Source organism: Azolla caroliniana, unplaced genomic scaffold (genome assembly GCF_043228905.1).
Source record: "Azolla caroliniana isolate FFs.n. ecotype wild unplaced genomic scaffold, voAzoCaro1.0.p SCAF_17, whole genome shotgun sequence".
Taxonomy (NCBI): Eukaryota; Viridiplantae; Streptophyta; class Polypodiopsida; order Salviniales; family Salviniaceae; genus Azolla; species Azolla caroliniana.
Window position 1 is genome coordinate 12,891,184 of NW_028230452.1, and position 72,089 is coordinate 12,963,272.

General features: G+C 45.1%; 2 protein-coding genes, 1 long non-coding RNA gene and 1 pseudogene across 3 annotated transcripts; 1 reads left to right on the forward strand and 3 right to left on the reverse strand.

The window, feature by feature from the left end:
* The first annotated feature begins 20,518 nt into the window (after window positions 1-20,518).
* On the forward strand, window positions 20,519-20,637 carry LOC147853178 (5S ribosomal RNA; annotated as a pseudogene).
* A 9,463-nt stretch (window positions 20,638-30,100) lies between these two features.
* On the reverse strand, window positions 30,101-30,869 carry LOC147853179 (uncharacterized). Its single transcript, XR_015531315.1, has 2 exons — window positions 30,561-30,869; window positions 30,101-30,442 (listed from the first exon to the last, which is right to left on the reverse strand). It is a non-coding gene; the product is annotated as an uncharacterized LOC147853179 (long non-coding RNA).
* A 6,066-nt stretch (window positions 30,870-36,935) lies between these two features.
* CRTISO (carotenoid isomerase) lies at window positions 36,936-44,736 on the reverse strand. The gene is made up of 14 exons (XM_087332841.1): window positions 44,258-44,736; window positions 43,892-43,964; window positions 43,573-43,779; window positions 43,381-43,480; window positions 43,198-43,280; window positions 40,332-40,388; window positions 40,095-40,247; window positions 38,684-38,762; window positions 38,429-38,577; window positions 38,119-38,253; window positions 37,647-37,760; window positions 37,452-37,562; window positions 37,242-37,350; window positions 36,936-37,156 (listed from the first exon to the last, which is right to left on the reverse strand). Exons 1-14 carry the CDS (start codon window positions 44,308-44,310, stop codon window positions 37,083-37,085), a joined length of 1,497 nt encoding a protein of 498 aa, XP_087188967.1. The 5' UTR covers window positions 44,311-44,736; the 3' UTR covers window positions 36,936-37,082.
* Window positions 44,737-47,140: 2,404 nt separating this feature from the next.
* Window positions 47,141-50,300, reverse strand: LOC147853181 (uncharacterized). Its single transcript, XM_087332778.1, has 6 exons — window positions 49,872-50,300; window positions 48,729-49,039; window positions 48,514-48,650; window positions 48,093-48,428; window positions 47,435-48,011; window positions 47,141-47,366 (listed from the first exon to the last, which is right to left on the reverse strand). The coding sequence occupies exons 4-6, from the start codon at window positions 48,332-48,334 to the stop codon at window positions 47,280-47,282; spliced, it is 906 nt and encodes a 301-aa protein (XP_087188904.1). The 5' UTR covers window positions 48,335-48,428; window positions 48,514-48,650; window positions 48,729-49,039; window positions 49,872-50,300; the 3' UTR covers window positions 47,141-47,279.
* Between the last annotated feature and the right edge of the window lie 21,789 nt (window positions 50,301-72,089).

Genomic DNA, 72,089 nt, shown 5'->3' on the forward strand with positions numbered 1-72,089 from the left:
TCATCTTGACCATATCCAATAAAAATGCATTGTTTAGATTTAGCATCTGACTTCGATCTTTCATCCTCGGGTATATGTACAAAACACTTACACCCAAACACATGTAAGTAATCATAAGAGACATCTTTACCATACCACACTCTATTTGGTACATCACCTTGCAATGCGGTAATAGGAGATAGATTAATGATATGTGCAACAGTATTCAAAGCCTCACCCCAAAATGATTTAGGTAACCTTGCATCTGAGAGTAAGCACCTAACTCTTTCAACTAGGGTTCTATTCATTCTTTCGGCCAAACCATTTAATTGGGGAGTCTTAGGAGGGGTTCTTTGATGTTTGATACCTTGCTCTCGACAATATGCATCAAAAGATCCACAGTATTCGCCACCATTATCGTTGCGAATACATTTCAGTTTCTTCCCTGTCTCTCTCTCAACAGAAACGTGAAACTCTTTAAAAACATCAAAAACTTGATCTTTTGATTTCAACATTCGAACCCAAAGCTTCCTAGAATGATCATCAATGAAAGTAACAAAATAAAGTGCTCCACCCATTGACCTTACCTTCAAGGGTCCACACACATCAAAATGCACTAGCTCGAGTATACCTTTTTGTCGAAGAGAAGAATGCTTAAAGGAAACCCTCTTAGCCTTCCCTGCCAAACAATGATCACATGTATCTAACTTCACATCTTTTAAACCTGGTAGGACGTTCTTTTTTGCTAGAAAGTCAAGTCCCTTTTCACTAATATGGGACAATCTCTTATGCCACAATTTTGAAACATCTTGATTTTCAACTGCATTGATAAAGTTAGTAGAGACAGAAGCTTGCAAAAGATATAAACCATTGTGACAACATTTATTTACTTTTGCAACAATCAAAGAACCCTTACAGATTTTCCACTTACCATTTTGAGACGAATGGTTATAGCCCTCGTCGTCTAATGTACCTGTGGAGATTAGATCCAATCTAATATCGAGCACGTGTCGTACTTGATGTAGAATCAACTTGAATCCCGTGTTGGTTTGCAAGCAAATGGTTCCTGTGCCGACTACCTTTACAAATCCATCATTCCCCATCTTCACAACACCATAGTCACCTGGAGTGTAAGATGAGAAAAAATTCCTTCTAGACGTAACATGGTGGGAGGCACCACTATCAAGAACCCAAGTGGTTTCATGGCTACTTATGTTAACTTCATTGTAACTTGTACATACAACAAGTGAATCATTAGAGGAAGCAACATTAACATAATCGATATTGTCATTCACATTTTTCTTATCTTTCATGTAGTTCGACACTTTATTTTCCTTCTTCCATTTGAAACAATATTTCTTTATGTGACCTGTCTTACCACAAAAATGACAAACTAAATCTTTATATTTAGACTTTGACTTACTTCTACTTCTACCTTTGTTGTTTCGGTCATCACTCCTCTTTTGGCTTCTTCCTCTATTTTCAGCAACGAAGGCTTCCATGTTTGATGTTGCTCCTTGCGTCCTTCACCGCATTTCTTCATTTAGAATTCCACTCTTCACAAGTTCCATTGTCATACCTCCCTTAGGAGCCGCACTAGCTAGAGTAACCCTAAATGTTTCCCATGACTCGAGAAGAGTATTTAGCAACCATAAAGAAAGAACTTCTTCTTCAAAGTTTATACCCATGCTAGACAATTGATCAAAACATCCTTGAAATTCATTTAAATGATCTAAAACCGACTTATTTTCTTTAAAAGTCAAATGCATCGCTTGTTTGAGTAAAAACAACTTATTATTACCGGTTCTAGAAGCATATAAGGTTTCGAATTTATTCCACAAAGTCTTTGCATTTGTTTCATTCACAACATGATTCAAGACATTATCTCCTACCCATTGACGAATGAAACCACATACTTGTTCATTTTCAAAATCCCATTCCTCATCATTTTTCTTTTCGGGTTTAATCTTTGCGAATATAAGTAAATGCATATTTTTAACGAAAAGCAAATCTTTCATTTTTCCTTTCCATTTTTGATAGTTCGTGCCATTTAAAACAACCATTGTTGATGTGTTTGCCTCCATTTATAATTCAGCAAAAAAAAACACAACCTCCGCTCTGATACCACTTGATGAGGTATAGACACGTAAGAGTGTAACACGCGTCACGTTTTATGCTCGATTATAATGAAAAAGAAACACAAGAAACACACACAATGACACAACAAAGATTACACAAGATTTAACATGGAAAACCCCTCAATGAGGGAAACCACCACGGGACAAAAGTCCAAAACCAATCCACTATCACCAAAGAGATACAACACAAGTACAAATTTTACTTCTAGATATACTAGAAGTAAGTAGAGATATGTAGCATAGTACTACCGACAAAGATGGTACAATAATCCAAAGGGATAAGATTATCTCTCAAGCATATAAGAGAAAAGAAGAGAGAAGAAAACCCGGATAAGAATGTCTACAAGTCGAAGTAGTAGCCGTGTAGATCTCACGTTGAGTAGTGGAGATGGAAAGGAGATTGGGAGTAGATGAGTTGAGCACCAAGCTTCACCAAGCTTCACCAAGCTTCACTATGCTTCACACTCCTCATACTTTTTGTTCTCACCTCTTCCCATATATATATATATGCTTCTCTATGCTTCACACTCCTCATACTTTTTGTTCTCACCTCTTCCCATATATATATATATCTCCTTTCCACCCTCTCTTCTCTTTGTCTCTCTCAAAAACAAAAACGGTCGTTTTGTTTTGTTTTCCTCTTTATTTTTATTTTTATTTTTTTTCTTTTCTTTCTTTACTCACTAAAAAACGTAACTTACATTTACCCTTTTAAAGAAATAAAGTAAGGGTAATAATTACTAAAGAAACAAAACTTTCGTTTTGTTTTATATTGCTATCTAATAATAATAATAAATATTATTAAAAAAAGAAAAGACAAAATAGTGACCGGATACATTAACACGCGGAAGACGGCCGATATGTGTGGCCGAGAGTACGGCCAAGAGACGCACGGCCGAGACGCGTGGCTGAGAAGACGGCTGAGACGTGCAGTCGAGAGTATGGTCGGGACCCGTGGCCAACAGTACGCCCAAGACGAGACGCATGACCGAGAGTGGTCGAAAATACAGCCGAGACGCGTGACCGACAGTAGGGCCGAGTGATGGCCACGAAGACACAGACAAAGATGAAAATATAAAGTAGAAGAAGAAAAGAAAGAAGAAAAAGAGGAGAGAGAAGGAAACGAAGAAAGAGAAGAGGGTCATGAAGAGAAAATTTCAGAAACATAAGGGCAGAGAAGATGAAATTTCAAAAGCTCAAGGGCATGACATGAGATTTCAAAAAGTGGAGGGTAGAATGCAGAATTTCAAATTCTCAAGGGCCAAAAAAAAAAAAAAAAAACTTGAGGGTAAAAATTTTAGAGACCAAGGGTATAAAATATAAAGCTCAATTCACATGACGAAACCGAAAAATACACATACATGTAACAAAATCATGAAAGGCCCATGCCGTAATGGAGGACAATTGGTGTGTGATCCAATTGAGTGACATGCTGACCGAACGAGAAGGTTCGAGTCAAGCAATGCTCTGATCGAAGTTATCGATCGTAGAGCTATGATCCGGTCGATGGATTTCCGCCCGTTGAGATGACCGATGGAGTTTCGGTCGTTAATAGTTTCCATGACGAGTGGGTTCACCGTGCGATGCACTGTCCCACAAGCGTGCCATGTGTTACCCGTAGGAGTTGTACGGGGTGGTATAAGGGTAGAACACGTTAAAGGGGTTGTTCGGTATGTGTAATGTATATGAGTGTGAGGATGAGTATGTGTGAGCACATGCACAATTATGTGCATGTGACAAGAATGTAACGGTCTCTTTTTGTAACGGACATATTATTTACCGTTACATTATGTATTATATAAACCCCTTATGGGGCATGTAATGAGATATAGTTTTTTCCCCTCTTATTTTGGTGTCATTCTTATTTTCACTCTCTCCTTCTCTCTCTCTATCATAACCCCCCTCGGGAGGGGGTGAAGCCATTCTAGGCTTCACCCCCCACCCCAACAACACTTTTGGCACGCCTGAACGGCCGACCCCCTTGAGAGGAAGTTTATGCCTCACTCTCCTTCTCCATCACTAATCTCTCTCTATCCCTCTTCAGGGGCCGTGCCAGTGTCTCCTCCTGCGTGTCCGTCGGCTGCTTCCGGATGGTGTGCTCCTTCGCCGCCTGCTCCATGTCGACTGTCTTCCCCTTAGTGGTCTTGGTGGCCAACAACTGCTGTTGTTTTGAAGCAGCTTTCGGGGTGCTGTCCGTTACTCTTCCCTGCTTCTTGGTCTGGACGGGCTCTACCGGTGGCGCCAATAGGGTGAGCCATTGCGCCACCGCATGCCATATTTTCCGGCCTTCTTTGGCTTCCTTACCTCTTACGGTGTTAATAGCCGCACACAATCTATCGGCGATCAGCACCGGCCAATCCATCTTGACCCCTTCGTATGTTGCGATGATCAAGCCTGCTCGATTCTGAGGCATCATGGGGGGTCGAGGGTATACGTGGTCGAACTCATGGAGTACACGGGAAATTTCTTGGAATAACATATCTTCTCCGCCCTGTGTCCTGTAGCCCTTGCTGGCCAGAGAATACTCACCGAAGTATTTGATGAACCGTTGGGAGGTAGGGTTGTCAATAGTATAGATGCCCCCCTCCGGAAGGCTTGTTAATGCGTGAATCGCTTCCTCCGTGATCAGCTCGGTGTCAATTTCTTTGATGATCTTGTCGGCTTCTCTGTGTGGTGGTGCTTCCATGATTGTGAGGAACCCCTCCAATCCGTGTTGTCGTAGCCATTTCTTGGCCGCCTCAGAGAGAGTTTGGCAGTCCATGTTTGTGTCGAGGTCGAACAACGTTGGTGAGGGTTGTATATGAGGAAGCTCTGTGTGAGGAAGCTCTCTGTGTGTTGGCTCTCTTCTGATGATCTTCAAGCGCCTGTGTGCGTTTGTGCTCCTTGGTTCGCGAAAGAAGAAGGTCTCGATGCGGGGGGGTTCTCTCTACATCTTGGCGCCTTTTTCGAGCCTACGCATGTGCAGGTCGTGTACTATAATAACATTACGTGTCATGTGGCGGTGGTTTAATGCCCTATTCATAGCCCCCTCGTACCTTTTCGAAGTGCCTCTTTACTCCTCGTTTGCATGGCCATTCCCACCACTCCTTTGCATGATTTCTTTGATTCGTTTCGATTTTTTTTATTTATTTTTTTTATTTATTTTTTTTAATATCAATTGTTAGGTTAATTCGTCTCCGGTCCTATCGGAACCTTACCCGAATGAGGAATCTTGTCGGCCTCGTGATGGTTTGCCGTCCTCTTATCCAACCCGTGTGCCGGCTCTTTGTTGCCGATACTAATCGGGTTGCCGGTATCTGGTTCGGCATCGGCCTTTCCTTGTTCAAATGGGTTCCTCGGCATGGGTCCCTTGTATGGCTTTAGTCAAAATCCGTTGACCCACTTACCCAGAACTTCGCCGGAAAGTGTCCCTAACTAGTAGGATCCATTGAACTCGCGTGTGATCCAGTATGGTCCGGTCCACCGAAACCGTAGTTTCCCCGGCATCTTTCCCATCCGGGTTTGGAACACTAGTACCGGCTTGCCGATTCCAAACATCTTTTCATTTCCTTTTCGGTGGCGATCCACAAACGCCTTTCTTTGTCGTTGCTCCAGTTCCAAGTGCATGATACTCGCTAGTCGATGTTCTTCTAGTTCACACAGAGCTGATAACCGAATTGCCTCTGATTCCTTCTCATTTAACCACTCCCTAATCTGAATACGTAAGCTCGGGACCTAGAACTCTACCGGCATGACGGCCTCCAATCCGAATGCTAGCCGGAATGGTGTGGTTTGGATGCTTGTTTTGTAGGCTGTCCGGTAAGCCTAGAGTGTGTTGTGCAACTTCGTATCCCAATCTTTCCGATTTTCGTTGACGATTTTCTGAAGGATATTCTGTAGCGTTTTGTTCGTCGACTCGGCTAACCCATTTGCTTGCGAATAGTATGGCATGCTCCGTTTATGCACCACGGCATAGAACGACGTCAAGCTTTCCACCACTTGGCCGAGGAAGTGCCCTCCTTGGTCACTTATTAGCTCGATTGGGCATCCATACTTGCACTAGATGTATTCATACAAGAATTTTGTCGTCGACGCCGTAGTGTTGTTGCACAAGGCTTTGGCTTCTACCCATTTCGTGCAGTAATATGTAGCTACGATCCCATACCGGTTGCCTGTTCTCATTGCCGGTGGTTTGAATGGACCCACAAAATCCAGCCCCCATTTCTGAAATGGTTCTAACGGCAATACCGGCTGGTGCGGCATCCTAGCTTGTTCGGTTGGCTAGCCCATTCGCTGACATAGATCGCATTCTTTAGCATACCGAACCGCGTCTTTCAATGTTTTCGGCCACCATAGGCCACTCTACCATATCTTCCTTGCCATAGCATCTTCCACGTAATGGCCTACGGCGACTCTGCAGTGTGCTTCTCATAGTATTATATCCTTCTCGTCGCTACGCACTGCCCGTCGTCATATACCGTCCGCGCCTTTGTGGTATAGCGTTGTCGTAGTGTAATTCGCACACTACGTGAAAAATTACATTTTTGGTCTCTCCGGATAGGGCATGGAGTACCCGGTGAGAATCGGAAGAAGGAACCGGTAAGGACCGAAACCGGTAACGAGACTCGGCATGAGCCGGATGAAGAAGGCCGGTGAGAATCGGTGAGAAACGGACAAAGAGATCGATAAGGAGGTCCCGGTAAGAACCGAACAAAGAAAACTAGCAAGCACCGGATGAAGCAGAACCGGAAAGAGCCGGATGAAGAAGGCCGGTGAGAGTCTCTCACCGGATGAAGAGACATATTTGTAAATAGAAGAAAGTATAAAAATTTATATATTACATGCATAGGGCAAGATTCGAACCTTGCACCTCCATGTTAATAATGTAAAGCCTTATCATTATACTAGCGTATTATGAATTTTAAATTTATACTAAACTTTATCCCATGTAAAATTTTTAGACATGCATGGTACAAAAAGTTATTCATGCATAGACACTCGAGTAAAAAGAAAAGATGAGATAGAAAGCTAATCATGCACATGCAGTGTGCATGAAAACTAAAAATAGGAAAAGCATGATGTTTGCATGTAATAAACTTAGACTCTTCCAACACTATATAAGGAAGAGAAAAAGATGTATAGAGGTTGTTGATTATTTTACAAGGATTTTGATCAATCTAATATATTCGTGGGATTCACGATTTTTTTTCCATCTATTTCTCTCTTACATTCTAAGTATCAATTAATACACTATACTCGTGGGATTCACGAGTTTCATATCTTCTTTCAAATATTTCTCTTTCTTGCAATCGATTCATAAGGAGCCTTATCTCATATTCTTCTTTCTCCTAGTCCAAAACCTCAGCGGTTCCCACCCGACTCACGCAACGATCCAGAGCCGAAAGGCACGACACAAGTGGTGAACCCGACGTGAACACGGGTGGCAAGGAGATGGAAAATCAATCGGAGGCTAACAACATGATGATGATGCTCAAGCGGATGCTTCAGGAACAACGTGCGATGTCGGAGATAGCGGAGGCAGTAGAGCGGCTCGTGCAACGGATCGAGCAATTCAACGGAAAAGACATATCACGCTATCTTCGGGACTACAAGACGGAAATGCTACGGTGCGGGAGTTCGGAAGGACTGCAAGTGGTATCCTTCAACCGGGTGGCTACCGACGGGCTTCAAGCAAGTATCCATGGGCTACGACAACAAAATCTGACGTGGGAAGCGTTTGAAGAGGCGCTAAAGACCATGTTCACTATCGAGGACTCCTCCAAGGCAACGCGGAGAGGATTCGAGGATTGGGTAGAAACGCCGGACAAGGGGATGAAGGTCCTCGATGTGTTTTTGGCATTCGAAAGTCGGTTCGGGAGGTTGTCTGCAAGAGATCAAGCTATCCTCGCACCGGACAAAGTTATCATGTTCTTACAAGCCGTAGACGTTCAGGCCCGGAAGGATCTTGGAGTGCTTCTAGAGGACACGACTACCGAGAGTGACCTCACCGAAACATGGGAAAGCGTGCGGGATATCGTTGCGCGATACACAAAGAGGGGGCAATGGCTTGCCAACGAAGAAAAGAGGGTTTCGGAACCGATTCCAAAACCGAGATCCAGATCGAAAGACCATCAACCGCAGGCTCGGGAAGTTACGACTGAGAAGGGAATCGACGCAACTACGGTGGAGCAATTGTTGAAGGAGATGGAGAATCTAAAAATTGCGATGGTGAAGAAGTCAGATGACCATCCCACAAGTTCCAAGTATATGGACCGTCGATGCATATGGTGTGATAGCACCGAACATGATCGAAGGGATTGCGACGAGCACAAGGAAGCGCTACGACAGGATCTTATCTACTACGAGGGAAATCAGATTCATTCGATGGACTCTCGGAAGCCGCTCCGACCGAACTTCCGAAAAGGCAGCATGAAGAAGGTCCTAGAGGAGGAAATAGCGGCGAAGAACAATTACGCGACAACCGCGGGAATACGTGTCGGGGAGTCATCGGGAGCAAATGTGTCTTTTTGGCCGGAAGTGCTAGAAAACACCGAGAAAACCGACTCTAATGAGATCCGAAGCACCGCGGAAGGCATCCGGGAAGCTACGGGATGGGAGTGCCCCGTCGATAAGAATAGTGTGTTTGCTTTATGCCAATTGCATGAAGTGTATGTAGATGAGAAGCGACGGTGCACGGATGAGGCGGCCAGTCCATCGAAGACACCGGTGTCGTGTGAATCTTCACACAGTATGTAAAAAAATAATGAAATAATTATTATAGATTAGATTAGTAGCTTACTATAGAAAGATGGATATACTCAAGAGCTTCAAAATGTATTTTACTATATACAAAATGGAGAAATACATATCAAGTTATGAGAAAATAAAGTTTGAGAAGATAGGGAAATTAGAACTATCCCACATAGATAGGAAAGTTAAGGCCCTGGCTATATAAACATCTTGAGCTCTGTCATTTTTCATTTGTGCTAAGAGCACTTTGGCCACTTTGTCTTGATGGATGATGGTGGCCAAATTCCCTAAAATTGGAAAACGGGTTCGGTAAGCAAATTCGGAAAACAGGTCTGGTAAGCAAATCCGGAAAACGGGTCCGGTAAGCAAATCCAGAAACCGGCCGGTAAGCAAATCCAGAAACTGGCCGGTATGCAATCCGGAAATCGGTCGGTATGCAAAACCGGAACCGGCCGGCAAGCAAACCGGAACCGGAATCGGCCGGCAAGCAAAATCGGAACCGGAACTGGTATGCAAACCGAAAACCGGCCGGTAAGCAAAACCGGAACCGGCCGGCAAGCAAACCCAGAACCGGCAAGCAAACCGGGACCGGCCGACAAGCAAAATCGGAACCGGAACCAGCAAGCAAACCGGAACCGGTTGGCAAGCAAAATCGGAACCGGAACCGACCGGCAAGCAAAATGGAGCCGGCTACTGGACGAGGTTGGACGCGGATGGACGAAAGATTGGATCATGCAACAAACTAAAGTAAAGGCCATGTGGACGCAAGCAACTAAAGTTGGAGTGCATGGAAAAAGTAAAGGTCATGTGGACAGTCACATGCAACCAAAAGAAAAAGCTAGGCAACTAAAAGTAGAGGCCATGCAACAAAAAGTGGAAAGGCTATGATCAAGGGAGAACTCCATATTTATTCCATTTTTCTCCCTACACTAGGACTCACTCTCCATATTATCTTAATTTTTTTTCTTTTCTTTGGGAGCTCTCTTATATTACCGAAGCCAATAACCCTAATCTTCCGGACGGAAGCTATCTCTCAAGTAAACCATAATTTCCATACGGAAGCAATCTCTCAAAATCCAAAATTCCTTGTCAAAGCCATATCACTCAAGAATCATAATCTCTTATTTCCTCTAATCTATTATTCTAATCATCTCCATAAGATAAAACTTTTGTAATCCCAATCTTGGGATTGATTGTAATCTTTCTTTCCCTTTTATTAATGAAATTTGTTAATCTTTCTCATTTCGGTTAATTCTTAGTACATAAATACACGAATTTGATATCCTCTAGACAAAGGCCCCGGGGTCTTGCCTCAACGTTCACGTATCCTCGCCGTATATTCGCGACACCGGAAAGCTGGAACTCCGAAGGTAAGGGAAAAGAAAAGATGACTCCGGCATTCAAGCTCGCCTCGGACATCGAACAACAAACGGACTTGAAAAAGGTGTTCGAGGAGAGAATCCTCAATAGCCGGGTAGATTTTTCGCTTCGAGAATTACTCGGAATAGTGAAGAAGGAGTTCCACAATCTTCTTGTGGATCTCGTGAAGAGAAAAAGTCAAAGTACGGAGGAGAACGCTCCAAGGGTGAATGCAAATACTGTTCTAATGAATGACACCGAATTGGAGGACGAAATACTGAATTCTCACTACACAAAGCCACACTGGGCACGCGCAACTACGGAGACTCCAGTCTGAATCGGTAACACCAAAGAACCCGTGCTAGCATTGATTGATCACGGATCGGAGATCAACTTGATGTCCAAGGAATTCTATCGGAAGGGTAAGTGGCCTATTAACACGAATCATGGGTGGAAGATCCGGGCGGCCACTAAAGCAACAAAAGATCTATTTGCGGCTTGTCCAGATGTGACGGTGAAGATCTGGGATGTCGAGATCGACCAAAATTTCTTCATACAAGACGAGGTCTCACTCTCCGTGATCCTCAAGCAACCTTTTATCACGGCATCACGGATGGAGACGAAGGTGCTCGATAGCGGTGCGACTTTTGTGCGAATTCAGAGCCAAAACAGAGGGAAATCCGTCCAATTCCTAACGGTGCCGGCAAATCATGAAAGGAACAAGAGAGAGCTCTTGTCCCAAACAAGAATGGATTTTTAGAGCGGACTGTTGCGGAGTGGGGAAGTGATAGTCCGAGAAGCCCTGATACCCCACACAGGAAGAAACCTCTCGGTGCAAAACAAGTACGAATCGGTCCGGATGGGGCATCCACGTACACGGCTGTAACCGGAGGAATGAAGAAAGAATACTGAAAAGTGAAGGATAAGTTACGATCGGCATCAATAATAAAAGAAGAAGAAGAAATCGTGGGAATAGTCGAAGAAATGTTCTATGGGAGCACATTACAACGGCTTGAAGAGCTCGCGGAAGATACAAGCCAGGGAAACCGGGTAATTCCAGTGGAGTCGGTCGAGATGTATGAGATCATTGTGAAAATGAGGCTGGATGCGCTCCACAAAGAAGAAGCAATGGTAAGTACGAAATACAAGACCGTGGAGAAGAAAGTGAAACCGGTCACGGGACCGTTACCCGCAGATAGCGAACAAAAGAGGAAAGAAGTCTCGGGGGATCCGACACTTCAGAAGTCCATGGATATCGGACATGCCTTCACGGATGAGACCCGGAAGAAACTTTGGATCGGTGGAGGTGGGTTCCTATTAAAGAATGAAGAATAACGATTCCGTGGGATGCTAGAACGACATGGGAGAGCATTTGCATTTACATCGAAAGAAATAGGATGCGCTGACCCGAAGATAGGAACCGATGGTGATCTTCACGATTGACCATGTGTCGTGGAACCTGAAGCCGATTCCGGTGCCACGGGCGCATATTCCGAAAATCATCGACTTGCTCAAGGAGAAGGTGGTGATGGGGATTCTAGAGCCATCAAATGCTCCGTACTTAAATCGATGGTTTACGGTTCCGAAGAAGAATGGGTCACTCTGATTTATTCAAGATTTGCAACCGGTGAACAAGGTCACGATCCGGAACTCCGGAGTCGGTCCGATAGTGGACGAATTTGCGGAAGCATTTGCCGGTCGCGCAATATACTCCATCAGAGACCTATACTCTGGATATGACCAATTCCAACTAGCCGTGGAGAGCTGAGACATCACTACCATGCGGACACCGATAGGATTAGTCCGGATGTGTATGCTACCACAAGGCGCGACAAACTCAGTCGCACATATGATGAATGCGATGAACAAGGTGCTCCGGGATTGCATACCGGAGATAATGATGCCGTTCCTAGATGATATTCTGATGAAAGGGTGTGCGGGGGGAAGAAAAAGATGAAGCTATGGATGAACAGGGATGCCGAAGGTTTGTAGTCAACCATATCCGTGATTGTGAGAAAGTGTTACGGAAGTTAGAAGATGTGCATCTAACACTTTACGGAGAGAAATCGGCATTCGGACAAGAAGAAATACTGGTAGTCGGACATCTATGTGGGCCCTACGGCCGAAGACCGTCACCAACCAAGATCGATGCGATTCAAGCTATGAAAGAAGTATGCGAGTCACAATCCGAAGTTCGAAGGTTTCTTGGAGTATGTGCATTCTACCACATATGGATTCCACACTATGCACATATAGCGGACCCACTCTATCACTTGTTGCGGAAGGGTAAGAAGTTTGAATGGAAACCAAAGCATACCAAAGCCGTGAAGAAGCTCAAGAAATCACTACGGAGGGCAGAAGCACTAAAGAAGCCGAGCTATGACCAACCGATCATAGTAACGGTTGACACAAGTCCAGCCGGAATCGGATGGGTCATCAATCAAGCTGATCCGGAAGGTTCGCGATATCTGATCCGATTCGGAGCAAAGGTTCTCAACGAAAGGCAACGCGGATATGCACAAGTTAAAAGAGAATTATGGGGAGTCGTGTTGGCAATCAAATCGGATCGAGATTATTTGATCAGAGCCAAAGTAGTGATCGAAACGGATTGTCTTCCGATACTCGGGATGATGCGGTGTTGCACGATACCGGATGTGGTTATGCTAAGATGGATTGCATATGTTAAGTCACTTAATCCGGAGGTAAGACACATCTCCGGAAAAGACAACGTTGTAGCGGATATGCTATCAAGGGCGCGGTTCAGAGATGACATAACCGAATCCGATAATGAAGAAGTTTCCGAAGACTACTTTGCTTCAGAGGACATATGCCGGGTGGACGTAATCCAAGAATTCCGGGAAGAAGAATACGAGGGAGAAAGCTTGTTGATCGGGAAAATGCTACGAGAAATCGAGGAATCATCGGACAATAAAGAGAAGAGAGTAAGAAACGGCAAGTCCGAAAGTTCTTCTTGAAAAATGGATTTTTATGGAGGGAGCCGAAAAGACCGGGTGGCATACCACTTCGAGTAGTCGGGACGAAAGAGCAACGAAACCGGATCATGTCTGAATTTCACGAATCCGATTGGGCTGGACATCGGGGAACATGGGCAACATTTGGGAAGATCAAGCAAAGATATTGATGGAAAAATATGTACAGAGATGTGGCGGAGTTCACGGAAAGCTGCGAGAAGTATCAAATCTACTCCGGAGTTTGATACCGAGATGAGTTACATCCAACATTCTCACCGACAATCAACTTCAAATGGATGGTCGACATTGTAGCCATGCCAACCGGGATAGAACAAAAGAAGTACTTGGTGTTAGCTTGGGAAGATCTCACAAATCAAGTAGAAGGTCGGGCGCTACGAAGAAAAACGTGTTCTGCGGTATGTCAATTTCTTTTGGAAGAAGTGTTTTGCAGGTACATGTGCGTAGGACAAGTGATTGTGGATCGGGGAGAACTCGACTCTGATAAAGCTAAGGAATTCTTCACTAGACATGGAGTTCGGTTAACACTGACAACGGCATACAATCCGGAAGCCAACGGGAAGATCGAACGGGGACATAGTCCGATTGTCAAAGCACTTGCGAAGGCATGTGATGGAAGGGTGAAGGATTGGCCGCAGATGCTTCTGTATGCACTATGGGCGGATCGGACGACGCATAGCTCCGTAACCGGTTACATGCCAACAGAACTTATGACCGGACAAGCACCGGTAATGCCGACGGAAACCGCAATATCGACATGGACAATGCTACCATGGAAGGAAGAGATGAGCCGGGAAGAACTACTACCGGTTCGGATACGACAACTGGAGGGAAGACCGGAAGACATAGCGGAAGCAATACGCCGACAACAAGAAGCGCGATTCCGGAATAAAAGCCAGTTCGACACAAAGCACCGACTACGACCGCGGAAGATTTAAGAAGGAGATTGGGTGATTGTCTACGACAGTAGTTTGGATCATCAACATACAACGATGCGGAAGTTCGCGAAAAGGTGGTTCGGGCCATATGAGGTTCGGAAAGTTTTCGATAACGGAACTTACCGACTATGCGAGTTGGATGGAACGACGCTACGAGTGCCTATAGCCGTGAAACGGGTGAAGATTTTCAAGAAGCGGACTGAAGAAGAACCCTATGTGATCCTAGACAAGACCGACAAGAAGGAGCAATCGGACGAAGATCGGGGTGATGCGGAAAGTGAAGAAAGTGGATTAGAACTCATAGTCGACTTAAGGGGAGAATCGGAGGAAGCTTCGAACGAAGGTGAATAGCAAGCATCGAGGACTTCGGCACATACCAAAGGATTTGCGGGTTAGGAGGGGGTGAGTGTCGTAGTGTAATTCGCACACTACGTGAAAAATTACATTTTTGGTCTCTCCGAATAGGGCATGGAGTACCCGGTGAGAACCGGAAGAAGGAACCGGTAAGGACCGAAACCGGTAAGGAGACCCGGCATGAACCGGATGAAGAAGGTCGGTGACAGTCGGTGAGAAACAGACAAAGAGATCGGTAAGGAGGTCCCGGTAAGAACCGAATAAAGAAAACTAGCAAGCACAGGATGAAGCAGAACCGGAAAGAGCCGGATGAAGAAGGCCGGTGAGAGTCTCTCACCGGATGAAGAGACATATTTGTAAATAGAAGAAAGTATAAAAATTTATATATTACATGCATAGGGCAAGATTCGAACCTTGCACCTCCATGTTAATAATGTAAAGCCTTATCATTATACTAGCGTATTATGAATTTTAAATTTATACTAAACTTTATCCCATGTAAAATTTTTAGACATGCATGGTACAAAAAGTTATTCATGCATAGACACTCGAGTAAAAAGAAAAGATGAGATAGAAAGCTAATCATGCACATGCAGTGTGCATGAAAACTAAAAATAGGAAAAGCATGATGTTTGCATGTAATAAACTTAGACTCTTCCAACACTATATAAGGAAGAGAAAAAGATGTATAGAGGTTGTTGATTATTTTACAAGGATTTTGATCAATCTAATATATTCGTGGGATTCACGATTTTTTTTCCATCTATTTCTCTCTTACATTCTAAGTATCAATTAATACACTATACTCGTGGGATTCACGAGTTTCATATCTTCTTTCAAATATTTCTCTTTCTTGCAATCGATTCATAAGGAGCCTTATCTCATATTCTTCTTTCTCCTAGTCCAAAACCTCAGCAGTTCCCACCCGACTCACACAACGATCCGGAGCCGAAAGGCACGACAGCGTGTCCCGTAATAAACAGAAGTGCCAACTTTGTACCGCCAGGCATTTCCTCTCGTCCCGGTTCATCTCCTCCGGAGGCAATCCGGTGCTCAGAAATTGTTGCATATTCGTTAGCCACTTATCTTCTTGTGCCACAGTTTCATTTGTTGCCATTTCCGCGGTGACTCGAAATAGCTGAGCATCCGGAAACTCGTTCGGGACTCCGTCACCAGTCTCGTCGGAATCTAACCGACTCAAATAGTGTGTTACTGCGTGCTGTATACCGAGTTAGTGGAATATTTCGAACTCAAATTCTTGTAACAACAACGTCCATCGTGCCAACTTACCGGTTAGTGACGCTTTGGAAACGAAATAGAGGAGTGCCGAATGATCTACGAGGAAGGAAAATTTCCTTCCCAGCAAATAATGTCTGAATTTTGTCACGTTGTAGATCATGCCCAAAGCTTCCCTTTCCGTGGTGGAATAATTTCGTTCGGCTTGGGATAACTTTCAGCTTGCATAATATAAGGGCCGGTACCACCTTGGCTTCGTAAGTTGCATCAGCGCACTTCCAATTGCAATGTCGGACGCATCCACGAACACATGAAACTCCTTAGCCCAATCCAGGAGTTGCACTACCGGCGCTTGCGACAATAGTACTTTGAGTGCCCGGTACGCCTTGTCTTTGGTGTCTGTCCACTGGAACGGTGTTCGGTGTACCGCAGCATGCAGTGGTGTAGCTAGGTCCGCTAGATACCGGAGCATTCGGCTATGCCACCGGATTTGGCCTAAGAAACGGCTTAATGCTTTGGCCGTTGTTGGTGTCGGTGCCTCCAAGATTGCTTTTACTTTGTCGGGGTCCACGGCAATTCCTTCCTTGCTCACAATGTGTCCTAATAGCGCCCCGCTTGACACTCCGAATACACATTTTGCCGGATTCAAGCTTAGCCGGTAAGCCTGACATTTCTCTAGACACAGTCGGAGGTGCTGAAAGTGATCTCCTTCCCGGCTATAGACGGCGAAGTCATCCAGAAACACCTGCATGAATGCCGGTATGAATTCTCCGAATATTTCCATGATGATCCTCTGGAACGTTGCCGGCGCCGTTTTTAGTCCGAACATCATTACTACAGCAACAAACACTCCCCATTCGGTGACGAAAGCCGTTTTCTCCTGGTCGTCGGGGTGCATCCGGATCTGGTTGTATCCGTTGAATCCTTCTAAGAAACTGTATACCTCATGGCCGGCGACTGCGTCCAAAACTCCATCCTTAAATGGGAGTGGGAATGCATCTGTTACCGTCGCCACATTAAGCTTACGGTAGTCGACACAAACTCTAATTTTGCCGTTTTTCTTTGGTACGACTACTATCGGGCTCAGCCACGTAGATTTCTTTACTAGGCGGATAAAGCCAACCCTCAGCAACTTGTCGATTTCCTCCTTGACTTTGGCGGCGTAATTTGGATTCATCCGGTACCACCGTTGTGCTACCGGTTTGGCGTCTTTGCTCAAATATATCTGATGTTGATATAGCTGCGGATCAAGCCCTCGCATATCCTCGTAAGAATAGGCAAACATGTCCCGAAATTCTTTGAGAAGTGTAATCATCGCCGTTTTGTTCTCCGGAGTCATTTCCTTGGCGATGTGCACCGATCTCGCCTCTTCTGTAGTTCCTAGATTTACCTCCTCTAGTTGGGATGCTTTAACCCGTTCCGATACGGCAATTTCTCTTTCCAGCACCTCTTGTGCTTTTCATAGCTCTCGCATCACTTCTTTATTTGGTTCCTCGTCGGCTCCGTCTGGTTGCAGTATGTATGGTGATACGGTTTCGGCTGCGTCGATTTCGAACAGAGGTACGATCTTCGGATTATCCTACAAGTATTGATCTACCTCTTCGTCTGCTAATCCGTCTAGCATATTGATGCATTCAGCATATAGGGGTGTCAATTCCTTCCTTGTACCCGTCTGTGGTTGTGTCGGTACCCATACTTTTGCTTTTCCCCTCCGGAAGGTGATTATATTCTTCCTCCAGTTTTGTTTAATGTGCGCCGTTTTCAACCACGGCCGTCCCAACAATAGTGGGTAAGCTCCTTGTGCCTGTAGTTGTAGCAGTACTGCCGAAATGCGAAATGTGTGGCCGCCAACCATTACTTCCAAATCTCGTATCAAGCCGGTCGGTCACACTGAGCTTGTATCCGCCATCCGCAGCCAGAACGAGCATGGTTCCCACTCTTGGATTCCCAAGGTTTTGCACGTTCAGAGGTTAATCACATTAACGTTGGATCCTCCATCTATTATTGTTCCGGGTAACTCCTTTCCCTTGACGATGGCTGTGATTGTCGGACTGTTTGTGTCTACTACCATTGGTCCCTCCTCCGGATTTGAGAAGAATGTTGGAGCCGGTGGTGTTTCTCCTGCCGTCATGCCTGTCTTGAGTCCTTCTATGAATCTGGGCACTAGCTGCAAGAGCCGTCCTAATGGCAGCGTGATTTGGCATTCCTGCAATGCCTGCCATGTTGCAATTTCGGGCTGACCGCCGCCAGCGAGCTCTTCGGTATTTTCCTTTTGTTGCACAAGCTCTGCCATGTTTCGCGCATTCGCCTTTTTTACCCATTCCATTGCCTGCTTGCGGATGGCCTCTTGCGCCTTTCATTCCGTCGCCTTACCCTTCGATCTTGTGGTTACCTATTGCAGGTCTGCGACTTCGGCGACTACCATGTTCACCGCCAGTCGTTTATCATAGCTCTTTGTCGGGCATTGATTACTATAATGTCCTTCTTGTCGGCAATAGTAGCAATATGCTTTCCGGGTAGTGCTGGATTCGGCGTTGTTTCCTGCCCCCGGTGGAGGACCTGTGGTAACGACGGGGCTTTGATCCGCTTGGCTGCTTGAGGCATCCTTCTCCAGTTCCCATAGGTAACCCCTTTTCTTGAAATGGCGTTTCTTTTTGTTTCGATACTCTTGACGGGGTTGGTCATCATGTCTCCCGTAGGCTTCCCGTCGTTGGTTGTAACCGGGGGATTGGTCCCGATTGTATCTTTCATACCGCCCATTATAATCCTGGTACCGATCATATCTATCATACCGGTCATAATTGTCCCTATACCGGACATCCTGTGCCAGTCGGTATCGCTCTTCTCGCCTCCAACGTTCTTCTTCCTCCTCCTTGGTACTCCGTGGTTCGATTTGCCGAACCGGTGGTGCTTGGCGATTCAACAAATTGTACTCGCATTGCTCGATTGTGTGGTTCCTGGAATGGCACAATAGACATTGCGACCGCATGGTACATTCTAGTGCTGAGTGTCCGGCATTTAGGCATGTTGTGCATTGAATGGCCTGTCGAAACCGGAGATCCTCATCGGTTGGTAACACTCGTTGGAGTGCTCCCATTGTTAGCCAAGAGCTTGTTTTCTCCATTTCTCTAACCCGGTCGATGACCTGGTCGATGGTACTTGTGCCAAAGTCGATGACCGTGCATACCGTACGTAGAGGTTCCCGGAGTACGGCTAAGAATATAGCCCGTGTTTCTTCCTCCGGAGGTGTTCAAGTAAGCTGACTGTGCATCCGTTGAAACTGGATGACAAACTGTTGAATGCTCTCCCCAGGGTCCTGTCGGATGGTATAAAATAGTCCCACCATTTCTCTCTGGTCCACCTCCTTCTGAAAGAAGTGCAAGAATTTAGCTTTCAGGTCCGCAAAGGTGGTGATGGTGCTGGGGTCCTACGTCAGGTGCCATCTAGCGGCGGGTCCTTCCAATGTCACGCCGAATTCGGCTATCGATGTGACACATGGTTCGCCTCCCATGTTTGTTGAAAAGCGTGAACATGAGCCTCCGTGTCTGGGTCATCCCTATACTTCGAGTACTGGAACGGCATGTCGTCGTCCAGTGTCGGTGCACAGGCTGGCGGTGTCGGTGGTCTTTCCTGCTCTTCCGTCGGCGTCGGAGGTCGTTGTTGTTCCTCTATCGGAGTCGGAGGTCTTTGCCGAACCGGTGTCGGTGTCACCGGCTCGAATTCCGGTGTCGGGGGTCTTTCTTTGTCCTCTTCTGTCCCCGGAGGTTGCTCCACGTCTAGTGCCGGAGGTTCCCGGTCTGACAATTCTAGTTCCGGTATCGGTAGTGTATCCGACTCCTCGTCCTCCGGTCCTCCTGGGGTGTCGTTACTGTTGCGATAGTTCATGTGTGCGCTGTAACCCCCTTCCGAATCTGATTCCAGCGCCGAAAATGCTTCGGATTCGCCGTCTCTTCCGGCCAAGGCCTGGAGAAGGGATTCCGCTTCCCGAAGACTGCTTAAGCTGCTTCCTTCGTCCAGGTAGGCGTTTTGTTGCAGACGGAGCGACTCCTCCGCCACTTTCCGGATAACTTTGGAAAATGATCGATCCGATCCGATTTCTTCTGCCACTTGCTAGAACGCCTCTCGCTACCATCGTCGTTCAGCAAGTCTTCGTGCTCTCTCCGTAACCGGGTCGTCCGTTGGCCTAGTCATCCATTCCCGCCGTTGTTCACTGCGATTGTGCATCCCATCGTGGTCACCAAAAATTGTGTTATTCCTTAGGGCCGGACAACAACCTAACATAGCATGTCCACTTAAGACACTTCACCAAAGGGTGTTACGGCGAGATAACTTACAACACAACGCTTAATTCGACCTTAATCAATTACTTAGCAATACTTCAATAACACGCGTAAGATATACAATAAGCACAGAACGGTGAACAATACTCAATGATTAAACAAAAGGTTTATATTACTCTCCGTTAATGACTACATTGTAATCGGGCCTTTATATAGGTCACCGGTGCGAAGTACAAAACAGTGCCAACCGGCACCTATTCAGGATCGGTCCGGATCCGGATCGGCATACCAATTCCAGTCCGTCCGTCCACATCTTCTCCTATATTAATATATATATTAAGACTAGTAATTTCAACAGATTCCCAAATAACAATTCCCATTTTCACACCCTGGTCTTTGCCGTCCTTAGCTCCTTTGTCGGCTGGGTAACAGGTCCCTCGATTTTAGTTGTCCTCGTAGAGCATTTCTACATAGGTCTCTCTAGCATTAGTACCTCGGACCGTACAGCATTATTGTGGTGCAGTCATACCAGCGCTAGTACACCGGATCCCATCAAAACTCCGCAGTTAAGTGCACTTAGACCAAAACAGTACTAGGATGGGTGACCTCCTGGGAAATCCTGGTGTTGCACCCTTTTTGCTTCGAGCCGTGTTCTTTTTGTGAAGAGTACTAGGATGGGTGACCTCCCGGGAAGTCTTGCCCATGGGTTGCGTTCTTTTCGCGCCCGAGCCGTTCCCGTGCGTGTGCGCTCCTGGCATTCCTAGAGGTGGACGAGAGCGTAGGATGGGTGAAGCGCCAAGGGGCATTGTCGTTCGGTCTAGGTTAAGTGCGTCATCCGGATCAAGGAGAGGGCGTAAGAGGCTATTGTGTAGGCGTGGGTGGCGAGGTTCGAATCCGGGGCAGGGAAGATATATATATATATGTACCCCTTGTCTAGGATCCAAGGCCTTAACCTTAGCCTTTGCCAGCGCCCGTCGCGCGTACCGTTGGGACGGCGACGTGGGTCCCTCGATATTAGTTGTCCTCGTAGAGCATGTTTGCATAGGTCTCTCTAGCATTAGTACCTCGGACCGTAGAGCATTGTTGTGGTGCGGGGATCCCATCAAAACTCCGCAGTTAAGCACGCTTGGGCCAGAAAAGTATTGGGATGGGTGACCTCCTGGGAAGTCCTGGTGTTGCACCCTTTTTGCTTCGAGCCGTGTTCTTTTTGTGAAGAGTACTGGGATGGGTGACCTCCCGGGAAGTCTTGTGCATGGGTTGCATTCTTTTCGTGGCCGAGTCGTTCCCATGCGTGTGCGCTCCTCGCATTCCTAGAGGCGGAAGAAAAGCATAGGATGGGTGAAGCGCCTAGGGGCATTGCCGTTCAGTCTGGGTTAAGTGCGTCATCCGGATCAAGGAGAGGGTGTAAGAGGCTATGGGATGGGCATGGGTGTCCAGGTTTGAATCCGGGCAGGGAAGATATATATGTATGTATGTATGTATGTATGTACTCCTTGTCTAGGAGCCAAGGCCTTAGCCTTAGCCTTCGTCGGCGCCCGTTGCACAGGCAGTTGGGACAGCGACATATGTCCCTCAATTTTAGTTATCCTCGCGGAGCATTTTTGCATTGGTCTCTCTAGCATTAGTATCTCGGAACGCTGACCATTGTTGTGGTGTGTGTCGAATACCTGTGTATAATGGACGTATTCACACCATCCCGTTTTGGCCATTTATGTAATTAGCATAAAGGGCAGTTGCCCTAAGTCGGTCACTATATATAGTGACCTTGTAACCTCTTTGTGAGGTTGGTTGTTGTATTGTTGCTTTATCAAATAAGAAACTCTTTTTGTGTCTCTCTCTCTCTCTCTCTCTGTGCAACGACATACAAACAGTCATACGCAGGTACTCAGCAGGGATCGAATGCTTCTTGATCTTCCGCACAGACGACATTGCTTCCAACATCTGGTATCAGAGCCTGCACAGTAGTCGGTCCTTCAATCCGCTGTCGGCCGTCGTCTCAGCATTCGGTTTCCTGCGTCATTCGAAGAAGAGAGAAGAAGAAGAAAAACAGGTTTGCATCTCATCGCGTTAGATCATCTTTGCTTGGAGTAAGCCAGCAGGTTGTACTTCCCTCCTTGTGATCGTAACCGCTCGAGGTGAAATCCCCTTGTGCATCATTGACACGATCGTGCTCCATTCGGTTAAACGGCATCCGAAGAGGTCTCCAAACGCTGCTCGTTGTAACCACTCGGTGCAGATCGGTCTCAAGACAACAACCCCAATTCGTGCTTCATCCGGCTAATTGACATTCGAGAGGATCAGTTGGATCTGTCTCTCTCGTCGCTGCAGCCAACCGAAGCAAAATCGGTCCAGATAATCGGTTTCAATAATCGGTATTCGGCATATATATCCGAAGCGAACCGCGCTCACTTCGACTCGGCAACATTCGGGAAGACCAGTCGGTTCTGTCCCTCAAGCTACCGGAGTCAATTCGAGCAAGTTCCGAAGCCGAACCGACTCGGGTTCAAATCCGACTAGAACGATATCGGGTGAGCCAACCGGCTGCACTCCAACAAGGTTCGTAGTCAACTCCGAACCGAGCTTCGTCAACCGAAACCGAATTTGATGGCATCAACATCCGGCTCGTCAGAAATGAGTCTACGAAAGTTCGATGGATCGAACTTCAACTTCTGGAAAGAGCAAATGCAGGACTATCTCATAGTCAAGGGACAAATCGATCCCATCGAAAATGAAGAACCTCCAGAAGGGTACAAACCAATCGAGTGGCAGAAGCTGGACAGAATCGTCCGCGCCACGATTCGGATGCACCTATCGGAATCAGTATACTTCACAGTGCAATCGTGTACGACAGCATTCGAACTGTGGAAAACACTGTCGGACACTTACGAAAAGAAGGTCGCCGCAACAAAGATGTTTCTGATCCGGCGCCTCTACAACTTGCGGATGAAAGAGTCCGATTCGGTTCAAGCACACCTCAATGAGTACGAAAGCATAAGCTCCCAAATCTCGTCACAGGGGACGGCAATCGAGGATGAACTCAGAGCAATGATACTCATGAGTAGCCTTCCCTCATCATGGGAAACTTTCGTCACAACCGTGTGCAACGCGTCAACCACGGCTGTCAAATACTCCGAAGTCACGAGCGCAATTCTGACCGAAGCAGCTCGGAGAAAGTCTTTTGCCAAAGACTCAACAGACGACGCTTACGTAGTACAAGGTTCGACAGACCGATCGAACATACGAGGAAGAGATTCCTCACGACCGCCGAACAATCAGCGAAGACGGAGCCAGTCACGGGATAACCGAATCTGCAACTATTGCAAGAAACCCGGACACATCAAAGCCGACTGCCGCGCACTCAAGAACAAGAACAACAAGAAGAGTGGCCGGCATGAGGAGGTCAACTACGTCAGCTTCTCAGCTGATGTGCTACCAGACGACCCGAATATACTATCAATCGAAAATCCAGTCGGATCAGAAGTTCTACTCACGACTGAAGAGTCGAGCACATGGCTCTTAGATTCGGGCGCGTCATTTCACGTGACTCCTCATCGATCCCAATTTCGGCAATATACGATCCGTCACTCCGACTCAGTTCGAGTCGGTAACTCGCAACACTGTGACATCATCGGAATCGGCACAGTAGAGCTCAACCTTGCAGGTGGCTCAACACTTGTACTCCACAATGTCCGACATGTACCCGAGCTCTCAAGGCCATTGATCTCAGTCGGACAACTAGATGAAGACGGCATTCGTGCCGGTTTTTCTTCGGGAGGGTGGACACTCCACAGGGGGAACCTCCTGCTTGCTAGAGGACCTAAGATACACTCATTGTATCCGTTACATGTTACGCTCAGAGAGGGTAACCTGTTTTTGGTGGATATTCCTGTGTCATCACTATGGCACCGAAGATTAGGACACCTCAGCAAGGTCGGCATCACGCATCTATCCAGAGCCGGGTACATCCCCAAACTCTCCTTCTCCGACCATCAATTCTGCGAGCATTGCCAGTATGGCAAACAAGTAGCCGCATCACACCCGACATCAGCACCAAAAGAAACGAGACCTCTCGATCTAGTCCATTCGGACGTCTGTGGCCCAATGCCGAATCAGTCTCTAGGCGGTGCCTCTTACTTCGTCAGTTTTATTGACGATTCGACTCGAAAGGTGTGGGCTTATCCAATTCGCACCAAAGATCGTGTCTTCTCGATCTTCACCGATTGGCTCGCTATGGTAGAAAATCAAACCGACCGAAAGCTGAAATGCCTTCGGACCGATAATGGGGGAGAGTTCAAATCCGACGAATTCGTCAAATTCTGCCGACAACGCGGCATCCGACATGAATTTACGGCACCACACAGTCCGGAGCAAAACGGGATTGCAGAACGAATGAATCGGACAATCCAAGAAAGGATAGTTTCCATGCTCCAACACTCCGGACTGTCGGATGGCTTCTGGGCAGAGGCTCTACTCACGGCAGTACACATAATCAATATGTCGCCAAGTAGACCTCTAGGACTTCAAATTCCTCAGGAACTATGGATCGGCAGCAAGCCGAATTACGACAAGCTGAGGATCTTCGGATGCGAGGCGTACGCCCTTATTCCGAAAGATGATCGCCGAAAACTTGCACCTCGGTCCAGGAAATGCATTTTCCTTGGATATGGATCAGACGGCGAAATGGGATACCGACTCTGGGACCCCGAACGCAGACAAATCGTTCGAAGTTCGGACGTTGTGTTCAACGAGTCGGCTATGAATCCATCAGTCGAAAAACCGATCGAAGTCCGAAGGGTAACATTCTCCGATGTGCCGACCCTTCAAGAAGGCCCCGCTCTTAACACACGGTCAGCTTCACGGGTAGCTGAACCTTATCCTACCGACTCGGACAACTCTGACTCGGCACAGCCGAATGATTCGGTTTCGGACCATCCGACCTCGATACCCGATGCGACCAGTCCAATCATACCTCGACGATCCGAGAGACTGTCGCAACCTCCGGAGAGGTATTCTCCTGGAATTTTCTTCACCGACGCCGGCGAACCGACGTCTTACGAAGAAGCATCGACATCTGTCGATTCGGCCACCTGGCATCTGGCGATGGAGTCGGAAATGCACTCCATCCGTGCAAACAAGACTTGGGATCTGGTCGAATTACCTAGGAACCGACGTGCTCTTCCTTGCAAGTGGGTTTATCGACTAAAAGAGACGTCTGATTCGACCACCCCAAAGTACAAGGCCAGATTAGTTGCGAAGGGCTTCCGACAAGAATATGGCGTCGACTTCGACGAGATTTTTTCACCAGTGGTGAAAATGACAACCCTTCGTTTTCTGCTCGGCGTCGTGGCAGCCGACAACTTGGAGCTGATTCAGCTAGATGTCAAAACAGCCTTCCTCCATGGTGATCTCGAGGAGGAAATTTATATGGAGCAGCCAAAAGGCTTCGTGGCAACTGGCCAAGAACATCTAGTCTGCCGACTCAGGAAGAGTCTATACGGCCTCAAACAGGCACCGCGACAATGGTACAAGAAGTTCGACGACTTCATCCAATCGATCGGCTTCTCCAAAAGCGATGAGGACCATTGTCTCTTCACCAATACATCTCAAGATGGATCACCCATCTTCCTCATCATTTACGTGGACGACATGCTAATTTCTGGCCGCCACGCGGGCGAACTTGCCGATCTCGTTCGGCAACTGCGGTTGAAGTTTGCCATGAAGGACCTCGGTCCGGCACGACACATCCTTGGCATGAAGATTAGTCGGCATCGCGATAAACGACATCTTTTTTTGTCTCAGACCGACTATATCGGACGTGTCTTGGAACGCTTCAACATGCAATCAGCCAAATCTGCTTCAACCCCACTCCCTATGAATCTTCGGCTCTCTCAGCGAGACTGCCCGACATCCGGTTCGGAGGGGGAAGATATGAAGTCAGTACCGTATGCACCGGCAGTCGGCTCCCTTATGTACCTGATGGTCGCGACACGGCCTGACATCTCTCATGCCGTAGGAGTCGTTAGCAGATTTATGCACAATCCTGGCCGATCGCATTGGAACGCAGTCAAGCATGTGTTCAGATATCTGGCTGGCACAAAAGACCACGGCATTCTTTTCGGTCCGAACCGAACCTCAGGCGTAGTCGGTTACACCGACTCGGATTTCGCCGGCTGTATAGACAGTCGGAAATCAACAACCGGATACTGCTTCAAATTCGGCAATGGAGCAATCTCGTGGAAGTCGAAACTTCAGGAGTGCACAGCGACCTCAACGACCGAAGCAGAATATGTAGCTGCGTCCGACGCAGCAAAAGAAGCTTTGTGGCTCGGTCGGCTGGCGCACACGTTTCGACAAGTCGAACATGACTCGGCTCCAGTTGTCTACAGCGACAGTCAAGGTGCTGTTGCCTTGTCGAAAAATCCGGTTCACCACAACGCCTCCAAACATATCGATGTTCGATATCACTTCGTTCGGGACTGCGTCATTTCAGGGAAAATCGGTCTAGAGAAAATATCCACAACCGACAATGTCGCAGATGGAATGACCAAGTGTCTTTCGGCAGACCGTTTTCGGTCTCTTCGGCATCAGATGGGCGTAACGACAAACCAGTCCGGTTAGAGCCGGACACAGAGCAGGATGGTTCCCGACAACCGACATCAGTTCCTTAATGATCGGCTTCAACTGTTCCGACCCGACCAGTTCGGTCTTCTGCCTTCGGACCCTGCCGACTCGAACAAAGCTGATATGTCCGAGAACCTAAGTCTATACCTGTAACCTTAGATAACCCATGTATACGCCCATTACGGGGGAGTGTCGAATACCTGTGTATAATGGACGTATTCACACCATCCCGTTTTGGCCATTTATGTAATTAGCATAAAGGGCAGTTGCCCTAAGTCGGTCACTATATATAGTGACCTTGTAACCTCTTTGTGAGGTTGGTTGTTGTATTGTTGCTTTATCAAATAAGAAACTCTTTTGTGTCTCTCTCTCTCTCTCTCTCTGTGCAACGACATACAAACAGTCATACGCAGGTACTCAGCAGGGATCGAATGCTTCTTGATCTTCCGCACAGACGACATTGCTTCCAACAGTGTGGTTGTACGAGTGCTAATACACCGGATCCCATCAAAACTCCGCAGTTCAGCGCGCTTGGGCCAGAACAGTACTAGGATGGGTGACCTCCTCAGAAGTCTTGGTGATGCGCCCTTTTTGGTTCGAGCCGTGTTCTTTTTGTGAAGAGTACTAGCATGGGTGACCTCCTGGGAAGTCTTGCGCATGGGTTGCGTTCTTTTCATGTCCGAATTGTTCCCGTGCGTGTGCACTCATGGCATTCCTAGAGGCGGACGAGAGCATAGGATGGGTGAAGCGCCGAGGGGCATTGCCATTCGGTCTGGGTTAGGTGTTTCATCCGGATCAAGCAGAGGGCGTAAGAGGCTATGGGGTGGGCATGGGTGGCGAGGTTCGAATCCGGGCAGGGAAGATATATATATATGTACTCCTTGTCTAGGATCCAAGGCCTTAGCCTTAGCCTTCGCCGGCGCCCGTCGCGCGTGCGGTTGGGACGGCGACGTGGGTCCCTCTATTTTAGTTGTCCTCGTAGAGCATTTTTGCATAGGTCTCTCTAGCATTAGTACCTCGGAACACAAAGCATTGTTGTGGTGTGGTCATATGAGCGCTAATACATGAATCCCATCAGAACTCCATAGTTAAGCGCACTTGGGCCAGTACAGTACTAGGATGGGTGACTTCTTGGGAAGTCTTGGTGCTGCACCCTTTTTGCTTTCAGCCGTTTTCCTTTTGTGAAGAGTACTAGGATGGGTGACCTCCCGAGAAGTCTTGTGCATGGGTTGCGTTCTTGTCGTGCCCGAGCCGTTCCCGTGCGTGTGCGCTCCTGGCATTCCTAGAGGCGGACGAGAGCATAGGATGGGTGAAGCGTCGAGGGGCAATGCCATTTGGTTTGGGTTAATTGCGTCATACGGATCAAGGAGAGGGCATAAGAGGCTATGGGGTGGGCATGGGTGGCGACGTTCGAATCCAGGCAAGGGAGATATATATATATATATAGGTTGTGTCTATTAAGCTTCCGTCGTATTCTTTTACAGTCTACAAGCTTCCGCACGCAGTTCTATACATTTACATAATTGTCCTAAACCTAGTTTGTCCGAGTCGGATTGTGTGAATACGGCCATTATATACCCGACGTATTCGAGACCCACCAACCACACACCTAATCAAGCAACAACCTCACCTCTCAAATCCCTGTACCAAAGAAGGAAAGACCGCACTACTCCAACAATTGCTAGACTTGCTCAAAGTGCAATTCACTCTTTGCAAAGTGTATGAATATTTGGGCAACCCCATGGACGAACATGGAGGCCATAGTATTTAAGAAAGTGGAATTTACACTTGGGAAGATTTCGTTCAAACTCAGCATCCAACCGTGGCATGACGTCCTCCGACACCTTAATGGCAGCCTGTGAGCTGGTGGTGGTTATAAGGAACAAGTCCTATCCAACACCCCGAATGTCAACATCATTCACCAGCGATCAAAGGAAGCCCAAATCACACCACACCGAATGTCAACAACACCACTTGCGCCACTATCATAGATACAACGATCACTTATGCTTGTTGGCGCAAGTGGGGTAGCTCAAAGATGCTTCCTTCATATGTATGTCAAACACCGTAAGACAGATTCAAGAGGACACGAAAATGCAGGCAATGAGGATAGAAACCTAGGAAACAAGTGAGGGATTTCATTTTCTGCTTTATATTGGCACATCAGCGTATCGGGGCAACATTTTTGCGTTCAGTGTTAAGTTCACAGAATTTGGACACAACTGCACATAAAGATTTGTTAGCCATCCACATCTTCCAATACCAACCCCAACATGTCAAATAAGCACATTTCAGCAAGACTTATGGTGTCCACCATGTCAAAATTCCAGACATATCGCTATTGATTGTGGATTAAACAATGTATCGAGCGCAATCTGCCAAACAAATAAGCACCCAACACAAAATTTCCATTATAATGGGTGGAACAAACCTACAACTCAGGTAGCAACAATTTCCATAGGAAATGCCCCAACAAGGCCCCCAACCAATTAGTTTCATGGGAGTTACAATGACAATAAAGGGTCCGAATGATTTCCGATGTAATGATCACGAATGTCATGACAATAAGGACAATCGGTCCAGGCTCAACAATTGTAATGGGTGCGAACAACAAGAAATCCAATGTTTCATATGTGAGGAAATGGGCCACAAGAAGTCGTCTTGTCCATATCGCGCACGATTATTGAGAAGGAGAAGGACAAAGGGAAGTCATCCTTAATCAACATGGTGCAAATTACACTAGTGGAAGAAGGTCCCACTGTGGCAATTTTCGTAGCAACGCATGCATAGCCAAACAAAGCATGAAGAAAAGGTCCACGAGGAGGTAAGCAACCTTCGGCAAAAGGAAGACATTTTCACGAAGACTCCTACAATCCCTTCAAATACACCAATAATAATTTCACCGGGTTCCTCAAGTTGCACCCATTCTCAACATGTCACATCAAACATAAATTGGTTCAAAGCATTGCAGGAGGAACTGGTGTCAACATAATCACAAAACATTTTTTGCCAATAGATCAGCAAAGCATTGTGATTTCCACGGAAGAGCAAGATCCGGATACATTGCCGGAATTATTTGATGATGAGGCAATCCAAATAAACGTAAATTGGTTCACAGCATAAAAATTGTAAAATAATTAAATAAACAATTATGACTCCTTATATGAAGAGTCACACGAATAGACACATGTATTCTATAAGAAAACAATACACGCCTCTCTCTAATTGAGTAGAGAAGAGCCATAACAATTCTAAATCAATCAATTCATCTTTCTCTCTCTATCTCCCTGTCTCTGAAATTCTACATTGTATCAGAGCAAGTTCCCTATTCTACCATAGAATAACTAGACAACGGCCTATAGATCAAACTTTCTAGAATCTGCACAGAAACAACAACAAATCGTAGATCAAACTTTCTGCATAGAAACAAATAAATCACAGAATAGGCTACCCCTTCTAAAACCTGCAAACTCCTGTTTTGAACAAATAACCTTTCGTAGAAATGGCTCAGGCAACACCTTCATCCCAAAACTTCTTGTATAGAAAAACAACAATCAGCAAATTGAATAACACAAATTATAGAGTTTGGAGTAGCAAAATGACTCTCCTTTTCAAACAACTGAAGTTATGGGCATCAGTTGAGGGCACAGGTATACAACCCAACACGCTAGACCCAAACTACCCTACATGAGAAGAGAAAGATCTAGCAACAAAGCTAGAAATCATGACAAATTTGGAAGATCAGCAAGCAGATTCGATCACAAATTGTTGCACTGCAAACGCCATGTTGAACAACCTAAAAAATGAATTCGAACCAACTACAGACGGATATCGGGTCATGACTCTAAACTCATTAGTAACTTTAATGATGCAAGAAGAAGATGATATGTGTGCATTTATAAACTCATGGAAATGAAAACTAGATGATTGTCTTACGTCTAGCGTCGAAATAGAATCAAAGTTGCAAAGACTCCTCCTATTAGGTGCATTGCCACCATCATGGAGCACTTTTGTGACTACCCAAAATTTCAACACAAACACAACTCTCATTGACCTCATAAATTGTATAAGACAAGAAGAGGCAATGAAAAAGGCATGTCGACCGGAACAAACACAACACGCATTAGCAATGATAGCATATCATAGCAAACAACCCTATCAAAATCAAAGAATGGAATATAAGCCGAGAAACTACCCAGAAAATTCTAGATCACAAACTGGAGGTCTCAGGTTCTCACAAATTTTTTGCACCATCTACAAGAATCTGGACATACAAACAACCAATGTAGGTTTAGAAAAACCAAAATTAAACAACCATATCAAACATATCAAAGACCTAGATCTCGAGTAGAAGCCCACATAGATGAAGAAATCTCAGAAGATGAGTCATACCCAACTTAAACAAACGAGGAAAAGATTGATGACGGTTATGATGACCTCATGCAAGCCTTTCTTGCAGAAGCTTTAATTGTAGCAATCAATACAAAACAGAAATCAGACAACACCTGGTACTTTGATACTAGCCACACATCACATGACAAATAATAGAAAATCCATCAAAAATTATAACCCCTTACCAGTACCAATCCCTGTCGTGTTTGGTAATAATGGTAGACTAAATGCTTTAGGAAAAGGGGACATAGACCTTCTCATAGAAGAAAATCAACTTCTCACTATAGACAATGTTTTGTTCTTGGAATTACGAAAAACCTACTATCAGTCTGTCAAGCAACCAAAAATGACATCTCCATAAAGTTCGAAGAAACATATGCACAAATCAAGCATAAAACCCTGGTTGGACAAACAACGAAATACATTTGTAAGCACCTAGATGAAGGACTCTATCGCATCCCATGCACACCCAAAACCATTACATTAGAAGCTCACTATACATCAACAAACGAACAATCTACTCTAACAAATCTGTGGCACCATCGACTCGCACACACTCATCTACAAGCCATAAAAAATATGTAACTTCATAACATGGCACTAGGCCTTCCAAAAGCCCGTCTCACAAACCTGAAAATTTGTGAAGGGTGTATTCTTGGAAAATGCCCCAAAATACTTTTCCACTCCGACAAACCACAAGCAGTCGTCCATTGCAACTTGTCCACAACGATCTTTTTGGCCCCTTTCCTACAAAATCAATTAGCGGATCAGTATACTTCATAAGTTTTATCGATGACTATAGTAAATTCACCGTTATTATCTTCCTAAAAGCTAAAAATCAAGCTCTATCTGCATTTAAGAATTACCTTTCTCTTGCTGAAAACTTAAATTCCTACATGTTGATGGAGGGGAATATCACTCCAAAGACTTCATAAGCTTCTGTAAAACACAAGGAATCCACCATCGAAGGTCCGTCCCACACACACCCCAACAAAACGGCACTGCAGAAAGGAAAAATAGAAGTCTGTTAAATGTTGCTCGCAGCATGTTACATGCTGCAAAACTAGAATCGAAATTCTAGGAAGAAGCCATTGCAACAGCCTGCTACATTCAAAATCGAATCTACCACCACTCCCTAGGATTCCTTACTCCATTTGAACTCTGGTATGGACATAAACCTCATCTCCAAAATTTGAGAATATTTAGTTGTCCTACATTTGCTCACATATCAAATACAAAAAGAAAGAAACATGATCCAAAAGCTAGGAAAGTCGTTTTCGTTGGCTATGGCGATGCCCATGGTTACAAAGCCTACCACTTATATGAACCAGATAGAAACACATTCTTTTTTAGTAGAAGCGTCCTCTTTGATGAAGATAAAATTCTTCACGAACACAACTGTCCTATAGCATCCTCACCAATCACAGAAAATAATCAACACAACCAAGGTGTTGTTACTCGATGGCAGCTACACCACGACGAACAATCCTCAAATGATATCACCAGGGTCGCATTAGCATTGTTCCTACACCGTCCTCAGTCTCCTTCACCTTGATGTCACCCTCACACTATTCATTCTCTGATGTTGAGTATAGCTCCACACACTTGGGTACCCCATCTAGTTTATCCCCCAATCCAAAATCTTCCCCTTTGCATCAAGAAAACAGTTATAGAACTCGAAAACTCACCTCGGAAAATCAATCTTGACCCCCTCGTCCGAGTTCACGCTATCACACACAAAATCCAAGTTCAATACTTCTCCTACAAAACTAGACTCCCCTAACACTCCACAACCGAAACATTCACACACTCCAGACAACGATACGACACCTCCTAAGCGCTTAAGATCACTATCTAACATTTACCAAGAGTTGGACAATTTGGAGTATCACTTTAGCAATCTTGATAATGGTCACACACCTAACATCGACCAAGATAGTCCACATACCAATCTCGAAGAACCCACCAATGTCAAAGAAGCGTCTGAAGCCCGAATGCAGATCACTGGATAAATGTAATGAAAAATGAAATGTAGTCCCATACCAAAAATAAAACATGGGACCTTGTGAGAAAACCCACAGACCGTAAAATTATAACCTGCAAGTGGGTACTCCGAATAAAACATGACCCCCAAAGATCAAAGCTAGACTAGTTGCTCGAGGCTTCACACAAGTACCCGGAATAGACTTCACAGATACCTTCAGTCCCACACTCCGAATAATATCTTTTCGACTACTTGTGGCCATCGTTGCGGCTATCAAACTTGAAATTCATCACTTGGATGTTCAGACCACCTTCCTACATGGTGACCTTGAAGAAGAAGCTTATATGGAGCAACCTCCCTACTTCCAAAATACACAACTTCCAATACATGTCTGCAAACTGTGGAAGTCAATCTATGGCCTACGACAATCACCTCGAGCTTGGTATTATCGTCTCCATACCTTTTTAATTAAGTGTGGATATAATAGACTTAAAAGTGAACCAAACATCTACTTTAGAAAATCGGCATCTAACATCATCATACTAGGAGTCTATGTAGATGATTTTCCCTTACTATCAAATTCTCTATCCTATTTAAATTTCTGTAAACAAGAGTTAAAATCAGCATTTCCCATCATTGACCTTGGATCAATGACCTATTTTCTAGGAATAGAAGTCAAAAGAAATACAAGACTAGGTACAATATTACTCTCACAATCTCGGTACATCGATAATATTCTAAAACGTTTTAACATGGACAATTGCAAACCCATATCTACCCCACTTCCTACCACACTTAAGTTGTCCACTGAAGATAGCCCAAAATCACCCATAGAAGAAACCTAAATGAAAAACATTCCCTATAGACAAGTTACAAGCTCCATACGATATCTAGTGAGTAGCACGAGACCAGATCTATGCTTTAGTATTGGACTACTATCACGCTTTATGACAAATCCTGGTCCTAAACATTGGCGAGCACTTAAAAGAATTCTTCAATATCTTAAACATACTAAACACTTGTGTCTTACTTTTCAATCCACGCATTCGGAGTCGATCCAACCAAAACTGTGTGGATGGGCAAACCCCTCAACTGCTCTTCATGGATGGACCGGCGCCGATTGGGGGGGAGATGTGGATGACCAAAATTCCACAAGTGGTTACATTTACACCTTTGCCGAAGGCGCGATTGCATGCTGATCGAAGAAACAAGCTATGGTTTCACTATCTTCGACAGAAGTGGAATATGTTGCCGCTACCCTAGCTGCAAAAGGAATTTGGCTAAAAGCCATATTAGAAGAAATAAATTTTGTTGAAGAAAAACCAATAGAAATCTTCTTCGACAATCAGTCATGCTTAAAGTTGGCAAGCAACCCAATAATTAGCGACAACATATGTCACATATCTTTCAAGCATCATTTCTTAAGAGACATGATTGAAGAAAAGAAGATCAACATAAAGTTTACGCCATCAACTTTGATGTGGGCAGATTTCTTAACAAAGCTAGTAGCAAGTTATAAACATTTGCAAAGCGGCAAAAACATCAAACTACTCAATCATACAAAAACCGAAGATAAAAGCTTGGAATTTTGATTATTTTCCTTAGGGGGGAGTGTTGGAAAATATAAGCAAAAGAATAAAAATTGTAAAATAATTAAATAAACAATTATGACTCATGATATGAAGTGTCACACGAATAGACACATGTATTCTATAAGAAAACAATACACGTCTCTCTTTAATTGAGTAGAGAAGAGCCATAACAATTCTAAATCATTCAATTCATCTTTCTCTCTCTATCTCCCTATCTCAGAAATTCTACAAGTGGTGTCAACATAATCACAGAACATTTTTGCCAACAAATCCGCATAATTGATTGGGAGCTTGCACCTCTTCTTTTGCGAATGGCAAACCAACGACTTTTGCTACCACTGGGAGTGTTTAGATGCCTGTCAATTTCTTGGGGTGGTGTAAACCTATCAACATTTGGCTCTTTTGGTCATACAAATAGAGGATGTCAATTCATCCTACCAGCTACTACTAGGAAGACCATGAATCCAGAAATTCAAACTTGACCAAAAATGGGACCAACCATATTTAAGGTTTTGGCACGGAAAGTAGAAAATTCAAATCCTGGTGCAACGTACACATTTACCCTGACAACATCGTCCACAAATTGCGGAAGGACTCCACATGTCAGCAGGACTAGCTAGATGAGGAGGAAGGAAGCAGATGCAATGATCAAATCTATTCCCACCTCAGTAAGTTTGTTTGAGGTGGATATCTTGCAAGCGCCAAACATTACAAGCAAGTAACACCAACTGCAAAGAGTATTCAAAAAGTTGTCCGCGTCGAACACAACTTCTAAAAGGAATTGATGCACTTGTTGTCGAGTTTGCGACTACGATCTCGAGGAATTGAATTTGGGGACGTTTGAGGATACAAAAATTGTAAAAATCGGTACAAGGCTACCAACAGAATTCAAGGCAACTCTCGCAACACTTTTGAGGGAGTATAAAGATATTTTTTCTTGGAGCTATATTGAAATGAAGGGCACAAACAAAAACATAACTAGTTGGAACAAAATATGGAATGCACTTGTTTGAATTATAATATTAGAGAAAATGTTTCAGTTATTGAATCTAGCATAAAGGTAATGAGATTCCATGGTTGTGTTAACACCATATTTGAACCCACGAGTCCTTGACATCTACTACAAAATTCTACCATCTTTGGAACTACCATTTCTCCTATCTACAAATCATTTCGAGTAATATATGTTGTTCTTTGAGGTACAAATTCCGTAAATTCGCGTCCATTAAAGGTGATCTTGATATCTAGACAAATCATAAAAGCTAGTTTAAATATTGTTGCATCACATCTCTATCTTCATCTACAAAATAATGAATGGCAAGATTGAATATTTGTGTTGCTATTTACCCTCAAATCAAAGCCAAGCTTCCCAACAATGGCCAAAGGAGAGTTGTTATTCTTAAGAGAAATTATCTTCCCTCATCAAAATACGAGGTTGAGTAGAAGAGAAATGTGTGTCAAGATAGGTAAAGGTTGATGAACGTGGAAAAGGCAATCTCAAAGATGTAATATTGCAATGGACGCACAAACTTGTTCAAGGCAAACATTCGTTGTCAATGGCATTTCAAAGCCAATGCCCTGACAAAGGGAAAAGTGGATCATCCTAAACCAACAATGGCCAAAGGAGAGTTGTTATTCCTAAGAGAAATGATCTTCCCTCATTAAAATACTAGGTTGAGTAGAAGAGAAGTGTGTGTCAAGATAGTTAGGTTGATGAATGTGGAAAAAGCAAGCTCAAAGATGTAATATTGCAATGGATGCACAAGCTTGTTCAAGGCAAACATTCGTTGTCAATGGGATTCAAAGCCAATGCCCTCACAAAGGGAAAAGTGGATCCTCCTAAACATGTACAAGTGTGGCATGGTAGTCCAAAGAAGAATGTGACTCCCTACCTCTCCCAAGTTGTGATGCATTGGTGTTGATGAAAAAGTTACCAAGGCATTAGGAAGTACTTCATATTCCATAATCAAAATCTCCTTTATATGCTGCATATTTCCAAAACTTGATATTTTCTTTATTTGTTTATTTTTGGCAAAAACGACAAAGAGATTTTCTTTATTCTCAAAGGTAGAAAACATTTCCTATGGGACCAAAACTGGAACAATCTTGCATTGTATGTGTTGGATTGAGTAGTGACTCAATGTTCAAAAAAATTTAGTTATTAAACCTTGGAATCAAGAGTGCATGATACGATTGAGGGAGAAAGCAATAGGAAAAACCAAAAAGTAGTCAATAGACACCAATCAAGACAATACTTTTTGGTAGCAAGTGGGAAAAGCGCAATAACAAGGACATACAAAAATACATATATGCATGATCCACCAAGCACACATTGAAGGAGTATCCAGCATAACATATGGGGATTGTGATTCATTGCTCGCTGTTTCTCTACTAGTCCATATATGGGGAATTCAATAAATGAGAGCTAATTTATAGTATGCACACTACACTAATTATGAAATATCAAGTGCAACGCATTCATGGTAGGTATTATGCGAGTGTCCGAAACCATGATAGGAGACCCAAAAGACCCTTGTCGAGGACTTCGGAACGTCTCTCCAATCCTGCACCAACAAATATCTGTGTAAAGCTTGTACGGATGTGTACTTGCAACTAATATTTCCAAAAGAATACAATGCATGCACAAACCAAGATCTGCTGCTACTCTGTGTGCACACATTACTCCAGAGAATGCTACTGCAATAACACCCTGACCAGGGAAGCAACTATCTCCAACACAGTACAATCCTTCAATGGCCTGTGAAAAATAACACCAAAATCAACTAAAACACCTTTAGGTGAAAAACTAACAAAAAGAATGTCAATAATGTTAGAATTCTTAGTGGTTCAACAAATTACCGTTGTATTGAAAGGCATTCCCAAGAGTCCTTTAGGCTTGCCAACAGGTATCGGTCCATAGGTTCCAGCATCTCGTGCAAGGTACCGTCTGTGAGTCTTGGGTGTACCCACCTAAAAAACAGAAAGGACAGTGTAAACCAAAAACTCCAAACCCAAATTGAAATGAATTATGGAAATATGAAAAAATACAGTTACTTCTTTCAAAGTGATTGCTTTTCTTAGGCCTGGAAAAAGGCTCTTCTCAAGTCTCTCCACAATGGCGTTACTGACCACCTCTTTCTTAGCTACATATTCTGCTTGTGGCAGCCCCTATTAGTCGAGGATGAGAAAAGTTCTGAGATTACAAATTCATATCAAAAAACTAGTTTTACTTAATAGGGCTTATGGCTTGGGCTTAGAGTTTTAAGTTTTACAGTTTTGGAATGATATGCCTTTTTGTTTAGGTTTCAGTTTTCAGGGATCGTGCTAGTGGTTTAAAGTTTAGGGATTAAGGATTAGCAATGATGTGACCTTAGATTTTGCACTTAGGCTTATGGCTCAGCGTTTGGGGGTTAGGAATACTGTAACTTTGGGTTTAGGCTTTAGAATTTATAGTTAAAGGTTTAGGGTTTAGGAATGCCGTGACTTTGGGTTTAAGGTTTAGGGTTTCGGAATTCCATGGCGTTACCTCCCAATCATCCACCCATGCTGTTGTAAAGATATGAAGAATATGATGTCCTGGAGGAGCCAGAGATGGGTCCAGCACAGTTGGGATGCTCAAAAATATGGTCCCATATGGAACCTCCAAATTCTTCCAATCATCCTACAGAATTTTATTGACATCAAAATTATATAAGAATTCACATCTATCTATACCTTCAAATAGATGTGCTTCGAAGTCAGAATTTTCACATCCTTTAAGAGTCACACTTTTCAGTATCAACATAGGAAACGCTGAATTTTTATTACCATCTGACTAGAAAAAAAATGACACATACTTCAAGAACAAGATGGTGGCACTCTGTGCCAGGAGGAAGTGCCTCCGCCTTAATGCCCATATGAATGGAGAGAAAGGATGGGGCTTTTTTATATAGTTTCTGAAAGTTCTGCTCCTCCATAGGTATTCTTTCCATCGGAAGTAGCTTTTCTGCTTGATGGATAGGAAATAAAGAGATATGTTCAACACTGTAAGATTTTAATCATGGAATCTCAAATAGAGATTTAGACTAGAAATAATGAAGCAACTAATATACCAAATGTATCCCACCGCGTCGCATTTGAGACTACTTTTTTTGCAAATATTTCTCTCCCATTTGAGAGCTTCACGCCTACCTGCAATGTATTTCAAATTCCTCAGAGGACATGTTATGCATTCATTTCTCTGATACAGAAAGGTAACCCTCTGCAAGTGATATACATATTTGATTACATCAAAACTAAGAAAGTATGTAAAACAGTCAAATTAAGTGTGTATGTTTGGCTGAATAAGAGATAAAAAGAGGTATAGTAAAAGTACATAAATAACAAAAGTTTAAATTTACAAAATGTATATCATATTGAAGCGCAAAGCTACACTACCCAATTTGTCAATCACTTTATGCAAAGTGTGAACTAGATGTCATGGCATCCCTTCTAAATTCCAGAGAGAAGTTGAAGCTTCGTATATCAGCATTCATAAATAAACTGATGCCAAGTACATTACCTATCCACATTAAGCTTCTATCACTTTTTTACAGAGGGTAATAGCCATATTGACCATGAAGATATTTTATTTTTAAGAGAAAAATCCTTCAAAAATATGTAACTTGTATATACAAGCAAATATTTAATAATATACATAGTTAAACTGATCGATAATCAACCTATTTAGCTATTAGTATTCCAATTTTATCAAACTTCTCTCAAATGATTTCCTAATCCAATTGCAAAGACCGTGACCAATATTTAACACAATTCAAGAAAACTCCATCTGCTCCATAATTATATTTTAAGAATAACCTTTCTGGCAATGTAGATGAACAAGTTCACACAAGAGAAATAAAAATTATTCATTTCGCAAACAGATGCAAGAGAACATTAAAACTGAGAACAGATATATCTTGCATATAAATAAGAAATATAGCATTCTAATAAGAATTATTCTGCCATACTCTAGTTACATGGTTCCATCATAAACATCAGCCTCCAATAAAAGGGGCAACAAAACTATGTTAAGATCTAGGAAACTCCAAGCATTGTTACCAGCAGTCAATTTCAACTATTAAATTACTTGCAATAATTTTTTTCTCCTATTGAAATCTCAGAAATTTTATATCAAAGAGATCATCAACAAAACATCTGATGTTACTTTTGTAAAAAAATAAGATCCATATAAAAAAGAATAGGAGGTTGAGAAATGTATTGCAAATTTTGCACCCATGGAAATAACTATTGATTGACATGTTGCCTTGCTTCATAAATATCAGTATACATTTATTTGTGTGTGTATGTTTTATGCGCATACATATACACATAAGCCATATGTATAAAGAGATTTGCAAGCATGTGCATATTATATGTATAAATATGCGCGCATATTGATGTGTACGTAAAGAAATTTTGAAGGATATGAACATCAAAACAAAGCATCTAGATACATTCTTGGAGTTCAGCATATCAACTTACTGCTTTGCCATCTTTTAAGAGAATTTGTTGCACATTAGCTTTGTAAATAATCTTTCCACCACTTTCAATTAAGCCGTCAGCAAGCTGCTCTGGTATGCCTCCTACACCTCCAACAGGATAGTTAATCCCACCATAATGTCTATCACACATTACCTGAATTTAACACAAACCAGAAAACAAGAATAAAGGAATATAGATGACTCCATATTTATCTTCTCATAAACATGAGTTAATTACCATGCTTGCATTGATCATCGGTGTACGGCAAGCATCCACAGTGCTTACAATGAAACACTGTAAATCACCCAGTAAACTGCAAATCATGGTCAGTCCTTTTTACCAGAAATTTCCCTCCCTTCCTCTCTTCGTCCCTCCCTCCTCAAGATTGGCACTTATGTCATGGAAATAGCTTGCAGAACAGGGAGATACTCATTAATGGTATGCTAAAGTGCAAGAACAGTTCCAATCAAATGACATAAATATAAATGCACTACCGTCATTCGAATATAGATTGGATAGTCCTCGCTTGGACATGAACAAAGTGGAAAAGAATTAGAGTGATCCAATCACACGACATAAATATAAATGCACTGCCCTCATTCTAATATAGATTGGATCGTCCTCACTTGGACATGAGCAAAGTGGAAACGAATTAGAGTGACCATATCAATATCATGAAAACATGAAAACATGTGGATCAGCATAAATCTACTGTCAATGAGCATCTGGACCTGCCGAACCTGCCATGGAACAGCACTATCAAGGTTGTACACCTCAACACCGTTTGCTATTTCAAACCATACTCTGAGTCATTCAAAACATACAAAACCCAGGACATACTGGATCCACTCATCCTCATTGGGGCCTACAACAGCAGGTCATCAACTGGGGCTATTATGCCATGGCAGCCATCATGGTGGAGGTTAGCAGGGTCAGTTCCAACAAGTTGTGCAAAACCTTTTCCAAAGGTTTGGCATAATCCACAAGGGCAAAGAGCCAAGAACCACCTGCCTGTTGAAGCGCCAGCAGAAGTACCCCTGCTGACCATGCAATCCATCTCCATCACCTCCACCTCCCCAGCAGCTGAGCTGCCACAGAAGAAGCAGCTGATTCACATCACTAGAGCCTTGGCAAAACGCCTCTCTGGCTCCTTACCCCAATCTCCCTGTCGACCACGCAGCCACCCTCACCACAGTATCCCATCACCCGCTAGCCCAGGATACATCCGCAGCCACCACAAGGATCACCTCCATCTCGCCCATGGCAGTGGCAGCTGGTAGTGGCAGCCATTCACAAGCAAGCAGCTGCCACACCTGAGGACCAGTAGTATTGAGTGGCAGAGGTGCAAAATGAGACAGCGGCAGCAGAGTCCATCCCCATCAAGGAACACTCACAGCTGCCCAGCAACTAGCATACGAAGGTTCCAGTCTGGTCATGATGAGAATGGAGGTCCAGTACAGCCCAAACACAAAAATGTCACCCCAGCCCCAGAGGTACTCCCAGTCACACATCATTTGCCAAAAATTATTATGATGGGTGGAACCACCGCGGGACAAATTCTATTTGATGGCAGACAAACAAACGTCAAAGCAAGCTATCTCAACCTCAGCCAGATTTATAAAGACAATTTGGAAAAGCTCCTGCCCCAGCAGACCACCAACTTGGCCGCACCTTTTGATTCCGTCATGTGCAAGCAATCACCTACTGCCCCAACAAACAAAGGCAGCAGCAGACACTAAGTGACACCAAATCATCAGGCTTACAGAGGAGCTCAGATCTGGACTGGCCAAGAAGGAACATAGGCTCCAAGAGATAACAATACATCCCATGAAAGCCGAAGCACAGTAGCCGACTCTCAGCTTGAGCAGTTCGAGGTGTCTGAGCACCAAAGCAGACAGTTACATAGGTGATCACACTCATCAAACATGTTTAGACCCTTGCCAAGCAGTTCATGACCGCAGAAAGAGAGGCTGCAACCAAAGACTCGAAGCTACAGTCTCCCAATAACGAGTGGAGGAGATGAAGCAGAAACTCCACAACAACCAATGGGACTGCACAATGGGTAGGATGAGCAGAGAATTACCACAAATGCTTTTATACCACCCATGACCTTCAGGGACAACTTTACAGAAGACCCTGCAGTCCCTAATCATTTGTGTCACAGTGCTGGAAGAGGAAGGTCAGGAACTATCAGTCAAATAAGGTCAGCAATAAGCTTGTGGATGTCAGAGAGTCCAGAGCTGTCATTGATGCTGCAAGAGCAGTCAAAGCACAGCCATCCCGGCGGCATTACAGCCCAAAGGCCTGTAGTTCCACTTAGTAGGAAGATGGCCCACTATCATACACTCTTTTTACACGTGTCACGTGATGGATTTACCATCAGAGCCTGTTAAATGGATACATGTCCTTTTATGCTTTTACGTGATATATTCTATACTATGATATATCAGTTCCGACCTCTTCACCTGAGTTAGATATTGAGACTAGGAAATTTGCATGCAAAGCTATGAAGGAGAAAGTGTTTACCAATTGTGCCATCCAGATCTGCAATCCCAGAATGCTTTTATAAAATTAGGGGTCAATACCACAGCCTCAACGAGGCTTTGTTCAGTCAGAGGCTACATAAGTAGGGTGTCAACCACAAACATTAAAAAGGAGTTATAACAGCTCAGGAAATTGCATTTGTGATGCATTTACACCACAGCCCTGATAACATTTGTATCAACAAATCAAGGCCATTATCGAAAGAGACCAAAAGTTCTTTCCTAGCTTCAAGACATCTCTAACTTGGATTGGCCCATGTCGGAGATCTTTTGAAGGCAGAAGTCTCAAATCATCTAAGCTCACAACTTAGATGCTTAGCTAATAAGGAATCTAGTACCTTGGGCATTATTATTAATCAAGCTACCTTTATTTTGGTTTGTTGTTCTCCGAGATGAGATGACATATCATTTTAAGATATTATCACTCGTTTGGTATCATAGACCATTTTTTGCCTCTAAAAAGCACATATAGTATGTCATTCTTTCTTTCTCCCTCTCCCTCAGCCTCTCCATCATAATAAAAACATTTGCGTCCACATATGAGGGACAACATTTCATACCTCTGCATCAATGAATGACAAGAGTTCTGGATCTTTGATATACTTGCGTGCAATATCTCCAGCATTTTGCGGCAGATAGAAAGCTGCCCACAGAAAGAGAATCGCCATGATTTTGAGAGACCAACATGCTGGATGCATAACAATATTGAAAGAAAAATGTCTTCCTCAGAGAAAAGCAGTTACCAAGAGTAAGGCATGCTAACGGATTCTTGAAGAATTGGCCAAAAAGATAAAGGGGCTCCTCCAATGACTTCAATTCCAGAGCATTCAACGCATTATATACCTGTTCATCAATTTATTTATTCTCACGCTGAATCAGAAATCCAACTTACAGGTTAAATAAAACACCGCAACTTTTTATCAAGAAGTCTATACCTTCCAGCATTCTCCATAGAAACCACGAATGCCATCTGCTTCATGTGGAAATCTACTGTTAAGTTCGTCAATGAAATCTTCGTAATCCCTATGAACAAGTATGGATAAACCATTGGGCATATGGTAATGCACAGTTGTTGGGTCTGGTATCAGTTCCAATTTTCGACCAACAGCCGCCAAAGCCTTTGTAATGAGGTTGATGGACCCCTTTCCAAGCAAACAAAAACGTTTCGCGTAGTATCAGGGCTCAAGGAAACTGGTGACGAACTGTAGTTTTATCTCTTTGGCCAAATTTTTGCCTTATCTAAAACAGTAAAACTGTTCCACCTCTAAAGAAAAGTATACTTGCAGTGGAATTTAGCAGAACATTCATACGGTTTGTGTACACAAAACTGTCTTTTTCATGGAATTTAGCTTGATTCATTGAAAAATAACGTTTTTAGTATGCCTTTTTGCATACCGTATGCAGGAGCATGCATCATCAAATGAACGTGCAATAAAATTCTACATGCTTCTCTAGACAAAACCTACGTTTTTCACAGAGACAAAAAACTCGGTTCATATGTTTCAAAAAAGCACCAACAACTTTCAAAAGAAAAAGATCTTAAGTTGCTTTTGCCAAAATAAAAAACTTCATAGAGAGAAATGATGTGTTTTTGGGGGAGAGGAAGACACAAAACTCTACCTTATCTCCGCATCCAAACATAACAGAAGACCCGACATCAAAGGTATATCCATCACGGCGATAGAATCCCGAGCTACCACCAGGAATGATGTACTTCTCAAGCAAGAGTACACGAGCACCTTTTATGGCCAATTGGGTGGACGCAACAAGGCCACCAATCCCGGACCCGATGACGATAACATCATGTTCTTCATCTTCCCTGGTTTCAGATAAGGGGGCAGCCATAGAGATTGTCCGATCGGTGGTAGCCCTGCACAGACGACATTTCTGAGGGTCATGAGGTCTGGTCCGCAGTGTGAGAGCGAGTGTGAGATCCTTATTGCTGTTGAAGAAGATGGAATGTTTCGAGGGGGGATGCATTGAAGAGGAAGGTTTCCATGGCGGCCTTGAGCAGAGAGGAGTGGTCTTCTGGGGTGAGAGGATATTGCAGCCGTGATGAAGAACACATGCCATCATGGGCGGCTTCTCTGTCTTTTCTTCACGCTAACAAAACAAGCAAGAAGGAAGAAGCAAAGCGAGTTTTGAGGATGGATGGATGGATGGATGGATGGATGGATGGATGGATGGGATGGGATGGGATGGGATGGGACAGACACATCCATCAATCATGACTGCTCGTGACTAACTACTACCAAATATTAAAGAGGCCAAAGTGAGGGAATCGCGGAGAGGGACGGTGCAGGTCACATCGTTGATGGCGCGTTCGATCTCTACCGTCCAAGATGGATAAAAAGCTGACAACGTCTGTCAGAAGGAGCCCGACTCTGCGAAAAGGAGCCCGACTCTGCCACAGGGAGCCCGACTCTATCAAAAAGGAGCCCCGCTGTCAGACAGCCTATGCAAGAGGGAGCCCGACTCTGTCAGAAGGAGCCCCGCTGTCAGATCACATCAGTAAGAAGGAGCCCGACTCTGTCAAAAGGAGCCCGACTCTGTAGCAACAAACATCAAAAACTCCACAAAATTGTAAGTGTACAACAAATATTTTCCATGAAACTAACCATAAAATTTCTCAAAAAAACGTAAAGGTTCAAATAACAAGTCTTACATAAAATATTAAAATGTCAGATGTTGACAACCCTAAATTGAAATATACATATTAAGATTATGGCTCATGTCGGGATGATTGCAAGATGCAACCACAATTTTTACAACATGTAACATTTGAGTCCCTTGAAGTCAAGGTCAAGCCATCGCAACGCAAACACCGAACCTTCTCATGGTCAACCAATGGCAATCTCTCCTAGCCCGACTAGCACCTCTTTGTAATTTTCCGGAGTGGGATTTGGAAGTGTTTGGGGAGCTGCCAATAAGTTCTTGCGAGATGTCTATTGTTGCACGAGATGTCTATTGTTGCTGCCAATAAGTTCTTGCGAGATGTCTATTTTCGACATACCTTTCCAATATTCTCTCTGCTTCTTTAAGTCGAGACCTTTGATCCCTACAATTCGCACGAGGTGCAAACCGACCACTCTCACATATTTCTTGTCGTTGCTTGTACCACTCTATTACCGTTCCTCCTATGCAAGTGCCAGTTTCACTGTCCCCGATTAAGACATGTAGAAGGTCGGTAATTAATCGGTTTATTCTTCCCCTCAAGGCAGTATACTTGATAAACTGCCAATGTCTTTCCACAATATTGGTAGTGTCAACATGTCCATAGTTGAACATTCTACCAAACTTGGGCCAGAGTTTCCTCCACACACATGTCAAACCACAAATGTGTTTGGGACCGTTGCCCATTTACAACAATCCAAGATTGACGGTCTGTTGCAACCACATTAGTTATGGCATTATATGACGTCCAACATTTATCGATCACTATCGCATTTGGCCTCACCATGGGCATCCTTGCGAATATGACTCTCAAACAAGTTTCTAATGCCACTTGCTCATGGTTTGACCCCTTATCAGAACTACAAAGCATGTACCATAATGGGATCCCAATTCCCATGGCATTGGGGGCAACTGCGGCATATAATGGTAGCCCAAATTGGTTTGTTTTAAATGTCGAGTCGATTGCCCAAGAGTTGTTTAGGGTCAACCGCTCACACATTTCCAACATCCATTGATCTTGAAGTATCAAGATAAATGGTTGTATGGCGGGAGATCCTGGTTCACCATGCAGGTAGGGTTGAACATGTGCCACTTTCCCAAGATCTCGGAGTGCATAGGCATGATGCAAGATCAAAGCCCAATCAACCTTAGTCATGGCACTCCCGATTTTTAACCTTAGTCATAAGATTGACATTGAGTCTTATTATGTCTTTGAAATGGATTGACATTGAGTCTTATTTATGTCTTTGAAATGGATTGACATTGAGTCTTATTTATGTCTTTGAAATGGATTGACATTGAGTCTTATTTATGTCTTTGAAATGGAATGACATTGAGTCTTATTATGTCTTATTATGTCTTTGAATTGGATTGACATTGAGTCTTATTATGTCTTTGAAATGGATTGACATTATGTCTTACTATGTATTCTTTACGTAAGGACCGAAGCACTCTTTCTATATACTTACTCTTTATTGGCCTTTCTCAAAAACCATTGCCTTCACTACTTGTCAATAAGCTATTAGTCTTATTCTTTTGACACCCAAAACAATTCCAATATACAACCAAAATGATTTTCATATACAACCAAAATGAGATTCATACACAACCAAAATGAGATTCATATACAACCAAAATGCGATTCAAAAATTGATTCATATTCAACCAAGATGAGATTCATATACAACCAAAATGAGATTCAAAAATTGATTCATATTCAACCAAGATGAGATTCATATACAACCAAAATGATTTACATTGAGTCATATACAACCAAAATGATTTACATTGAGTCATCTACAACCAAAATGATTTACATTGAGTCATATACAACCAAAATGATTTACATTGAGTCATCTACAACCAAAATGATTTACATTGAGTCATCTACAACCAAAATGAGATTCATATACAACCAAAATGATTTACATTGAGTCATATACAACCATTGCAAAATGACTCCACGTAGTCATATGCCCAAAGTCCTTCGTGCCCATTTTGCCATGATTTTCCGAAGGAGCTCCACGTCTTCGAATCCAAACCATTGCTCCTTACCCTACAATTGAAGATGCCATCAACAAAAACAAAAACAAATGCTCAAATTCAAATCTCATAAATACTTACAAATTGATCGGACTCAAATCCTTGAATCAACTCCTCGACCAACATGCGAATAGTTTGCATCACGTAATACCCACAATCGGTCCAATTAGGTTGGGTTGGGATACGCAATTCATGGAATTGCCTGTTGTTGATGATGCAATGGTCATGTGTCCGACTCGAGATATGTCGTATAGCCAAATCACCCAATGTCCGCACCCTGGTAGTCGGATGAATATTTAGTGGATCACAAAATATAATTGGGCTCCTCACCTTGGCATCGAGACCCGTAGGAGTTTGTCGCATCTTCAACCAAAGCACCCAATGCCCTGCGTTCAATATTGGAATGAAGACATAATCCCTTTCAGGAACACGAGTGAGTACGTCTTTGACCTTATCGCCTTGGCCTTCTAGTTGTACCCATAGCGGATCCACAATATGAAACCGCTTGTTGATCTCGGGGGGCAGCGAGTACTCCATCCATAAATGGAAGAGGGTTATCATCCATGTGGATGCCATCTCCCCTACTGTGATCAACGAACATAGTTGTATCTCCGACAAGAAGACCGCTACATCCAGTCGTCTGCATGCCACCTGATACCTGTTTATTAGGCTAGATTAGTAACTACTAAACAAACATGATGTTAACTATTGATATCATGCCCCCCGCATAACAACATACCTGGTGAACTTATTTCTTGCAGAGTTATCCCATGTTTTCGAGATTGTCCCTGGACCAACAAAGACAATCCCAATGTCTGCATCCTCATCTATCTTTCGTATTCGCTGAAGAATGATGTGGCTGTACTCCTCATGGAGGTCGATTGCTCTTCTTCGTCTATCTTTAGCCCCCGAGGCAGTATTACATGGATGCCATGTGCCTTCTGTAAATGGGCCTCCATGTCCGCTTTTTTTCGAAACCATCTCCCCTCTTTTCTACACGAATCTCCCACAATACAGGTGCGACATTTGATACCTGTTGAGTCTCTTCCACACTTGAAGAGGGACATAGGGTCCACTACAACAATGGTGTCACATTTGCATTAGAAAAACCCAAAATATGCTTACATCAATAATGATTATAAGAATGGACATAAACTCACCATTTACTTTGATATCTTCAACACCTGGACCCACGTCATGCATGGGGTTCGTATCCATGCTCGAGTCTTGAGTAATGATGTTTTCAGCCTCCGTATCATTGGATTTGGGGCACCTAACACCCTTTCTTACATAAACCCTAAACCAACATTCAAGTTAGCACACAAACATTATTATTTATACACAATATAAAGTAGAGAAATGATTCATGCCATACCTCCCTTCATAGGGTATTGTTTCACCCCAATCTGCATCAAAGTCTATGAAGATCTTGGACCGACTAGCCATCTGTACAAAACATTTTTAGAAAGGCATTCATTACATTACTATTATTTAGGGAGAAAAAACGCAAAGAATGTATACAAGATTTTAGATTTGACATTCAAATGTGGGCATAAAAAAGAGCCCAATAATGCATGAATCACATGGGCAAATTCAAGCATTCAAATGTTGGCATTTAAATGACATTCAAATGTTGGCAAAATCAAAATCATACATGTATTCAATCATACACAGCCCATGGGAGATCTTAAATGCACACATACATGTATTAAATCACAGCCTATAGAAGATCTTAAATACACACAAACATGTATTCAATCATACACATGCACACACATTCGCAGCCCATGGAAGATCTAAAATACACAAATACATGTATTCAATCATACACATGTATACACACACATTCCCAAATAAATGTATTCATCATACAACAAACACACACATTCACAGCCCAAAGAAGATCTTAAATACACACATACATGTATTCAACCATCACACACACAAATGTATTCAATCATACACACACAGAAATGTATTCAATCATACACATGTATACACACACATTCCCAAATAAATGTATTCAATCATACAACAAACACACACATTCACAGCCCAAAGAAGATCTTAAATACACACATACATGTATTCAACCATCACACACACAAATGTATTCAATCATACACACATACATGTATTCAATCATACACACACAGAAATGTATTCAATCATACACATGTATACACGCACATTCCCAAATAAATGTATTCAATCATACAACAAACACACACATTCACAGCCCAAAGAAGATCTTAAATACACACATACATGTAACCCTAAACCCATCACACACACAAATGTATTCAATCATACACACACAGAAATGTATTCAATCATACACACACATACATGTATTTAATCATACACATACACACACAAATGTATTGAATCATACACACATACATGTATTTAATCATACACACATTTATGGTACCTATTAGAAGCAACCCTAAACCTAATAGAAAGAATATGATACCTAATAAAAACCAAAACCTAATAGAATGAATATGATGCCTACCTTTGGACTGCAGGTGCTCGCAGTGCCTCACCGGAGATGTTTGCAACGAGTGCTCGCAGACAGGTGGTGCGCCTCGCTCAAAAACCCTAAACCCTCAAACCCACGAATGACAGAAAATGACAGAAAATGGGTTTTTATACTTCCTTGAACATGAATGAGAAGGGCTCCCTTTTGACAAAATGGAGCCATTCTTTAATGAGTCGGGCTCCAAGGGAGCCCTTCTTTAATGAGTCGGGCTCCATTTTGCCTGAATGGGTTTTTATACTTCCCTGAACATGAATGAGAAGGGCTCCCTTTCACAAAGTGGAGCCCTTCTTTAATGAGTCGGGCTCCATTTTGTATGAGCCGGGCTCCCTTTTTACGTGGCGCGCTTTTTCGCGCCTATTCCACATCCATCTTGGACGGTGGAGATCGAACGCGCCATCAGCAGTGCGACCTGCACCGTCCCTCTCCGCGATTCCCTCACTTGGCCTCTTTAATATTTGGTAGTAGTTAGACACCACGATCATGACTATAATAATGTATGTAAAGTATTTACATATCATAACAATAGCTCATGTCTATGAGAATCTGTATATGTATGTATGGATGTATGTAAAGTATTTATTACATTTCATAGCAATAGCTCATGTCTATGAGAATCTGTATATGTATGTATGGATGTATGTAAAGTATTTATTACATTTCGTAGCAATAGCTCATGTCTATTTGCTACTACCAAATCATAATGAGGCATGGCGAGCGAATTGCGGCCACAGACGATATAGAGCACGTGCAATCTGCATCGTTAAATCCGGTGCTTTATCTAAAAAAGTATGAGAGTTTTTGGTAGCGCATTTATGATAAACTCTCTGACGGTAATAGCCCGACAGACTCAAGGTAGTGTCACGACAAAGAGAGAGAAAGAGAGAGAGAGAGAGAGAGAGAGAGAGAGGAAAAGAGATACAATGTTAGGATAGAAAGAGATAATTGTTAAGAAAGTATTCTATTGCAATATAAGATGGAGTACAAAGAGTAGACAGTAGGGAGCTATAGGATGGCATTGAACCAATTTGGTTTTTGGAGGATTGATAGATCCCTATTTATAAGTCCCTATAGAGTAATATAGATTACTCTAGAATATTCTAGGACATTCTAGAATATAGAGTAATCTAGTAGTCTAGAAGGTCTAGAAGGTTCTAACATATAAAACACTCTAGGACATTTTAGAATATAAAGTAATATAGAATATTCTTATGATATTAGATTATATGTTCTAAAAACCATACACATAAACATGTTACTACAATGGTTAAGGATTTGACATGTGTATAACAAGGTTGTGGGTTCAAATCCTTTCGAGGCATGATGTGAGTGTCATCATGACACTATCCCCCTTCTTCGACAACACGTCTCACAGGTTGTAGGGCTTGTAGTATGACCTAGTTTATGAGGATAGTCAGGATGAAATGTGGTGACCATGTTTGTGGCATTGGAAAGATTTGTTGCATGAGGATAGTCAGGATGAAATGTGGTGACCATGTTCGTGGCATTGGAAAGATTTGTTGCAGGTTCCCAAGTTCGATAGTTAGAGGTATAGCCTACCTCAAATTCGGGTCCTTCCAAGAACTCAACAGGTGATGGGGGAGTTATAAGACAGCCCGGAATTGAACTTGTGGCGTAAGGTTCCAAAAGGGAAACATGAAACACCGGATGAAGACGCTAGGAGGGAGGCCAAGACGAAATGCAACATCACTTATCTTACTAGTGATCATGTATGGGCCAAAACGTTGGTAATCCAATTTACCGCAAGGCGAACTAGTCTTGATGTTGTGTTGAAGAAGCCATACACGATCCCCAACACATAATTGTTTTGAAGAATCTAAGCCATGACAATCCGCAAGCCTCTTGTGTGTAACTTGAGAATCATGTAAATTATGAAGAATGGTAGTGTGAATTTCTTGGAGGCGACTAAGACGATCCTCAGCAGTAGGGTTGGTAGGCACTTCTGGATGCGCATTCATTGTCCACCGAGGATGATGGCCTGTATTTGCAAAAAATGGGGAATATCCCGTAGAAGAATGGATTGAGTTGTTGTAAGCAAATTCAGCCAAGTGCTGAAAATCAACCCAATCATCTTGTTGGTAGTTGATGAAACAACGAAGATATTGCTCCAATGTTTGGTTGGTATGCTCCATTTGGCCATTAGTCTCAAGATGTTTGCCCGAAGAAAGCTTAGCTGAAATTTGGAGAAGTTTGAGCGTGTGCTTCCAAAACTTTGAGATAAATTGTGGACCCCGATCACTAATAATATCATCTAGAAGACCATGGTGTTTAAATACCTCCCGCATAACTAGATCGACCACCTCTTGACTAGTAATAAACTTCGTGCATGGCAAGAAATGTGCCATTTTGGTAAGTCAATCAACCACTGTGAGAATTGCATTGCATACTCCAAAATGTCCAGCCATTGATGAGTCATGGCAGTGTTGTAAAACTTGTAGTTGCAGGGAACCATCAGGAACATACAATAGGTTTTGTCAAAATAGAAAACCACCATGCTAATAGAACTGACGATAATCATTACGAGGGTTTTTTGACTGCGAGCAAGAAGCATGATCTGGGACAATATGATCCAAAGCATCCTTGGCGAATTCATTAGTGGCCATATGATCTCGAATGGAATCAAGAAGAGTGGAATCTTCAAGTGTTGTTATGGCATTAACTACCATTAATCGTAGGAGATTAGGACCCAAAAGGATTTGTTTTTTATGCTCAAACGCAGGTTCCCCTGGACAAAGTTCCATATAAGAGCGTCAAGAAAGCGCATCTGCTTTGCCTTGTTGCATCCCAAGGCGACATATGATTACAAAGTCGAAGTGGGTCAAAAATTGTGCCCACCAAGCTTGTCGCCGACTCAAGACTCGAGCATTTTGAAAATATGTCAGGTTCTTATGATCATTGTAGACAATGATCTACTGAAACGAGCCTTCTAGAAAATGTCGCGACTGTTGAAAAGAATCCATGATTGCAAGAAGTTCTTTGTCATGGATCTCATAGTTGATCTCTGTAGCTTCAAACTTTCGGGAATGAAAGGCGACAGGGTGTAGCTCTCCGTCATCTCCAGTCTGCGATAGGACACTTCTTAGTGCAAAATTGGATGCATCAGCTTCAAGGATGAAGCGTTTTGTTGGGTCGACATGTGCTAAAATAGTGCCGTTGTAAACGCCCATTTTAAACTTTCAAATGCCTCGGCTGCATCTGAACTCCATATGAATGGTTGATTTTTGTGTGTGAGTTGAGTGAGCAGAAGCACGACCTTAGAATAATTTTTAATAAATTTTCGATAAAAGTTCGCAAACCTGAGAAAACATTGCACATTGCGCATTGAAACAGGCGTCAACCACTCTAAAATTGCTTGAACCTTCATGGGGTCCATAGAAATACCATCTGATGATACAACGTACTCCAAAAATTCCACTTGATTTTGGCCGAAACTACACTTTTCTAATTTTGCGTAGAGACCATATTCTCGTAGTCGACGTAGTACCTGACGAACATGTTCATCATGCTCCTCTTGGGTCTTCGAGTAGATCAAAATGTCATCTAGGTAAACTATAGTAAAGATATCGAGAAAATCTCAAAAAATATCATTCGCCATATGCTGGAAAACTGCAGGTGCATTCGTGAGACCGAATGGCATCACAGTATACTCGAAATGTCCATAGCGAGTGCGAAAAGCAGTCTTCCATTCATCCCCCGGACGAATCCAAACTAGATTACATGCACCACGAAGGTCCAATTTAGTGAAATATTTTGCTCCACTAAGATGTTCCAAAATATTCGGGATTAATGGTAGAGCATATCTATTCCGGATGGTCACTTTGTTTAACCCTCGATAATCCACGACCAACCGAAGAGACCCATTCTTTTTCTTAACAAAGAAAATAGGTGCACCAGCAGGGGACCTAGAATGCCGAATGAATCCATTTGTGAGATTCTTATCGATATGTTCCCGCAAAGTCTATAGCTCTACAGGGGAGAGATTATAAATTGGGCCCCATGGAGGTTCTTTCCCTGGTTGTAAATCAATAGGGCAGTTGTATGGCTGATGCTCTGGCATTGTATTGGCCTTCACCTTATCAAAGAAGTCGGAGAACTCTTTGTATTTCTTTGGTAGTTTAATGTCCCCTTCATGTAAGGTGGATGATGGAGTTGCCACTATTGCAAATACGAACATATCCTCGGTCCCCCCTTCCTCACGTAACTGGCGTAAAGAGATGATCGATAACTTATGGGATCTAGTATCAAATGTCGGAGAGTTGAGGGATGTGAGCTTTGTTCTTTCTTCTTGGGTCTCCTCAATTGTCCTTTTTATCCAATCAATCTTCGGGTTATGGAGTTCAAACCAAGGGAGACCTAGAACTATTGGGTGTTCCGGACGGGAAATAATGTTGAAAGAGATTATGCTTGCCAAATCGCCAAGAACTATACAAATTGGCTCAGACTCCTCAACTATATCACCTGATGCTATGGGATGGCCATCAATGACTCCTACGGCTACTGGGTTCGGGAGTTTATTCAAAAGGATGTTTTGTGACAATGCAAATTCGCGATCCATGAAACAAGAGTTGGCTCCAGAATCTAGGAGGGCAGAGGCTAGGACTCGATGACATGTAGATGTGGTAAGCTCAACTTGTCCAGAAAAAACTCTACTCACTTGACTCGATGAAATGGAACCACGACTAGGAACTAACTCTACGTATCTAGGATGGTCCAACCAAATGGCTCCTATTTTGGCTGGACTTACTCATTTAACACATCCTCTAATGGGCCTCTAATTAACTCAAGACATCGAATCGATTCTCATGGCATGGACTATTAGGCTTATTAATGTTATTAGAAGTAATAATGGAACTTGAAGTAGGGATGTCATGTGCACTTACTTGGTATACTTGACGTCTAGGTTTATGTGGACAATTCACGGCTATATGTCCTGGACCGCCACAATATACGCATAGGCAGTGTGCTCGATGTCGTTGCTTCTCAGCATCTGATAAAGGCCCTCGACGTTGTGTTGTCTCTATTTCCATCGGAGTTGGGCCATCCCTTGTAATGGGTCTGGAAACTTGTGGAGGCGTTGCGATTACAGAAGCATACGTTTGTTCCGGTTGGCGACATAACATTTGTTGGCACTCAGAAAGTCGCTCAAATAGGCGATTATCACATCGCATGGCTCGACTAATGGTCTCTGTTAGAGACTTTTGATCTTCATGGAAAGTAAGAAAAATATCTTTGACATCATTACGCAAACCTTGACGGAATTGATCCATTAAGGCCACCTCACCCCAAGGGATATCGCATGCCAAAAGACGGAAATCAGCTGCGTAAGCCGACGCGGGATGATCTCCTTGTCGGAGCTTTCAAATCTTGTTTATCACCGTCCTAGTGCTGTCGATGTCTTCGAAACTAGCTTGAAACTCCTTAACAAATGCTTCAAAATCCTCCAGCAACGGTGATTTCTTCTCGAGAAGTGGTGCAAACCATGTTAATGTTGTACCACATAGCAAGGTTCCCACTAATCCCACACGAGTAGCATCAGTTGGGTACCGATTGGGATGTAACTGAATAACCAAACAGACTTGATTCAAGAAGCCTCGAAATAAAGACCTCGTACCATCAAACTTGGCAGGGAGGCTAATCTTTGGTTCACGAGGGGAGTTTTGAGCCCCCAATGCTTGTTCCCATAATGACAATATAGTAGCCTCGAGTTGATGGACCCATTGTGATAACTCTTCATATTGTTGAGATTTTTCGGACTTGTCGTAGGTCGCCCAATGGCCTTTAATTTTCATGCTCTAATGCCACAAATTTATTCGTGAGCATGTCGAGCTCAGAAAGAACATGCATGTATTCTTGTTTGCTCACGGACTCCATAACTTACGAGGAGAGAGGAGAAGAAAGAAGAGAACTTGTTGGAAGAGGGAGAAATAAAAAATTGGTTCAAACTGTCAAGACAAAGAGAGAGAGAGAGAGAGAGAGAGAGAGAGGAAAAGAGATACAATGTTAGGATAGAAAGAGATAATTGTTAAGATAGAAAGAGAGAATTGTTAAGAAAGTATTGTATTGCAATATAAGATGGAGTACAAAGAGTAGACAGTAGGGAGCTATAGAATGGCGTTGAACCAATTTGGTTTTTGGAGGATTGATAGATCCCTATTTATAAGTCCCTATAGAGTAATATAGATTACTCTAGAATATTCTAGGACATTCTAGAATACAGAGTAATCTAGTAGTCTAGAAGGTCTAGAAGATTCTAGCATATAGAACACTCTAGGACATTCTAGAATATAAAGTAATATAGAATATTCTTATGATATTAGATTATATATTCTAAAAACCATATACAAAAACATGTTACTACAATGGTTAAGAATTTGACATGTGTATAACAAGCTTGTATAACAAGGTTGTGGGTTCAAATCCTTTCCAGGCATGATGTGAGTGTCATCATGACAGGTAGTAGTAGCCTGACCAAGTACCCCGACTCAACCCAATAGCCCAACCAAGTCAGGGCAATTAATAGCCCAACTCAAAGCAATGTTAGCATAAAAGGCCGACTCCTTCCACTTTGTATCCTAGTGTGAACACGTCTCATACCTAGGGCTTGAGTATATAAACCCAACCCTAACATTGTAATGTGTATCTTCTTGAGTCTTGGAGAGAAAGAGAGAGAATAAGAACTTCCATTGAGGATTGAATCTGAGTCTATTATACTGTTTCTTCTTCTTGTCACGTATCTGTGTTGTTTTCTATTCATCTCACTATAGGTTCTCATACATTCTTCCACATTTTGTTGGGAAATCGGTCCCTTCGAATGGGATCTGGTGATGAATGAAGAGGAACCGGAAGAGATCTGGAAACCGAAGGAGACCTAGTGAGAACCGGAAGAGAAGACATATTTGTAAATATGTTTTGAGTAAGCCTATTGAGGCTATATTTGTAAATAGCCCTAAGTTCATATAAGTATAAATATGACTTAGGGCAATCACTTTAGGTGATGTGGTCATAGTGTTGTAGTCATATTGTTGTATAGAGTGAGTGATAGAGAGAGAGTGAGTGAGTGAGATACATAACAGTTTCTGTTGTAACCGCCGCTTGGTGAAGAAACAAAACTCGAGGCCGTTGTTTCCGAGTCTCTGATTGTACCTTTCTCATATAGTGATAGTTTGGAGCCTGTGGGCTCCCGTGGTTTTTTCCTATTAGGGTTTTCCACGTAAACATCTTGTGTACTCTGTATTGTTCGTGTGTGTACGCGTGTTCACTCCCTACTTCCCATTTCCTGTGCGTGATTCTCATTGAAGTGATTCAAGACTCGGTTGTGGTTGCGCAATATTCCACGCTATTCTCTATAATCTGGTATTAGAACGAACAACACAGGAAATGGAAGAGTCGTTCGACGGCATGTTCAAGCTCATCGGCTCCAACTACTCTGTGTGGAAGTCGAAGATGAGGGATATGCTGGTGGTTAAAGATCTTTGATTGCCGGTTCAGTTCGGGGACAAGAGACCAGATAAAATTGATGCCACAGTGTGGGAGGTGATGCACAAGAAGACGACGGCATACATCCGGTGCTTCATCGACATGAGCATGTACAACAACTTCAATGAAGAGAGCAAGGCTCATGAACTCTGGGAGAAGATCGACATCATGTTCTAGAACAAGAATACCGTTAATCGGGTTTCGGTATTCCAGAAGCTAGAGAGGTTCCGGTACCAAGACGACTCCAGTATGGCGGAGCACATGAATGCCTTCTAGGGGTTGATACATCAAGCAACCTCATTGGAAGTACCTCTCGTCGATGAGGTACTTGCATTGCTCTTGCTCGGTTCCCTCCTGGATTGCTGGGAGACATTAGTTGTCACGTTGGGCAACGCCGGGCTGGAAGGAAAGCAGTTGTCCCTAGCAAGGGTAAAATCAAGCTTGCTAGATGAAGAGGCTCGCCAGAAGGACCGGGAGGCTGGAACCGATCCGAAGGCCTTGGTCACGGAAGATGACCACAATTGGGGAAGAGGCCGATATCGGAGTCCCCAAAACCGGGACAAATCAGGGACGAGGTCGAAGTCAAGGGGGAGGCCTACTTGCTTCTACTGTGGGAAGTTAGGACACTTCCAGAAGAACTATCAACATTTCCGGAAAGAGAAAGAAACCGGCACCGCCAATTTGAAGAAGAGTTCGGATTGAAACGGTTCGGACCGGAGAGGCCCGGATCGGAAAGGAACGTCGGCGATCGCGACAAGTGAAGAAGAACTGATGCTCATTATCGAGGAGAATGAGTTAAACCTTGTCGGCGACGAGACAACATGGGTTATCGATTCCGAAGCGTTGTTCCACCTGACACTGGATCGGAAATACTTCTCAACCTACACAGTCTGTAAGGAATAGACCCTTCTATTCACCTTCACCACTCGGCCACAACCGAGAAATCGCGAATCAATGGAGCAGAAAGTAGGAACCACAAAGAGAAACAAAAAAAAGACGCGAGTACACCGGGATTAACGTGGAAAACCCTAGACGGGAAAAACCACGGGAGTACAAGACTCCAAACCAACACTATACAGAGAAGTATACAATGGCGAGCTGCAAGGCGACGACCTTGAGCTCGCTTTCTTCGCCACAGGCGGCGGTATTACACAGAGGCGTCGACCTCTTCCTCTCTCACGCTCTATCTCTCTCACGGCTGCTCTCTCTTCACTCCTCTAAAGTGGAAAAAACAGAAAAATGAGAAGCAACAGTAAAACTGTTTGCCCTAAGTCATATTTATACACATATGACTTTCGGGCTATTTACAAATATAGCCTCAAGGGCTCTTGGCAAACATATTCACAAATATGTCTCCGCATCCGGATCTCTCTCCGGGTACATTCGTCATCCGGCTCCGTAACCGGGGTCTTCATCATCCGGCTCCGTAGCCGGGGTCTTCATCATCCGGCTCCGTAACCGGGGTCTTCATCATCCGGCTCCGTAACCGCAACCGGGCTTGCCGTCATTCATCTCCGGACATCCCATCCGGAGGGACCGAAATCCCAACAAACTCCCCCTTCACTTCGGCATGGGATGTCTCTCCAACCCGATCCTCTTCCGGCATGCTTCCAGCTTGTCGGGTGTGAGCACCTTGGTCAGCATATCCGACCCGTTCTCGTCCATGTGGATCTTCGTCAGCACGAACTCCTCGTCTTCTATCCTCTCCCGGATCCAGTGGTATCTACGCTGGATGTGTTTCGTCCGGGAATGGTAGGACGCGTTCTTCGCAAGGTGGATGGCACTCTGACTGTCGCAGTAGAGTCGGTACTCCTCCTGCTGGATACCGAGCTCTCTAATGAAATCCTTCATCCATATTATTTCCTTGCCGGCTTCAACAGCCGCCATGTACTCCGCCTCCGTGGTTGACAACGCAACCGTCTTCTGCAGCCTCGACTGCCACGAAACAGCTCCACCTGCATACGTCATCACATACCCTGATGTGGACCGGCTGGTATCTGCATCAGCCGACATATCCGAATCGGTAAAGCCGTCGAATTCGGGTTTACCGGAGCCGAATCGGAGGCACACGTTTGCCGTGCCCTTCAGGTATCGGAGTATCCACTTGACCGCCTTCCAGTGCTCTTTGCCGGGATTGCTCATGTACCGGCTCACCACTCCAACTGCATATCCTATGTCCGGTCTTGTACACACCATTGCGTACATCAAGCTTCCGACGGCAGAGGCATATGGTACTTTCATCATGTCCTCCTTCTCAGCCTTTGTCTTGGGGCTTTGCTTGCTGGACAACCTGCAGTTTGCCGGTAGGGTTGACCCGACCGGTCTTGCTTCCGACATGTTGAACCGGTGAAGCACCTTTGTCACGTACTTCTCCTGTGACAGCCACAACTGCTTCTTCTTCCGGTCCCGGATGATGTGCATCCCTAGTATTTGCCTCGCCGGACCCAGGTCCTTCATTGAGAAGGTTCGGTGAAGTGCCTTCTTCAGCATCCATATCTTGACCTGGTCCCGTCCGACGATCAACATGTCGTCCACGTACAGGAGGAGTATTAGAGAGTCTCCTCCTTCGAACTTCTTCACAAACACGCAGTGATCAGACTGCGTTTTGTGGTACCCTTCGTCGGTCATGAAGGAGTCGAACTTCCGGTACCATTGCCGGGGAGCCTGCTTCAGTCCGTAAAGGCTCTTCTTCAACCGGCATACCAGGTGCTCCTTCCCTTTCTTCTCGAATCCTTCCGGTTGCTGCATGTAGATCTCTTCTTCGAGGTCACCATGAAGGAATGCCGTCTTCACGTCCATCTGTTCTACCTCGAGGTCCATACTTGCCGCTATGCTCAGCACCATCCGGATGGAGGTCATCTTCACTACCGGGGCAAATATCTCGTCGAAGTCGACGCCCTTCTTCTGCTGGAACCCCTTCACCACGATCCTGGCTTTGTATCTCGGGGGGTTTCCGGCATCTCCCGGTTTCAGCTTGAACACCCACTTGTTTCGAAGTGCCCGCTTTCCTTTCGGCAACTCCACAAGTTCATATGTGTGGTTCTCATGCAGGGAATCCATCTCCTCCTGCATGGCACTTAACCACCTGCGGCTATGGGTGTCAAGCTTTGCTTCTTCAAAACTCTCTGGCTCCCCCTCGTCGGTCAGCAGCACGTGCTCAGGTTCCGGAAATCTCCGGGGGGCCCTTCTCTCTCTTAGAGGATATCTCCGTTCCGGAGCTTCGGTAACCGGCTCCTCCGTTTCCTCTTCATCCGAATCCATTTCGGGATCGGGGCCGGTTCCGGTATCAGTTTCATCTTCCTCGGCCGGTTCTGTTTCTTCACCGTCTTCGGCCGGATCCTCGAGTGCTAACCGGTCCCTTGCCGGTCGGGACTGCTCCTTGTAGAGTTTATCCTCACCGGTCGACTTGGAGCTCTTCATCTTCTTCTCCGACTCCCAGTCGGCGAGTGTCTTGTCCTCCATGAAGATGATATCTCGACTCCTGAATATCTTCTTGTCGACCGGGTCCCATACTCGGTAGCCGAACTCATCGTCGCCGTAACCGAGGAATATGCATGGCCGGGTCTTTGGATCCAACTTTCCTCTCCGGTCCTTTGCCACATGCACGTATGCGAGACACCCGAACACCTTCAGATGCCGGTAGGACACTTCCTTACCGGTCCACACTTTCTGCGGCGTGTCTCCGTCCAAAGGTACTGAGGGTGATCTATTTATCACATACGTCGCCGTCGACATTGCCTCAGCCCAAAATCCCTTGGGTAATTTCGCATGCGCCAGCATACTCCGGACCCTCTCCATTATGGTCCGGTTCATCCTCTCGGCCAGCCCGTTCAGTTCCGGCGTCTTCGGCACAATAAACTCGAGCCGGATTCCCTTCGAGTGACAGTACTCCTGGAACTGCCCCCGGTATTCCCCTCCGTTATCCGCTCGTATCGCTTTCAGCTTCTTGCCGGATTCCCTTTCCACTCTCGCGTGGAGTTCTTTGAAGACGGACAACACTTGGTCCTTTGTCTTCAACGGCGCCGTCCACAGCTTCCGGCTGTGATCATCAATGAAAGTCACGAAGTACTGGGCTCCGCCATGTGACTTCGTTTCTACCTGACACACATCCGTGTGCACCAACTCCAATGGTGCGCTACGTCTCGTCGGTGGCCTTGAGTGGAAGGAGGTTCGGTTCTGCTTACCGGCCAGGCAATCGGTGCACTTCTCCAGATGCACATGCTTCACTGGAATGAGGTTGTCTTCTGCAAGCCTCTTCATCCCCTTCTCGCTCATGTGGCACAGTCTCTTGTGCCACAGCTCACCGGCAGTGTCGGCTGCCACGTTCAGCTCCTCCGGACAGAGCCGGGAATTCATCAGGTACAGGGTGTTGACCTTCCGGGCCCGAGCCACTATCAGGCTCCCCTTGCTGAACTTCATGACACCGTTCCGGATGCTACCCGTGTAGCCTTCATCATCTAGCCTCCCGGCCGAGATCAGGTTCAATCGGACCTCCGGAACGTGTCGCACATCCTTCAACAGCATCTTGCATCCGGTTGATGTCAACAGCCACACGTCTCCTATGCCGGCAATCCGGCATGTGCCTTCATTTCCCATCCGGACACAGCCGTGCTCACCGGCTGTGTAGGATGAGAAGTATTTCTTCTCCGGGGTCAGGTGGAACGACGCTCCGGAATCGACCACCCAGGTCATCTCTTCACCGGCAAGGTTCAGCTCCCTCTCTTCGGTAATAAGCATTATCTCTTCTTCACTTGCCGCGAGTGCCGTCGTTCCTTTCCGGTCCTGCCCTCGCCGATCCGGACCTCTCCGGTCCGTGGCTCCCCGGTATGCACCGTTTCTCTCCGGTGACTTCTTCGAATCGGTGTCGTCGGCTCCGTTGTCCTTTCGGTAATGCCGACAATTCTTCCGGAAGTGCCCCGGCTTCCCACAGTGGAAGCATGTTGGCCTTCCTCTTGACTGCGACCGGGTCCCCGACTTCTCCCGTCTTTGCGGACTCCGGTTCCATTGTCTTCCCCGTTCCGATTCGGTAAACAACATCTTCGGGTCGGAGGCCGGTTCCTTATCTCTCCGACGCGCTTCTTCATTCAAAATACTTGTCTTTACCGTTTGTAAGGACAAGTTATCTTCGGTGCAGGAGGTGCTGAGAGTTACCACCAAGTTCTCCCAGCTTTCCGGCAATGTACACATCAGAATGATGGCTTGCATTGCGTCCTCCAGCGGGAACTTGATCGCCGCAAGCTGGTTCACGAATCCCATGAACGTGCTTACGTGTTCCACCATACTCTCGCCGTCCCGGTACTTGAGGTTCACTATCTTCCTCATCAGGGAGGTCCGGTTCAACGCATTCTTCCTCTCGTAGAGGCCCGACAGCTTCCGCCACATCTCATATGCGTTGGTGTCGTTCGCCACATGTTGTAGAACGCTCACGTCAACGTATTGCCGAATGGTTGCAACGGCTTTCCGGTTCAGAAGCCTCCATTCCGACTCAAGTACCCCCTTCGGTATTTCCGACCTGTCGATCGGTTCGTACAGGTCCCGAACAATCAGAAGATCCTCCATCTTGATCTTCCAGTCGGCGTAATTCTGTGCATTCAGCACCATCATCCCCGGCTGCCCGTTGCCGCCGCCTTCCATTTTCTGCAACAGTCGCTCTGATACCAGTTTGTAAGGAATAGACCCTTCTATTCACCTTCACCACTCGGCCACAACCGAGAAATCGCGAATCAATGGAGCAGAAAGTAGGAACCACAAAGAGAAACAAAAAAAAGACGCGAGTACACCGGGATTAACGTGGAAAACCCTAGACGGGAAAAACCACGGGAGTACAAGACTCCAAACCAACACTATACAGAGAAGTATACAATGGCGAGCTGCAAGGCGACGACCTTGAGCTCGCTTTCTTCGCCACAGGCGGCGGTATTACACAGAGGCGTCGACCTCTTCCTCTCTCACGCTCTATCTCTCTCACGGCTGCTCTCTCTTCACTCCTCTAAAGTGGAAAAAACAGAAAAATGAGAAGCAACAGTAAAACTGTTTGCCCTAAGTCATATTTATACACATATGACTTTCGGGCTATTTACAAATATAGCCTCAAGGGCTCTTGGCAAACATATTCACAAATATGTCTCCGCATCCGGATCTCTCTCCGGGTACATTCGTCATCCGGCTCCGTAACCGGGGTCTTCATCATCCGGCTCTGTAGCCGGGGTCTTCATCATCCGGCTCCGTAACCGGGGTCTTCATCATCCGGCTCCGTAACCGCAACCGGGCTTGCCGTCATTCATCTCCGGACATCCCATCCGGAGGGACCGAAATCCCAACACAGTCGATGATCATGGTTGTGTCTGGATGGGGAATGAAGGTACATGCCGAATTGTCGACATAGGAGATGTGTTGTTGACGACACCAACCGGATGCAAGTTGTTGTTGAAGGATGTCCGACATGTTCCGGAGGTTCGATTGAACCTGATATCAGCCAGTCGGCTAGATGATGAAGGCTACACGGGTACCATCCAGAACGGAGTTATGAAGTTCAGCAAAGGGAGCCTAATAGTGGCATGAGCACAGAAGGTCAACATGTTGTATCTAATGCATGCCCGGATATACTGGGAAGAAGTGAACATAGCATCTGACACTGCCGGTGAACTGTGGCACAAGAGGCTGTGTCACATGAGTGAGAAGGGGATGAAGAGACTTGCCGAAGACAATCTCATTCCAGTAAAGGACATGCAACTTGAGAAGTGCACCGATTGCTTGGCTAGCAAGCAAACCTGAACCTCCTTCCAATCAAGAACATCGATGAGATGGAATGCACCACTGGAGCTGGTGCATACCGATGTGTGTCAAGTGGACATGAAGTCACATGCCGGATCGCAATACTTCGTGACGTTCATAAACGACCACAACCGGAAGTTGTGGGTCGCACCACTGAAGACGAAGGATCAAGTGTTATCCATCTTCAAGGAGCTTCACGCGAGAGTGGAAAGAGAAACCGGCCGGAAGCTGAAGGCAATTCGAGCAAATAATGAAGGAGAATACCGAGGGTAGTTCGAGGAGTACTACCGATCGAAGGGAATCTGACTCGAGTTCACTGTGCCAAAGACGCCGGAATTGAACGGGTTGGCTGAACGAATGAACCAGACCATAATGGAGAGAGTTTGGAGCATGCTTGCACATGCCAAGTTACCCAAGACGTTTTGGGCTGGGATGCTTACGATGACGACCTATGTAAAAAACAGATCACCTTCAGTACCCTTGGACGGAGACACACCGCAAAGAGTATGGACCAGTAAGGGTGTATCCTACCAGCATCTAAAGGTATTCAGATGTCTCGCTTACATGCATGTGGCGAAGGACAAGAGAGCACAACTGGATTCGAAGTCCTGGCCATGCATATTCCTTGGATACAACGATGATGAGTTTGGTTACCAGTTGTGGGATCTGGTCAACAAGAAGGTGTTCCGGAGTCGGGACATAGTCTTCATGGAAGACAGGACCATTGCCGACTGGGAGTCGGAGAAGAAGATGATGAACTCTAGATCATCCAATGAAAACCGGTTTGAGGACACAAGGACTTACCCGGTTGAAAACCAGATGTTAGCCGATAACCGGATGACACTCGATGAACCGGCCGGATATGGACAAGAAACCTAACTGACCAAAGAAGAAGAAGAAGAAGGAGACATCGGACCCGGACAATATCCCGAATCAGATTCGGATTCGGAACAAACGGAGGAATCGACAGTCTGAAACCAAGGACGGAGATATCCTCTCTGAGAGAGAAGAGCCCCCCAGAGATTTCCAGATGCAAAGCATGTGTTGCTAACCGATGAGGGGGAGTCGGAAAGCTTCGAAGAAGCAAAGAGAGACACCCACAACCGCAAGTGGTTGAGTGCCATGCAGGATGAGATGGATTCCCTGCATGAGAACCACAATATATGAACTGACGGAGTTGCCAAAAGGGAAGAGAGCACTCCGGAACAAGTGGGTGTACAAGCTGAAACCGGGAGATGCCGGAAATCCACCAAGGTATAAGGCCCGAATTGTGGTGAAGGGCTTCTAACAGAAGAAAGGAGTGGACTTCGATGAGATCTTTGCCCTAGTAGTAAAGATGACATCCATCCGGACGGTATTGGGCATAGCGGCAAGCATGGACCTCGAGGTAGAGCAACTGGACGTGAAGACGACATTCCTCCATGGTGACCTCGAAGAGGAGATTTACATGCATCAACCGGAAGGATTTGAGAAGAAAGGGAAGGAACACCTGGTGTGCCGGCTGAAGAAGAGCTTATACGGACTGAAGCAAGCTCCCCGGCAATGGTACCGGAAGTTCAACTCCTTCATGACCGACCAAGGGTACCACAAGATGCAAGGCCATCATTGCGTATTTGTGAAGAAATTTGATGAAGGAGATTTCCTGATACTCCTCCTATATGTGGATGATATGTTGATTGTCGGACGAGACCAAGGCAAGATTCAGATGCTGAAGAAGGCTCTGAACCGGACCTTCTCAATGAAAGACTTGGGTCCGGCAAGACACATATTGGGAATGCACATCATCCGGGAGCGGTAGAAGAAGCTGTGGTGGTTGTCACAGGAGAAGTACGTGACAAAGGTGCTTCAACGGTTCAACATGTCGCAGGCGAAACCAGTCGGATCGACACTTTTAGCAAACTGCAGATTATCCGGTAAGCAAAGCCCGAAGACGAAAGCAGAGAAGGCTGATTCTCTGCAGGTTTTGGGAGGCTGCCTCTGCTTTGTGGAAAGCTCGAGTGCTTCCGGTAGAGGCTACATCTCGTGTTGTTGTGTGCGTTGTGTGAGTTGGTGTCAGTGCGTTGACGCTTGCCGGCTAGCTGGCTGTAATCTTGATCATATATATATATTGCCTTATTCGTCGTTTGATCTTGATTGTGAGTTCTTTGTGTATTTGTGTGCACGGATCGGTCATGGTTTCGTGTTGCTCCTCCCTCTGTTCGGTTATTCCCCGGTTCAGGGCCCCCGCGGTCCCGCCTTGGTTTCTCTTGCGCGTGCAGAATAACACGACATCTTTGGTGAACCTGGCGTTGTCATGCCTTTCGGCTCCGGATCGTTGCGTGAGTCGGGTGGGAACCACTGAGGTTTTGGACTAGGAGAAAGAAGAATATGAGATAAGGCTAGTAATGAATAGGTAGAAAGAGAGGTAAGTTATGAATCTCGTGAATCCTACGAGTTTAATGTATTTCATCAATATTTAGATAGTAAGAGACAATTTAGATAATAAATTCGTGAATCCCACGAATATATTATATTGGTCAATCCTTACAAAATAATTGTTAGGAAACAGGTCCCTCCGGATGGGAAGTGAGAAGAACAGTACCGAAACCGGATGTGGAGTACCCGACAACGGAGACCCGGTGAGAACCGAATGACGTGTGCCCGACAAGCGTTGGATGATGTAGGCCCGGTGAGGAGTGCTCACCGGATGAAGGGACATATTCGTAAATATGTTTCTGAGAGTTCATCGGGGCTATATTTGTAAATAGCCGAAAAGTCATATTAGTATAAATATGACTTAGGGCAAACTTAGTTTTGCGTTGTTGTCGTCATTCTTGTTGGTGCAAGATTTGAGCACGTAACTGTGTACAGAGAGAGAGAGAGAGAGGAAGAGGTCGTTGCCTCTGTTGTAACCGCCGCCTATGGCGAAGATAACAAGCCCGAGGTCGTTGCCTCGGTGCTTTACCATTGTACATTGTGATATCGTGATAGTTTGCAGTCTGTGGGTTGCCGTGGTTTTTCCCTAGTTTGGGTTTTCCACGTTAACATCCTGTGTACTCTTCTCTTCACTGTGTCATGCGTACCTTACCCGTTTTTTGTGTTTTGATCCTAGGCTCGGTTGTGGCCGAGGATTGTGCTTAGGGAGCGTGTATTGCTGTCAATAATCAACAACCAAATACATCTTTCGCTCTTCCTTATATAGTGATGGAAGAGGCTAAGCATAGCATCATGCTTTCCCTAAAGTGTTCATGCACGCTAGGTGTGCATGAGTTGCCTCCCCTCAACCATGCTTTCCATTTCCTAAATATAGTGTTCATGCACGCTACGCATGCACGAGTAACTTTTCTTTTGTTTGCTTGTTTCTTCTAGATAAAGTTTTCACCCACTCTCAAAGTGCATGATCTGCCTTCTTGTAAAAGTAGGCGTAAATATAAGTCATATATCACTTATGATAAGTTATTACAATAGTAAAGTTTGGCTTTATTTACATGGAGGTACAGGGTTCGAATCTTGCCCTATGCATGTAACAATCTTTTCTTCTATTTACAAATTTGTCTCTTCATTCGATGAGACTCTCACCAGACTTCTTTATCCAGCTCTTGCTGGTTCTGCTTGATCCGGTTCTTACCGGTCCTCCTTGCCGGTTCCTCCTTCATCCGGTTCTCCTTACCGGGTCCTCCTTACTGGTTCCTCCTTCATCCGGTTCTCCTTACCAGGTCCTCCTTACCGGTTCCTCCTTGTCCCATCCGGAGGGACCAAAAAGCAAATTTCCCGTAGTGTGAAAATTACACTACGACAATGTGAAACAAGGCGGTAGAGGAATCGAGGATGAGGGTTTCAGAGCTCACTGAAGCCATGGTGGCAGTAGTCGATCGGATTGTGAGTGCTCGCGAGGGCACGGACGCCCTTGATAGGGCCATTGAAGCAATTGTCAGCACGTAGGCCGGTTCGATGGGAAGGACGCCACGAGTTATTTGGTGGCCTATCGAGGCAAAATGGTGATGAGGGACATCCCGGAGGAAAGGTGTCTAGTTGGGTTCCCTCGGGTGGTGACACCGGGCGTCCACGCAGAGGTGCTCGAGGTGCAGGCTAGATGCTAGACCTGGGGAGAATTCGAAGCGCGACTCCTCGAACGGTACGGGCTTGATGACATGCTTCGCTTATCGAAGCAGGACTTCATGGATTGGGTGGAGACCCCCAGAAAGGGGATGAATGCATCGGCGCTTCTCCGGGAGTTTGAAGAACGCTTCGCGCGGCTCTTGGCCCTAGACAGGGCAGTGCTGGATACAAGCCGCATCTTGTTGTTTGTCAAATCCGTGGACGCACGGGATTGAGATCAAGTGGGTCTCCTGTTGGAGACGAATGATGGGTTGACGGGCGACTGGGCCATGGTAAAGAGAGTCTGCGTCCGTTTTGACAAACGACGTGAGTGAGTCGACAAGGGCTCATTGGGGGCAAGAGAGGTTGCGGCAAGAAAGCTCGAAGGACCCCCGCCGACACGAAGGGAGGAAACCCGGGATTGGCTGGAGACAGGCTTGACTTCGACCAACATGGTCAAGGGCCTGTCCAGAGGAGTGGCTCTGGAAGAGCTGACGCAGATGGTACGAGACATCTAGATTGCATAGGCAAGGAGGGACGACGACGAGTAGTTTCGCAACTGGAGGCCTTCGGGTGGGCATCGGTGCTTGTGGTGTGACGCGGTCGGTCACATCTGGAAGGACTGCGTGGACTTCGCAGAAGTGATAAGGGATAACGTGGTGTACCTGTGGAACGGGCGGGTGCACACTAGCAAGACCCGGAGAGCCCTGGAGCTGAATATCGGATGAGGAGGAATGAAAAGGCTGATGGAAGAAGTGGTGGCGCGCCATGCGGAGACCTTCCACTACTCGGCGTCGGCAGGAATCCGAGTTGAGAATGATGAAGGCCAGAAGACGAAGGTCTCCAGGTTTTGGCCGTTGGTGCTAGAAGGCCTCGCCGGCGTGCGGTTGAGGAAGAAGGAAGCGGACCGCACGGAAAGACGGGTTCGGGAGGTCACCGGGTGGAGCAACCCGGTCGAGGAAAAGACCGGCTTCATGGAAGCCGCGTGCTAGAACTACAAGGTTCTGGTAGTGGACAAATGTGCGGGAAAAGCCTGAGGGGCTAGACCCTCGCAACGGTACGAGACCCGGTTCGGGTCGAAGCAGAATGGCGCCGATACCACCGGTGCACCAGACAAGACAAAGAAGGCCAATTACTGGTTGAGCGCCAAGAGAGAAAGGGCAACAGATCTACGAAAGGTCCTGGAGGAACGAATCGTCGACAACAAGGTGGAGCTGTCGTTAAGGGAAGTGCTCGGGATCGCCAAGAAGGAGTTCCATGACTCCATCATGGGCTTGGTGAAGCGGAAATGGCTTTCGACGGAGCCAAAGCCGGAGAAGCCAGTGGAGGTATGAACGACGCACCTGGAAGACATGGCCCTGAAGGACGAGTTGGCGGAAAGCCACTATTCGAGGCTGCATTGGGCTAGAGCCACTACGGAGACCCCCGTTTGGATCGGAGACGTCTAGGAGCCGGTGGTGGCGTTGGTAGACCACGGTTTGGAGATCAACCTAATGTCCATGGACTTCTACAAGAAGGGTAAGTGGCCAATCAACACCAAGCACAGGTGGAAAATACGAGTGGCCACGCGCGCCACGGAGGAACTACACGGGGCCTGCCCAAATGTATGAGTAAAGATCGACGATGTCAAGATTGATCAGCACTTCTTCGTGCAGGAGACATCCTCGCACCCAGTGATCCTCGGTGAACCATACATCACGATGGCACGCATGGAGACGAAGGTGTTGGATAACGGTTCGGCGTACACCCAAGTGAAGAGCCAAGATGGGCAACACTCCGTCCAATTTCTGACGGTGCGACCGAACCACAAGTGCAACCGTGAGACCCTCGGCGGTGAAAGCCGAGGACATTTTTAGAGAGGGCTATCAAGGCGTGGGGCCACGGTAGTCCGGACACCTCGGTAAAACCTCACAAGTGTACCACACAAAGGAAACCCCATACTATAGGTAGGAAAGTTTGGTTCTTCTACAACGGAGGCTATACGATAACCGACATTTGCGGCTGGGAGAAGAAGCGGGCGGAGGGAAGTCTCAGGGCGTGCGGAGTCCTAGGCCCCGATGATGACATTGGTGGAGCCGTGGAGGCAGTCTCTTTTGACGACACCTTGGGGGAATTAAAGAAGGTGTTCGAAGGAGATCTCAACGAAGACCAGACGATTTCAGTTAGTTCAGAAAGGATGTACGAAGTCATCGCTGACTTCGGGAGAGGGTCGAGTTGGATCGGACGGCCCAAGAGCATATGAAGTACAAGACTGTGGACCGGAAGGTGAGGCCAGTTGTGGCACCCTTGCCGGAGGGCAGCGTGTTACGGATGAAAGGGGTCACGTCGGACCCAAGTCTACGGGATCCGGCCGACATAGGACACCGGTTTACCGACATGACGCTACGAGAGCTCAAGGTTGGTGGGGGTGGCTTTCTACTGCCAGTGGAGGAGGAATGGTTTCGGAGAATGCTCTGGAGGCACGGGAAGGCCTTCGCATTCTCGCCAGGGGAGATCGGGTGCATAGACCGGACGGTCATGGAAACAATGGTGATCTTCATGGTTCCCCATGTACCGTGGAATCTCAAGCCGATTCTAGTACCCAGAGCTCACATCCCGAAGTTGATGGAGCTACTAAAGCAGAAGGTGGAGATGGGCATCCTTGAGCCGTCGAGTGCCCAATATTCGAATCGGTGGTTTACCGTGCCAAAGAAGAATGGCACGCTGCGCTTCATTTAGGACCTGCAACCGGTCAACAAGGTGACCATCTGGAATGCAAGTATCGGACCGACCATTGACAAGTTCGCGGAGGCCTTCACCGGAAGGTCGATCTATTCGGTCGGGGATCTGTACTCGGGGTACGATCAGTTCCAACTAGCCATGGAGAGCAAGGATATCACAATGATGCGAACTCCTCTCGGCTTAGTGTGGATGTGTACCCTACCGCAAGGAGGGACAAACTCAGTGGCACATATGGTGAATGCGATGAACAAGGTGTTGAGGGACTGTATCCCGGACATCACCATGCCATTTTTGGATGACATCCCAATCAAGGGATGCTCGGTGGAAGAGAGGGACGAATCGGTTGGGTTGGACGGATGCTGGAAATTCGTAACGGACCACATCAGCGACTGCGAGAAGGTGCTTCAAAGGTTGGAGGGCACGCACCTCACCTTCTTCGGGGAGAAATCGGCCTTCGAGTAGTCAGAGATCTTAGTGGTCGGACACTTGTGCAGACCTTACGATCGGAAACCGTCTCCGGCTACGATGGCTACGAGAAGTTCCTGGGAGCTTGCACGTTCTACCACATTTGGATCCCGCATTACGCCCATATCCCGGAGCCGCTCTACGGGTTGTTGAAGAAAGGGCGCAAGTTCGACTGGAGCGGGGAGCATGTAGAGTCGGTCCGGAAAATGAAAGAAGCGCTTGCCGCGGCACCGGCACTCCGGAATGCGGTCTACGACAAACATGTTCCGATTTGCATAACAGTAGACACGAGTCCAACCGGAATCAGATGGGTGATCAACCAGGAGGATGAGAACGGCACAAGGTTCCCCATCCGGTTCGGTGTGAAAGTACTTAGCGATCGGCAGCGAGGATACGCCCAGGTTAAACGTGAACTCTGGAGTATTGTTTCAGCGGTTAAGGCTAACAAAGACTACCTGATAGGACAGAGGTAATAATAGAGACAGACTGCCTACCATTCTCAGTATGGTTTCCAGATGCACGACGCCAGACCTGGCAATGCTCAGGTGGATAGCGTACATTAAGTCCCTGAATCCGGGGATGCGACACATCTTCGGGAAGGATAACGCCATGGCCGACATGCTTTCGAGAGCGAGGTTTTATGACGAGGTCGGCATGGTT

Excerpts from the sequence above, each read along its gene's own strand:
- LOC147853181 (XM_087332778.1), bottom strand. The coding sequence starts at position 48,334 with ATGGTTTCGAAAAAAAGCGGACATGGAGGCCCATTTACAGAAGGCACA. Across the intron at positions 48,012-48,092 it reads GCAAGAAATAAGTTCACCAG|GTATCAGGTGGCATGCAGAC; the intron begins GTATGTTGTTAT and ends CCTAATAAACAG. Across the intron at positions 47,367-47,434 it reads GATTTGAGTCCGATCAATTT|GGTAAGGAGCAATGGTTTGG; the intron begins GTAAGTATTTAT and ends CTTCAATTGTAG.
- CRTISO (XM_087332841.1), bottom strand. The coding sequence starts at position 44,310 with ATGGATATACCTTTGATGTCGGGTCTTCTGTTATGTTTGGATGCGGAG. Across the intron at positions 37,761-38,118 it reads CATGGGTGGATGATTGGGAG|GGGCTGCCACAAGCAGAATA; the intron begins GTAACGCCATGG and ends CTCGACTAATAG. Across the intron at positions 37,157-37,241 it reads CAGAGTAGCAGCAGATCTTG|GATTGGAGAGACGTTCCGAA; the intron begins GTTTGTGCATGC and ends TTGTTGGTGCAG.